Source organism: Caretta caretta, chromosome 13 (genome assembly GCF_965140235.1).
Source record: "Caretta caretta isolate rCarCar2 chromosome 13, rCarCar1.hap1, whole genome shotgun sequence".
NCBI lineage: Eukaryota > Metazoa > Chordata > Testudines > Cheloniidae > Caretta > Caretta caretta.
The window spans coordinates 34,556,800-34,627,607 of NC_134218.1; the positions used below are offsets into that span (position 1 = coordinate 34,556,800).

Sequence of the window (70,808 nt, forward strand, 5' to 3'; positions counted from 1 at the left end):
CCCACCTGGACCTGTGCACTCATCCATCCCTGATCTCTGGGGATCCCCTTCCCCCTGATCCCACTTTGGACCCAAGGCTCCTCTGGGACTGATGGTTAAATCTGCCCCCTCTTCTCCCCATGGGTCCCGATGCCGCACCTCTGTCCTCACCAGCCTGAGCCCCAGGGGGCAGGAGAAAGACCGCAGGGAGTAGGACCAGGATCAAGAACTGCATCCTCAGAGCCAACGAGGGACAGGCACGAAGCATCTGCCTCAGCCGTGGAGGTTATATGGACGAGGCCTGCGGAGGGGAGGGGAGGGCAGGGCCTGGCAACCACAAAGGCATGTACCCGGTTGCCTGGAAACCCCTGCCTGGATGGGCCATGGGGTGGAAATGCCCGTGGGAGAAGTCACAGCCATGCCCACATCGGGGGGAGGGGTTTCCTCCCTGCTTCTGGTGCCCAGCCAGCCTGGCTGGGGATGTGGTTAATGCTGCCCCCCCACACACACACACCCCGCTATGAGTGTGAGAAATGGACTTGGGGTTTTCTGCACCTAGATTCCCTGGCCTCTCCATTTCAAAGCCAGCATTTGCACCTTAGCACCAACTGGACCTTCACTGACTTCCGATGCTGGCCGCTTAGTCTCGTCCCACTTTGGCCAGGGAGGTCGAAAAGCACAGAAACCCCCACCCCACCGAGGTTCCTACAGATGAGGGCCGAGTCCCCTCTTTGCCTCCGATCACCTCAGGAGATCAATCCCCTTTGAGCTCTCCCTGCCAGGCCAGGTCTCCAGATCTTGACTTGCTCTGGTTGCTCCTTCCAACTTGTCAACGTCCTGTTTGAGGGGTGGACACCAGAGCTGGATATAGTCTCCTGGCAGTCTTACCAAGGCCATGTCCAGAGGTGACCCCCTCCCCCTGCTCCTACTAGATATCCCCTGGTTTATATTCCCATGGACGGTGACTGCCGCTTTGTGTTGGGAGCTCATGCTGGGTCAGTTTCCACCATGTTTAATTGAACCCAGCTCACCAGGCCACCCAGATAGATCTGTAGCCATGAGACATCCTCCCTGTTCTTTACCACCAACCTCTGTGTCCTCTGCAGATATTACGAAACTCTTACCGGCCCTCAAGGATGACAGCAGGGTCACTGAACATAGCCTGTTCTCCACAAACCCATGTCATTAAGGATATTCCCCTCCTTTATCAAACACCTATTGACAAAGTCCAACCTCACCCATCCCAATGGTTCGCTTTGGATCCCTGTCATGGAGCTGGGATGTCTGATGGATGAGGGGGCAGGATGGATCCATCCAGACACATGTAGACTGGAGCGTCACCACCTGCATGCATTGCAGATCCGTTCTAGATGCATAAATGCCCAACTAAATCCATGTAAATTCAGGCTAGATTCATTTTGATTGAGGCAGTTCCATTCTAGATCTATCCATATCCACACAAACAGCCATTCTAGATCAATGCACAGCCACTCTAAAGCCAACTAGATCCTTGTAGGTCAATTCTAGACCCGTCTCCCCAGCCCACCCACTGGCTGGACCCTGCTGGTAGCTACAGCAGGTGTTGCTGACCTGAGTTCCCCCACCCCACCCCCACCCCAGGAGAAAGGCCTGATAAACCCAATGGAGACAGCAGGAGCAGGGGAGGTTTCCGGCTCTGACCATGTGTTTGTGGTAGGAGAGGGTCAGAGACACCCTGGGCATCACGTACACACTGTCCGGGGAGTGAGGGGGGGGAGACTGGTATCTAGATATCAGAGCCACACACACCCTCTATCACACACACGTTGGTTCAAGACATTTTGTTTCACCAGGCACTGATACTGATCAGTGTTACCCACAGCTCACGTCAACAGGAGAGCCAGGGGAGGGCAGAAATTATCCCTTGGAATAGTGACAGTTACCCTAGAGGGGAAAGGCCCCATGTCCCATTCTCAGCATCCCGAGCCAGCCAGCCCTCTGCCCTGGGGCTGGATCAGAGCCAGCGCCCCTTAGAGGGGAAAAGCCCCATGTCTCATTTCCCACCCCCCACCAACGAGTCAGCCAATCCCTGCTGTAGGGCAGGATGGGAGTCGGCGCCCGCTAGAGGGGACAGGCCCCATGTCCCATTCCCCTTCCCCCACCCCTGAGCCAGAGAGCCCCCTGCCCTGGGGCCAGATGGGAGCTGGTGCCCACAAAAGGAGAAAGGCCCCGTGCCCCATTCCCCGCTCCCCTGCCCAGGGGCTGGATGGGAGCCTGCACCCCCTTGAGGGGAAAAGCCCCTTGTCCCACTCCCTGCCCCTCTCAGCCAGCCAGCCCCTGCCCTGGGGCCGGATCAAAGCCAGCATCCCCTAGAGGGGAAACACTTCCAGTAACTCAGGCACCAAAGATTGGAAATACCAAGCCCAATTGTGCTGAGCTTCAGATGTTGCACAGCTGTTGCCATGTGGCTTTCCAAAGCATGATCTTTCCCCATCATTTTATCTCCCAGCACCCCAAATGCTGTCCTCAGGTGTTCACAACAGCGACCTTTGCGGGGGGGGGGGGCGGGCAAGAGTTCAGTTATTTTCAGTTTAAGTGAAAAGACAATGTCCCATCGTTTTCAGGTCCAGACTATCAGAGGCACCAGGGAAATGTGGCTTCCTAGTACCCCATTCATTTGAAACTAGCTCCTTGATGGGGACGGGGGTAAGAACATAATGGTCACATGGGGTCCCACCAAAGGTGTATCTAGCCCAGTATTCTGTCTTCCGACAGGTTTCAGAGTAGCAGCCGTGTTAGTCTGTATCCGCAAAAAGAAAAGGAGGACTTGTGGCACCTTAGAGACTAACCAATTTATTTGAGCATAAGCTTTCATGAGCTACAGCTCACTTCATTGGATGCATTCAGTGGAAAATACAGTGGGGAGATTTATGTACACACAGAACATGAAAAAATGGGTGTTACCATACACACTGTAACAAGAGTGATCACTTAAGGTGAGCTATTACCAGCAGGAGAGCGGGTCGGGTGGCGGGGAGGGACCTTTTGTAGTGATAATCAAAGTGGGCCATTTCCAGCAGTTGACAAGAACGACTGAGGAACAGTGGGGGGTGGGGGTGGGGGATAAACTTGGGGAAATAGTTTTACTTTGTGTAATGACCCATCCACTCCCAGTCTCTATTCAAGCCTAAGTTAATTGTATCCAGTTTGCAAATTAATTCCAATTCAGCACTCTCTCCTTGGAGTCTGTTTTTGAAGTTTTTTTGTTGAAGAATTGCCACTTTTAGGTCTGTAATCGACCTAAGAGAGATTGAAGTGTTCTCCGACTGGTTTTTGAATGTTATAATTCTTGACGTCTGATTCGTGTCCATTGATTCTTTTATGTAGAGACTGTCCAGTTTGACCAATGTACATGGCAGAGGGGCATTGCTGGCACATGATGGCATATATCACATTGGTAGATGTGCAGGTGAACGAGCCTCTGATAGTGTGGCTGATGTGATTAGGCCCTCTGATGGTGTCCCCTGAATAGATATGTGGACACAGTTGGTAACTGGCTTTGTTGCAAGGATATGTTCCTGGGTTAGTGGTTCTGTTGTGTGGTGTGTGGTTGCTGGTATTTGCTTCAGGTTGGGGGGCTGTCTGTAAGTAAGGACTGGCCTGCCTCCCAAGATCTGTGAGAGTGATGGGTCGTCTCTACATAAAGGATTACAGACCTAAAAGTCAGGTTTCAGAGTAACAGACCTAAAAGTGGCAATACTTCAACAAAAAAACTTCAGAAACAGACTCCAACAAGAGACTGCTGAATTGGAATTAATTTGCAAACTGGGAGTGGAAATGGCCCACCTTGATTATCACTACAAAAGGTCTCCCCCACCCCCTGCCCTCCTGCTGGTAATAGCTCACTTTAAGTGATCACTCTTAAGTGATCACAGTGTGTATGGTAACACCCATTGTTTCATGTTCTCTATGTATATAAATCTCCCCACTGTATTTTCACTGAATGCATCCGATGAAGTGAGCTGTAGCTCATGAAAGCTTATGCTCAAATAAATTTGTTAGTCTCTAAGGTACCACAAGTACTCCTTTTCTTTTTGTCTTCCGACAGTGGCCAATGCCAGGTCCCCCAGAGGGAATGAACAGAACAGGTCAATTATTGAGTGATCCCCTGCCATCCAGTCCCAGCTTCTGGCTGTCAGAGGCTAGGGGCACCCAGAGCATGGGTCTGCATCCCTGACCATCTTGGCTAATGGCCATTGATGGACCTATCCTCCATAAACTTAATTCTTTTTGAACCCTGTTATACACTCAGCCTTTCCAACATCCTCTGGCAAAGAGTTCCACAGGTTGACTGTGCCTTGTGTGAAGAAATACTCTCTTTTGTTTGTTTTAAACCTACTGCATATTAATTTCATTGGGTGACCCCTAGTTCTTGTTGGTGTCAGTTGTTGGCTGCGTGTCTGTTCTCTCTGCATGCTGCACAGTCTCTGGACAGGTAGCCCATAGAGCAGCCTCCAGTTGAACTGCCCAAGGAGACCACAGACTCAGTGCAGTGGCAAAGGCATCCAGACAGGTTTATTGCCGAAAAAGCACGGTATCTGTGTCCTGTAGTACACTAATACATGCATGCATGTTACAATGGACCAGCTCAGTGAGCAGTGGGACTTTCCATTCCCTCCTCCGCTGGACTGACACCCGCTCTGTGACCCCTCTTTATGCACTGATACAAACAAGCTATGTATTGACCCTCTGATGTGGTTAGTTACCCCCCTTTTCCTTGTACCTGTTGTTACAAGTTACAATTAACTTGATCAAAACATCTCTATCCATCACCCTGTCAGCCTGACCTTATCTTTAAGAAGGGTCAGTGTGTCCCTATATCATCTTTGGGGCATGTGTTTCCACCAAAACTAGCTATCGGGGTGTTCTGGTACCACCCTCCTGGAATGTGTTTACATGAATACTTAGTGCCTAGCAATGCGTGTGTTTTTACAACACCAGCCATGTTCCTGTTCCAGACAGTGACCCCGCAAGAAGGCCTCTGCTTTGTAACAGGGCCTGACTTTAGTTCAGGCCTTAGGCCTTGTACCAGGCCCCGTGGTTCAGGCTCTCTCTTCATATTACACTTGTGTTATGGGAAGGGGTAAATAGCACTTCCTTATTCACTTTCTCCACGCCATTCCCAATTTTATAGACTTCTATCATATCTCCACCCTTAGTCATCCTAAACTGAACAGTTACAACCTTGTAAAATCTCTCCTCAAACAGAAGCTGTTCCATACCCCTGATCATTTTTGTTGCCCTTCTCTGCATTTTTAATTTCCCATCCATTTGTGGAGATGGGGTGACTAGAACTGCATGCAGCAGTCAAAGTGTGGGCATATCATGGATTTATATTGAGATTATACTTCATACTTAGTTCTGCCTTGAGTGCAGGGACTAGAATAAAAGACCTCCCAAGGTCCCTTCCAGTCCTATACTTCTATGATTATGATACTTTGTGTCTTACCTATCCCTTTCTTAATGATTCCCAACATTCTGTTAGCTTTCTTGACTCCCGCTGCACATTGAGTGGATGTTTACAGAGAACTATACGAGTGGTAACAGCTAATTTAGAACCCATCATTTTATATGTATAGTTGGGATTATGTTTTCCAACGTGCATTACTTTGCATCTGCCATTTTCCTCCCAGTCACCCAGTTTTGTGAGATCCCTTTACAATTCTTCACAGTCTGCTTTGGACTTTACTACCCTTGTAATTTTGTATCATCTTAACACTTTGCCACCTCACTCTTTACCCTTTCCCAGATCATTTATGATTATGTTAACTAGGATTGGTCCCAATACAGACCCCTGGGGGACACCACTATTTACCTGTCTCCATTCTGAGAACGGGCCATTTATTCCTACCCTTTGTTTCCTATCTTTTAACCAGTTACCAATCCATGAGAGGACCTTCCCTCTTACCCCATGACTGCTTACTTTGTTTAAGAGCTTTTGGTGAGGGACCTTGTCAAAGGCTTTCTGAAAGTCCAAGTACACTATATCCATTGGATCTCCCTTGTCCACATGCTTGTTGATCCCCTCCAAAGAATTCTAGTAGATTGGTGAGACATGATTTCCCTTTACTAAAACCCTTGTTGATTCTTCCCCAACAAATTATATTCATCTGTCTGTGTAATAATTCTGTGGTTTACTATAGTTTCAAACAATTTGTCTGGTACTGAAGTCAGCCTTACCGGCCTGTAATTACCAGGATTGCCTCTGGAGACTTAAAAAAAAAAAAAAAAAAAATCGGTGTTGCATTAGCTATCCTCCAGTCATCAGGTATGGCTGATTTAAGTGATTCGTTACATACCACAGTTAGTAGCTCTAAGATTTCATATCTGAATTCCTTCAGAACTCTTGGGTGAATCCCATCTGGTCCTGGTGACTTATTTCTGTTTATCAATTTGTTCCAAAACATCCACTAATGATATCTCAATCTGGGACAGTTCCTCAGATTTGTCACCTAAAAAGAATGGCTCAGGTGTGGGAATCTCCCTCACATCCTCTACAGTAAAGAATGATGCAAAAAATTCATTTAGCTTCTCTGCAATAGCCTTGTCTTCCTTGAGTACTCCTCTAGCACCTCGATCGTCCCATCGTTAAACCTTGTAGCGATGGGTGGGGCATTACCTTTCATGCAGGATCAATGTAAAGAAGCCATTGCAGTTGAGTGGCTGACACAACAGCAGTAGAATCCAAAACACAGGCACATAGAAAAGCTAGAGCAGAAGCAGCTCAATAGATTTCCCAGGCAGGGGCTAGGGCTTTGCTTGGTGATACAGGTTTTGTCTGTGCACGAGGGAGAAGGGGCAGAGAGAAGGCCAAGCAGACAGTAACAGAGGCGCCAGCTGGAAGGGCTGGTTTGGAGCAGCAAACGGAAGCACTAACTGCAGCTGTGTTCAGGGAAAGAGGACTTGATGGATTATCTTTGGAAATAAACTAGAGTGCATCCCAGAAAATACCCCTAATGGAAACAACTGGCTAGGCCTTGAGCTTTGGCTCTCTTCTCAAGTCAAAGAGAGACACTCACTATGTTTAATTACAGCCTCTGGGGTGGGGGATAAACTCAGGACTACATATGCACAGTCCCCTTGATGCACAGTGGAGCACTCATTTGCCAGGGGGAATGATTGCACAGAGATCTAGAGGAGAATGCAGCCTGTCTGCAGGAACTAAGCCTTTCATTATTTACCCCATGGCTTACTGTTACATTAGGGCAGTGAGGAAAAAAGTTGAACCATGGTTTCCTGTTGGAAAATGGGGATTTGTGGAATATACATTTTCCACAAAACAATGATGCCAGGAGAAATTTCCATCAGCAAAAGCGAACTGAAACACACAAGGGACAGTGAGAGACGCCGGGGACAGTTCAAAGAGGTGTCGGCCGAGGTGTTCCAAAGGAACAGATCAACACTTGTATATTACACGGGCAGCATTCTGGCACGCCTTCTCCATTGTTTTCTGAGGCATGAAAACAAGGCCAGAACCACAGCCAGAGTCGGTGGCAGCATAACTATTTGGGTCAGAGATGCAATTTCACCTCTACAGTTATAGCGGTACAACCACTTGCATGGAGGCTGTTATGCCCACACAGGAATAACCAAAAGAGCCCCACACTGGGGTACCCAGACCCACACCCCCGGCCAGGAAGCTATTGTCTGGTCCCCAGAGCCCAGCCAGCCCTCATCTCCACTTGACTCAGCCCTCTCACCTGGTACATGAGCCCCATGGTTGTTCCGAGGCACCTTCCTCATTCCTCCCCTAAGAGCCATGAGACCCCCCCTAGCGGCAAAGGCCCTGCATTGCCCTCCCAGACTCCTGGCTCCCCTTCCCTCTCCCCGCCCTACGACCTATCAGCCCCCCCTAAGGATGAGCACCCTGCACTATCCTCCTGGACAGCTGGGTCCCATTCACTGCCTGGTCTCTCCCACTGTATTGGGAGCTGCACGCAACTGGGGTCAGCACTGACTGTATGAGGACAGTGCAGCCTATGAATCCCCCCCTCAGCCCTAAGCACCACCATCGACCTAGTGACCTCCCTCCCCCCGCCCCCACTCCCTGCAAACAACAGCAATTGACTCACCAGCAGTTTATTGCAAACTGGACAAGGTTGTATACAGGGTGGGAGGGAGGGAGGGCTGCAGTGCAGCCAAAAACTGCAATTCCCAGCAGCCATTGCTACAGAACCTCAGCTCCATAAAGGACCAGGAGCTTGAAAACCACCTGAACACACAGTCAGTGCAGCACAGATGGGGGTAGGGCAGGAAAGTCACAGTGGGGTGCCCCCCCCCCCGAGAAGGGCTGGGGAGGGGTGATTTCTGGAGGGGCTCAGAAGGGAGCATTCCCACTCAGAGAAGGGGGCTGGGGAGGCTAAGAATGGGGTGACCCCCAGCAAGAGGCTGGGGAGTATTGGAGGGATACTGGGGATGGCTCATGATGAACCCCACAAAGTTCAGGCTAAGACAGCTGGGAAGCTCAGAGCTGGGCTGTGGGAGCCAGAGATTAGGGGTCTCGGGGGGGGGGGGGGTGAGGCTCCCACTGGGGTGATTCCCCAGAAGAGGAGGGTCCTCAGGGCACTGGGATCAACCCCCCCTCAGCCGCTCAGGACACAATGTCCCGCAGGGCAGAGGGCAGGTCGGGGTACACGAAGCAGTAGCCACTCTCCAGAGTGCGTTTTGGCGCCACCCGCTGGCCCTCCAGCAGCATGACGGCCCGCTCAGCGCCAAAGACGCCCCGCACCGCCCAGCTGGGCAGGGGCAGCAGGGCCGGGCGCCCCAGGGCTGAGCCCAGCTCCCGGGCGAAATCGGCATTGGAGGTGCTAGGTGAAGCTGGGGAGACCCCGTTGAGAACCCCGTGGACACCCTCCGTTTCCAGAGCGTGGCACACAACACCAGCCACGTCCCGGACGTGGATCCATGGGAAGGGCTGGAGGCCGGAGCCCACGGGGCCCCCCAGGCCCAGCCGGAAAGGCCAAAGCATCTGGGAGACGGCGCCTCCGCCCTTCCCCAGCACCACACCTGCAGGAAGAGGAAAGTCAGAGAGAGACCCTGGAGACAGCCAGCCACGCCTCCCTCCCCAAGCCAGCCACAGTCTCCCAGCCCAAGCCAGCCTTGGGGCCAGTGCCCCCAAGGGGAAAAACCCCATGCTCCATTCTCCACCCCCCTGAGCCAGCCAGTACCCACCCTGGGGCCGGATGGGAGCCAACATCCCCTAGAGGAGAAAGGGCCCGTGTCTCATTCCCCACCTCCATGAGCCAGCTAGTGCCTGCCCTGAGGTCAGATGGAAGCCAGTGATCCCTAGAGGGGACAGGCCCCATGCCCGCCCACCCCGAGCCAGCCAGTCTCTGCCATGAGGTCAGATAGCATCTGGTGCTCCTTGAGGGGAAAGGCCCCATGCCCCGACGCACCAGATCTCACCACCGCCTGGCGCGTGCCGTCCCCGGGGATTTTAGCCGCTGCCTCCCAGGCGCTCACCAGGCGCGAGAAGAAGTCGAAGTCACCGCCGGGACTCTCCTCAGTGTACTCAGCCGTGGGGCTGGGGCGGTAATACCCTGCCGGGCAATGGGCAGGGAACTGTAGTGCTGACAGTGCACATAGCCCTACCCCTCATTGATATCCCTCCCTCTCCTGCAGCAATTGCACCTGGCGACAGGGAGGAACATGACTATTTTCCCTCCTGCTCCAATGGCAGAAGCGCATTGATGTCATGGGGGCTGGGCTCCATTCTCTTACAAAGCAAATTTTCTTCTCTCGGTGGTGGAAGGACACAGTTCCACAGGAGGTTTTATTTGGCCAGGGGACTATTTTTCCATCTCTTCCCAATGGTGGAAGAACATCAGTGTCACCAGAGTTGTGCTTTGTACCTCAAGGACAAGAGGAGGGACTATTTTTCCCCCTCTCTGCAGCGGAAGGATCACAATGTGTCATGATAGACTGTGCTGCACCCCAGGCCAATTTTCCCTCCTCCCTAGTGGTGGAAGAACACCAGTGCCACACAGGGCCGCACTTTGTCTTGCACTAGAGGGGGGACGGTATATCCGCTCAGGTGCGGAAGGATGTGCAATGTGTGCTCTACCCAGGGCCTATTTTTCCTCGGGGCCTATTTTTCCTCTGTGCAATGGTGGAAGCACAATTGTTCCACAAGGTGCTGTGATGTGTCCTCTCATGAATGGGGACTATTTTCTCTCAGTGGCGAAAGCTGTGCAACGAGGATGCACCACAGGGACTATTTCCTCTCTGTGGCAGGCGGACACAATGCTGTTATGGGAGGTGGTGCTGCACCTAGGGACTATTTCTCCTGTCCCCTCAGCAGCCCAGTAACCTCCAGAGGCCACACTCTTCCTGGTCACTTCCCAGGGACTATTTCCACCTGGTGGGGGGATACCATGGGACAGGATGGTGAGAGTTGCACTCTGGCCATGCACAATAAATACCTACGCCAGTGACGAGGACCCAGGCACGGGGCGGCCTCTCGGCCTCGGCGATGGCCTTGGCCAAGGTCTTGGTGGTCGCCACCCGGCTGGTGACCACAACCCTGCGGAAGGGATCATCCCACCTGCAGGTGGAGAGAGCACAAAGGGGTGATGCCCAATCACCCCCCCCCCATTCTCCTCTGCCAATCCCAGCCCAACAAGCAGCTATTTATACCGTACCGTGCACCCCACTAAACTTTCCCCCAGAAATAATGACCCGGGAGGAGAAAGTTTCCTAGCAGAAGTTTCACATTCTGACCAAGCCCCCTCTGCAGTACCTAAAGGAGAGCCACCCATTCCCCTGCCCTCCCCCAGGCAGTACAGGGGAGCGACACAAATCACCATGCCCCAGAGCAATGGGAGGCAGGACCCTCTCCCACACACACTACCCAGAAGTAGGTGAAAAAGGCTCCCTGTCTCAGGGAGAGTGGGGGGAACTGGGAGTTTTGGGGGATGGCAGTTGGGTGAGTGGAATCAGCACCTTCCAATATGTGGGAGACAGTTGGGTGGGTGCCTAGGGTAGGTGTGATGGGGCTGCTGGCATCAGTGTCACAAGACAGGCCAGACATTGGGCAACACTCTTTATACCCCACTAGTGCACTCTCCTAATGCTTCCCCCTGGAAACAAGACCTCTGAGAAGAAAGGTTCCTAGTGACAATTATGTTTCAACCCCAATTCATCCCCAACTTGCAAAATACAACCCTTCCGTCCTGCCCCACCTCCACTGCATTATGGGTAGTACAGGAGAACAGGGAGAGACCGAGTCATCCCCATTTCTGTCCTTCACGGAAGGGACGCTATATGGGTTGTTACAGGGATTATTCTCCCCCAGCACGCCCAAAGCTCCGGACACACCTGCGAAGGGGGTTGAGAACATTCTCACCAGCCAAGTTCACCGCAGCATCACAAGGGGGCAGGCCGGAGCGGGCCAATTCATCCTGGGGAGACAGGAGAGAAATGGTATTCAACACAGCTCAGTCTCCCCACTCGCCCCTACTGAGCCCCTAAACCAAGCCAGTCCAGTCTCCCCTCATACCCTGGACCAGCCCCTCACTCACATATGCCCCTGGTTAATCTCACCCTGCTCTGCTGCACTAAGCCAGCTCCTTCCTGATCCCTGAAGGCTGTGCCCTGGACCGTGAGGGTAGATGGCTCTGATATAACCCAGCACAATAGGAGTGTGACGTTACACCCCATAATGCTTTATGGGAATACGCTTCTGAATGTATATAAGACCTAACTGGAATATGTTTTATGCTACATATGCCATGTAACATATCTCTGTAAAGGTTATGATCTACTGAATATATTTATCCTATTTGTATGCATGTATGATTTTTGTATTCAACGTTATGAATATTGGCTATCTACTTGTTTAATTTTAAGCAGCCTCAGTGAAGCAGTTGGTCAGCTTCCTGAGAAAAGACTATTCTCAGGAAGTACCCAATCAAGAAACACTTAAGCAAACAATGAACTTGGAGGCACCAATCCACATCTGAGCTTTCCCAGGAATCTGGCTTGGACGGTAAGGAACTCAGTCACACATGAACATGTGACTTGCCCATGTGACTTCAAAACTCCTTTTTGTAGCTGGATCGTACACAGGGGCAGGGAGGGGTGTCCACCCAGAAGAGAAAGTCTATTTAAACCTCTTGGAGAACCCTCCATTTGGTGTTCAGCCGGCTCAAGAGATAGCCTCTCCACCCCCAAGGATACCTGAAAGAAACTGGGACAAAGGACAGTGACTACAAGGGGTGTGAGTGATTGCTGGACCCAGCCTAGAAGGAGACTAGTCTGTAAGAGAGGCTTGTTGGAACATAAGGGTGAGATTTTATCTTTATTCAGCTTCTTACTGTATTGGGCATAGGCTTGTGTGTTTTATTTTATTTTGCTTGGTAATTCACTTTGTTCTGTCTGTTAATACTTAGAATCACTTAAATCCTACTTTTTGTATTTAATAAAATCACTTTTTATTTATTAATTAACCCAGAGCATGTTCCCCCTCCCCCCTGGGGGGGGAGGGGGAACAGCTGTGCATCTCTCTCTATCAATATTATAGAGGGCAAACAATTTATGAGTTTACCCTGTATAAAGCTTACACAGGGTAAACTCATAATCTATTTGGGGGTTGAACCCTATTGGGAGTTGGGCATCTGTTAGAGATTGTTAGAGACAAGAACATTTCTTAAGCTGCTTTCAGTTAAGCCTGCAGTTTGTGGGACATGGTTGAGACCTGTGTCTGTGTTTGTAACCGACATACGCGTCTGGCAAAACCAGGCAGGGTTCTGGAGTCCTAAATTGGCAGCGAAAACAGGGGCAGAAGTAGTCTAGGCACATCAGTTGGCAGCCCCCAGGGAGGAACAGCTGGAGCGATGCCACTAGGACCAGCCTGGAGTCTTAGGGCTGAGTACTAATTCCCAGGACGGGGAGCGAACCTAAACCTGGGCCACTGGGCTCCTAACCCCCTGCACCTCTGTGGCTGCTCCTATGAGCCCAATTATCCTGGAGTCACCCCCCTTCCCCAATCACCTACCCAGCTGATCCGGTCTGGCCCCAGACGGCGAGAGACATGGGTCACCTCGTGCCCTCGGCTCCTCAACAGCTGGGTCAAGGCTCCGCCCACAAAGCCGGTCCCACCTCCTGATTTAAATAGACACTTTCAAGGATTGGTGCCCCTCACTCCCGACCTACAGCCCCCTGCCAGCCCAACCCTGGGCTCCCCACCAGCTCTGCCAGTGCCCCCACTCCCGACCCGCAGCCACCTGCTAGCCCAGCCCTGCCTCCCGAACTCTGCCGGTGCCCCTCACTCCTGACTGCAGCCCCATTTTACCCCAGCGCCCTGGTGCATGAGGAAGCCTTACGGGGGGGAGGGGAGATTTAGTGCCAGCCCCATCTCCCCGCGGCTAGGTGGAGCTCAGCTCCCAAACCGGATGCACATCCAAGCCCAGGCGCTGGGGAACACGCACAACCGCATTAGCCCTGCAATTAACGCCTCGCTTAATTGCTGTCCCCTGCCACCCAACCACCCCCATACCCGGCCCCTGCAGCGCGCTCCACTCACCCACTAGCACGCGCATGGCCACAGATGGGCGCGCATGCGCGTGGAGGGACTCTCTGGCCCACGGCTCTCCAGGCCCGGACACGCATGCGCAGCTTCCTGGGCCGGGAAGGAAGCGGGGAAAGGAGAGGGGCTGGGATTTAAAGGGCCCGCGCCCCATTCCCAGGACATTGACAAAGCCCCTGGTTAACCCCTTCGCGGCCAGTGGCCAGGCTCAGAGCCCCAGGGCCCGTGCAGAGGGCGGGGCCCGGGGGCAGGGGTGGGAGGGAGAGGAAGCTGGGGTGGGGGGTAGGGAGGAGGTCTGGGGAGATGGGGGTGGGGCAGGTACAAGGAGAGTGAAGGGAGCAGGAGAGAGAGGGGTTCATGGGGGCGGGGTCAGGGAGGAATCTGGGAGGAATAGGTAATGGGAGGATCTAGGGATCAGGGAATGGGGTGGGGGCTTTGGACGGGGATCAGGATGGTGGGATGGAGGCAGGGTTGCACTTTCCTTATAGCTTCATCACCTGGATGTCCCTAGGTCAGCCTGGAGAGGCAGAGGTGAAGCCATGGCTCATCCCGGCCCTGCCAGTGCCACGGCCCAGCCAAAGGGGGCTGAACTTCATTTCTGGCTCTTTGTCCTTAGTCCCCATGGGGGGCTGCTGACTCCCTCCAGAGAACAGGCCCTTTCCCATCCCCTGATACCTTTTCCCTTCTTCTCGGGCTGAGTTCACATGCTCCAGGGCTTCCTGTGGGCAGGTGTCAATGGCTCAGTCTTTGCGGGGGGGGGTCTCCTTTTCTTTCCTGATCCTCTGGTGATTTGGGGCAGTTTCAATCAGTTCTTTAATGACCCAGCCATCCCCTCCAGACAGCCAAGGGACACCCACACCTCTGGCTCCTGCAGTCCTCCAGGAGCCAGGTGGGTGCCCCACTGGGCAGCAATGCAAAGTGCACAGGGAAACGGAGGCATGTCTGGGAGTCATTAAAATATGACAGAAATGTCCTACTTTGTCACCCTGTGACAACAGTGACTGTCGTGCCACAGACCTCAGTCCCAGATCCCTCCGTCTGGGGGCTGGGAGGTGCAGGGTCCCCTAGTGATGCTGTCCCGGATCCTTGGGTCTCATTCCCCATCCCAGTCTTTCACTAGGAGGGCTCCGGTTTCCAGTTGGCACCTTCAGGAGCCGCAGGCTCACAGACATACGTTGCCTGTCCCACGGCAGCCAGGTGCCCTCCACAGCTGGGGCAGCAGAACATCTGGGCACTGGCCCAGCTCAGCCCTGCCTGGAACTGTGCACGTCTGGGACAGAGCTGAGCCATGGATGGAGCTTGCACCGACCCCCCCTTCTCCATCCGCACATCTAGTGGGCAGTGTGGCTAATGTCAGCCAGTGACATGGCCTTGTTAGTATCTGCCTTCAGACACCAGGCTCAGTGCAGAGATGGAGGGACAGGTAGGACACTATGGGTCTGTAGAGCACAGACAGACACGAGGATGTCCGGAGAGGATGGGGAATCATAGAATCATAGAATGACCTCAGGAGGTCATCTAGTCCAACCCCCTGCTCAAAGCAGGACCAATCCCCAATTTTTGCCCCAATCCCTAAATAGCTCCCTCAAGGATTGAACTCACAACCCTGGGTGTAGAAGGCCAATGCTGAAACCACTGAGCTATCCCTCCCCCAAAGCCTGCATAGGTCCAGGCTGCACAGGACAGAGGGAGCCCTGGAGACATTGACTCTATTGGCTGTGTTCAGAGGGGACCAAATGGCGTTGACCAGGTTGAGAGTCTTACCCTGGATCCTGTGCCAGGGACTCAGTTGGCTCATCTAAACAGGAACATAGGGATTGTCAGACCAGCTTAGACCCTGAGGTCCATCTAACCCCAGATCCCGTCTCCAGCCCCAGCTGCTGCAGCAGGGTGACTTTTGCAGTCACCAGTTCCTGGAAACTCACAGCACATGGGGCAAGAAGAAGCCCAGCTGGGTCACCTGCTCCACAGCTGGTGCTGAACCTAACTGGGATCTTGTGCCCTTTGCAGCTGTGCACATCTGGAGCGGAGCTAAGGGTGCTGGCTCAGCTGTGATGGGTTTGTCTAGCCCAGCTGGAGGTCCATGGACAGAAAGCACCTCCAAAGGGTGAGGAGCCCCTCACAGATCCAGAATCAGGTGGGATGGACACGGACTGGTATTGAAGGGACTTTGGGAAGCCCAGATACCACAGGGATGGGCATGGGTATGAGAGAGGGAATAGAACAGAAGAGACCCACTTGTACTAGTTAGAAGACAGAGTAGAACAGTGCTCCCCCATTCAGTTTGGAAATGGCACCAGTTCTGGGATACAGCTGAGGGAATTATGGGAGTTTGCCCCCCCCACCTTCTTCCAACAAAACTCTGGCAGCTCACAACCATGGGCAAAAAGCGAGAGGCAGCACGGCCCTGTGGCAAGGGGCACCAGACGGGGGTCAAGACATTTGGTTTCTCTTCTCAGCTCTGCCACTGACTTTCTGTGTAACCTTCAGCAAGACAATTTCTCCTCTCAGCGCCTGGCAGCGCCTGATCTCGGTTGTGGTCTGTGCAGTGCCTGGTACGAAGGGGCCCTGATCTCCGTCGGGGTCTGTGCAGCACCTGGCAGAACAGGACCCTGATCTCGGTCGGGGTCTGGGCAGTGCCTAGCACAATGGTGTACCCCAATATTGGTGCTGTTGTAATAATATCCATTTTCCCATGTTGCAGAGGGGCCTGAGATAGCTGCTCCACCCTAGGGGGGTCTTTGAAAGTCTCCACCCTGAGCTCTCTCTAACCATCTAAGTTAGTTCTCTCTTGCCTCTCCCCAGCTGAACCCTTCTCCCCAAACGGCCACTGTAAATGCTGTCTCCCTCTCTGCAAACACCACAGTCCTGGTGTCACACCCCATCACTCTCTACTGTGGGGTCCTACCACCATCCTCTGATGCTGGCTACTGTCAGAAACAGGACTCTGGGTAGATAGCCACTGCCTTGGATCCAGTCTAGGGAGTCCCGTGAATTCCAGCTGCAAGGCATCATGGACCAAGTGAAGGAGAGGGGAGAAGAGGGTTGTGTCCCGGCTGTAAGGGGCCTCCTGAGACACTGGGGATGCATAGGGGGGCCGCCCAAGGACAGCTGTTCCACTCAGAGAAAGACTCAGGAGTCCAGACACCAGCACCAGCTGCTGCTTAAAGCCATTTATTGCATTGCAAACCGTGGCTTGGACTCGCAGAGGAGAGAACGTTGCTGGTTTTCATCAAGCACATTACAGAGAAAGGTTTTCATGCCAAAGAACAAAAGAGAAGAGAATGGGACAAGGGTCCTTTCCCCTCTAGGGGTCGCTGACTCCCATCCGGCCCCAGGGTAGGGACTGGCTGACTCAGGGGGGTGAGGAATGGGGACATGGAGTGTTTCCCCTCTAGGGAGCGCCAGCTCTGATCCAGCCCCAGGGGGGACTGGCTGTCTCAGGAGGCAGAGGTGAGGAATGGGGCATGGGCCTTGTCCCCTCTAGGGGGTGCCGGCTCCCATCCAACCCCAGGGTGAGGCGAGGACTGGCTGGCTTGGGGGTGCCCCCAGATCAGATGAGTGCAGCAGCATCCCCTCCCCAGAAGTAGCGAAGGCAGCGGAATGGCAGAGCAGCTGGCAGCCCGTTGCTCTCTTTGTGCAGCTACTCCCTGCCCATCTTCTTCCTGAGCCAAGGGATGAATGCAGAGATCCGCATGTATACGGCAGGTGGGAGGCCACTGGGTTTCCCATGTGAGACGATGCCCTGGGCGACCCCCTTGCACTCCAGTGGGCCCCCGGAGTCACCCTACAGAGAGAAGAGGAGGGAACATTACAATGAAAGCAGGCAGGGGGGAATTCAAGATGCAGCAAGCCAGCCCCACCCATACCCGGCACTTTTGTCAGAGCTGGGCACTCACTGATTCATCCTGCTCCCATCTCTGGATGTAACAAGTCCAATTAGTAGGGGAAGCTAAAGTGGATGGGAACCTGGGAGGCAGTGACCATGAGATAGTCGAGTTCAGGATCCTGACACAGGGAAGAAAGGAGAACAGCAGAATACGGACCCTGGACTTCAGAAAAGCAGACTTTGACTCCTTCCGGGAACTGATGGGCAGGATCCCCTGGGAGAATAACATGAGGGGGACCGAGATGGGTTTCCCCAGGGTGCAGAGGGCCCAGGGGACGAACACCCCCCCCCCCCATTGCCAGGCCCTTCTCCACTGCCTCCTGGGCGGCGGCCTCCGATGCCAGGAATAAGATGACCTTCCCATACATTTTGGAGGCCGCCACAATGGCTGTGGGCCCCACCGCCTTCGCCAACACCCGCACGTACGTCTCCAAGTGGGGCAAGGCGGACACCAGGAGGCAACGGATGCCGTGCTTCCTGGTCATGGTGGGAAAGGGGCCCCAGCCGCAATAGTTGGTAGCAGAGGCGGTGGGCGGGAGAGATGACGTAGTGGCAGGCGGAGGGGCTGCCGCCACCTGGGCGTACGCCCTGGGGGCCTGGGGAGGGACACCCGCAGAGCTGGTGGAGTGAGCAGCAGAGAGGGACTGGTTGGTGGCGGGGCTGCGGCAGTGGGGGCGGTCCCTGCCATGGAGGGCCTGGTCTTTTTGGCGGGGCCCTTCCCCTTCTTCTTACCCTGGCCCTTCCCACTGGCTGGGGGGGCTCCCCCAGAATCTGAGGGGGCGAGGGATGTGGCAGCAGCGGAGGTCACCCCGGTGCCTGCCGCTGCCGGCGCCCCGGCGGGGGCGGTGGCAGGTGGTTTGGCGGCGGCAGTTGAGGTAGAGGCTTGGGGGGGTGACGGAGGGGCAGGAGGGGGAGGGGTATCTGGGGCTGCTGGAGGGGCCCCACCCGTCGTGTCCCCCGCCATAATGAGCAGGGAGGGAGGGGAAAACACCAGAGAGAGGAGGGGAAAGGGGAGGCAGGCCAACCACTCCACCCCCTAGGCTGCAGGCAGGGGAAGAGAGTGCCGAAAGGTGGGAGGCTGGATGGGGGGGGCTATCAAGGACTTGCGGGGGGTCAGTCACGGACTCAGGATGGGATTCTGGCTCCTCTAGCCACACTAGGGGAGGGAAGGTTAGTAAATAATCTAGCTAGAAAATGCGTTAGGTTTTCTTTGTTTTGGCTTGTGAAATTTGCTGTGCTGGAGGAAATGTGTATTTCTGCTTTTGTGTCTTTTTGTAACTTAAGGTTTTGCCTAGAGGGATTCTCTATGTTTTGAATCTGATTACCCTGTAAGGTATTTACCATCCTGATTTTACAGAGTTATTCTCTTATTTTTTTTTTGTTCTTCTAATAAAGTTCTGTTTTTTAAGAATCTGATTGGGGTTTTTCTGGGGTCTTAAAAATTCAAGGCTGATCTGTGCTCATCTTGTTTATTCTCAAGCCTCCCCAGGAAAGGGGGTGTAAGGGCTTGGGGGGATATTTTGGGGAAATAGGAACTCCAAGTGGAACTTTCCCTGTTCTTTGTCTAAATCACTTTGTGGTGGCAGTATACTGTTCAAAGACAAGGCAAAGTTTGTGCCTTGGGAAAGTTTTTAACCTAAGCTGGTAAAAATAAGCTTAGGGAGTCTTTCATGCGGGTCCCCACATCTGTACCCTAGAGTTCAAAGTGGGGAAGGAACCCTGACAGGAGTGCCACAGGGGTCGGTCCTGGGGCCAGTTTTGTTCAACATCTTTATTAATGATCTGAATGACGGGATGAATTGCACCTCCAGCAAGTTCGCAGATGACACTAAGTGGCGGGGAGAGGTAGATACCCTGGAGGGTAGGGATAGGGTCCAGAGTGACCCAGACAAATTAGAGGATTGGGCCAAAAGAAATTTGAGGTTCAACAAGGACAAGTGCAGAGTCCTGCACTTAGGACGGAAGAATCCCATGCACTGCTACAGACTAGGGACCGTATGGCTAAGCAGCAGTTCTGCAGAAAAGGACCTAGGGGTTACAGTGGATGAGAAGCTGGATATGAGTCAGCAGTGTGCCATTGTTGCCAAGAAGGCTAACAGCATATTGGGCTGTATTAGTAGGAGCGTTGCCAGCAGATCGAGGGAAGTGATTATTCCCCTCTACTCAGCACTGGTGAGGCCACACCTGGAGTATTGCATCCAGTTTTGGTCCCCCCACTACAGAAGGGATGTAGACAAATTGGAGAGAGCCCATCGGAGGGCAGTGAAAATGATTAGGGGCTGGGGCACATGACTTACAAGAGAGGCTGAGGGAACTGGGATTATTTAGTCTGCAGAAGAGAAGAGTGAGGGGGGATTTGATAGCTGCTTTCAACTACCTGAAGGGGGGCAGGGGGGTTCCAAAGAGGATGGAGCTCGGCTGTTCTCAGTGGTGGCAGATGACAGAACAAGAAGCAATGATCTCAAGTTGCAGTGGGGGAGGTCCAGGTTGGATATTAGGAAACACTATTTCACTAGGAGGGTGGTGAAACACTGGAATGGGTTACCTAGGGAGGTGGTGGAATCTCCATCCTTAGAGGTTTATAAGGCCTGACTTGACAAAGCCCTGGCTGGGATGATTTAGTTGGGTTGGTCCTGCTTTGAGCAGGGGGTTGGACTAGATGACCCCCTGTGGTCTCTACCAACCCTAATCTTCTATGATTCTTGTGGTTGCAGAGCAGAGGTGGAAACATTAACGATTACAAACCCCTGAAGTCAGGTCAAAAGACCCCGATGTTCAGTATTTTAAATCTCTTGATTTTTAAGCCAGTCGCTGATGCTGGGGGCCCCGGCTCAGGATTTTTGACCATTTGAGGCTGACAGACTCGTCCACCTTGTCCACCATTGTTGACCAATGAATGATTTCAGACCACGTGCCTCTTGGCTCCAGCTTGGGTCAGTTCCTGGCCAGTCCATCCCCACTTGTTCTTGGCCAACGCTATCCTCAGCTTCAATAGTTTTCTGGAGTCCTCTCCCTCCCGATGTGTCTAGAGCCCCCCAGGTCCCCTCCCAGGCTATGTATTAGGCCAAACAAGCCCAGCTCCCTTTGTTCCCTCCTCCAGGGTGGGCTCGCCGGCCCCCAGGCATCCTACCAGCCCTTCCCCACCCTGCTCCAGTCTGAATCCCTCTGTCTGGGACACACAGTGAGGCCCCTGCTGGGAAGCAGGGGAAGGCAGCTCCCAATATCGGGACAGGAGGAGCTCGCTGAGGTCTCAGCGCTGGTCTCACAGGCTGGGCAGGCGGAGGGCGGCGTCCCATGTCCCCAGGAGGCCTGGCCCCAGGAGTGTGTGGGAGCCCCAAAGCTAGGGACAGTGGCTGGGCTTGGCCCCCACCCAGCTCACTCAGAAGCACGTGAGGCCCAGCCTTTGGGTGTGCATGGGACAGCCTGGCGCCTGCCAGTGGGGCTTGGTCTGGTGGAACTGGGCCGGTGCCGCCGCCTGCAGAGACCCAGCCAGGGGGTAGCAAATGGAGAGACTGAGCCCTACAGAAAACCCAGGGTGCACATAGAGACCTGGGGGTGGGGTGGGGGGGTGGGAATGTGGTGTCCAGCCAAGACCCTCAGACACTTCTGAGACAGGTGAATAGGGGCTGCTTGTGTCTCACCTTCAGCATGTGGCCATGCCATGCACAGCTGGGTGATGCACACCGGTAGCCAGGCCGGTAGCTCTGCAGCCCATGGGAATCTCTCTTCCCCCCGCTCCCCCCCCCCCTCCCCCGCATGCTGGCTTGCTACTGAGTGTGGCCAACACCTCCAGCCCAGATGAGACATCAGCCCCTTGGCTCCCTGACGTGAGGAGAAGAGGGGGGAGGTTGGAGATGCAGATGCGAGTGGAGGGGGTTACAGAGGGTGGCTGAGCACAGGTTCTGGGCGCGCGGATTCCAGGCCTCAGCTGAGACACTGCAGCAGAAACTGAGCTTTTGTTCCCATGGCGTGATTGCGCTGAGCCAGCCAGCCCGCCTTGGAGCTGATGCTTCCTAGAGGAGAAAAGACCCATGTCCCATTACCACTCCCCTGAGCCAGCCAGCCCCCAACCCTGGGGTCAGAATCACAGACTGGCTTAAAAATCCAGAGATTATTAACAATAATAAACATGGGGTCTTTTTGACCTGACTTCAGGGGGGTTGTAATTGTTAATCTTTCAACCCCTTCTCTGCAACCGCAAGGCCTACACCTTCCTCTTTTGTGAAAGAAAGAAAGCTGAGATTCTCATATTATTTATAGATTCCAAGGCATGTGATCATCTCATCTGATCTCCTGCATAATACAGGTCATGAGAGTGCCTTGAATTCACCCCTGGTTGAACCAGATCAGAGCTTTTAGGAAAATATCCAGTCTTGATTTAAAACTTGTCAGGGATGGAGAATCCTCTACGACCCATGTCAAACTGTTTGTGACACATTCTCGGGGACGTCTCACTAGGCTGGGTTTCAAAGCAACATTTTGACTTAAAATCAAAAAACTTTGTCAAAATCAACACTGACTCATAGAAAATAACAACTGTGACTAAGCCACAGTTTCTAAAAGGAAGTTGTTTGATGTGAAGGTTTCTGATCAGATCCGGTTATTGAGGGGTTCCCCGGGCAGTGGAGAATCAGGCTCAGTCAGGGCTTGTGACAGTCTGTACCCCTGGATTCACCTCATTTACAGGACAATGGTACATTTCATACAAAGTATGCCTGGCGAGGTATCATTTGAAAACTCATAATTTTCTGATCATTATGGTCCTGGTAAAATATGTGTGGCCAGATTGTATATAAAATTATAGGATTCCTCTGTATGGGGTTACTAAGACACATCCCAAGTCGGGGAACAGCCACAAACGAGTTCCCCCCAGACAAAATGCTAGCTGACGCCTCAAAGGTGCCAATAAAATCAAGTGGCCAATCAACTGGTTAAGTGGCAGCTCCCCCTAGAGGGGAAAGGCCCCAGGTCCCATTCCCCACCCATCCCCCAAAGCCAGTGGGCCACATCGCCAGCAGAAGTCAATTGGCCGGAGCTCTGCGGGAGTCAATAGGGCCAGGGCTCCAGCTGGGGTCCATCAGACCTAGGAGTGCAATAACACGCAGTGTAACTGACAGCACTTAGGGCTCCTGCCTCCCAAACAGTGAGCAAACCTCGGGGCATTGGTTACACGATTAGGAGGCAGACTCTGTTTAACAGCACTGCCCTGAAGAAAGAGAAGGAAACGCTGTGAAGGTGGAAAGGTGTTTATCTTGCTGCTGCAGAGAGGTTCGCAGAGATGACGGCCAGATGGGACTGATCATTTCTTCTGCCCTCCTGGACAGTACACTTTAGGAAAGCTGTGGATAAATTGGAGAGAGTCCAGATGAGAACAGCAAAAATGATCAAAGGGTTGGAAAACCTGACCTGTGAGGGAAGGTTTAAAAAAACTGGGAAGTTTAATCTTGAGAAAAGAAGACTGAGGGGGAAGCTGATACCAGTCTGTAAATCCGTGAAGGGCTGTTCTAAAGAGAACAGCGATCAATTGTTCTCCCTGTCCACTGAAGGCAGGCCAAGAAGCAAGGGGTTTAATCTGCAGCAAGGGAGATTTAGGAGAGATATTAGGGAAAACTTTGTAACTCCCAGGGTAGTTAAGCTCTGGCACAGGCTCCAAGGGAGGTGGTGGAATCCCATTTGTTGAAGGTTTTTAAGAACAGGTTGGACAAACACCTGTCAGGGTTGGTCTAGGGTTACTTGGTCCTGCATTACCGCCAGGACTGGACTTGATGACCTCTCAAGGTCCCTTCCAGCCCTACGGTTCTATGATTCTATACCCCACTCAATATGCTGTGGAAAAGGCCGCCCATGGGGCGAGGCATGGTCCACAGATAGGGTGATGCCATGCACAGCTGGGGCGATGCCATGCCCCAGCCACTCAGGAGTTAAATGCTGCAGTCCGAGCTGCCCCTAGCCCAGGCAGGGGGAAAAATCAATGACTGATCAAGCTGCTCAGTATGCTCCTGCCTTTGCTGGCAGCGGGGTTGGTGAATGGGGGGGTTTGGGGCCTTTTCCCTTGGTGGACACAGGCCCCGATCTTGCCTCAGGGTTGGGGGCTGGCTGGCTCAGAGAGATCAGACCATGGGAACAAAAGCTCAGTTTATGCTGCAGCGTCTCAGCTGAGGCCTGGAATCTGCGCCCAGCCCTGAGTTCCTCTCCGTAAAGCCCCTGGAAGAGGGGACAGAGGGAGCTGGGCTTGTTTGGCCTAACACGCAGGCCGGGAGGGAACCTGGGGGCTCTAGATACTGGGGGAGGGAGGCAGGAACTCCAGAAAGCTATTGAAACTGAGAACAGCATTGGCTCAAGAACAAGTGGGGATGAACTGGCCTGGAACGGATCCAGGCTGGAGCTGAAAGGCAGGTGATCTGAAATCATTCGCTGGTCGACACCTGGGGTGGACGAGTCCATCAGCCTCAACCAGTCAAAAATCCTGAGCAAGGTCCTCCAGAGTCACAGACTGGCTGAAAAATCCAGGGATTGTTAAAAATACTGAACATGGGGGGGTCTTTTGACCTGACCTGTTAAAGTCCTAGGGACTTGGGCACTGTCCTAGGGATGGGGTTTCCAAGACCACGGCTCCCAAGAGAAGGAGGTGGGTTGTGGTGGTCGGGGATTCTCTCCTCAGGGGGATTGAGTCATCTATCTGCCGCCCCGACTGGGAAAACCAAGAAGTCTGCTGCTTGCCAGGAGCTAGGATTCACGATGTGACGGAGAGACTGCCTAGACTCATCAAGCCCTCGGATCGCTACCCCTTCCTGCTTCTCCATGTGGGCACCAATGATACTGCCAAGAATGACCTTGAGCGGATCACTGCAGACTACGAGGCTCTGGGAGCAAGGATAAAGGAGTTTGAGGCGCAAGTGGTGTTATCTTCCATCCTCCCCGTGGAAGGAAAAGGCCTGGGTAGAGACCGTCAAATCGTGGAAGTCAATGAATTGCTACACAGGTGGTGTCGGAGAGAAGGCTTTGAATTCTTTGACCATGGGATGGTGTTCCAAGGAGGAGTGCTAGGCAGAGACGGGCTCCACCTAAGGAAGAGAGGTAAGAGCATCTTCACAAGCAGGCTGGCTAACCTAGTGAGGAGGGCTTTAAACTAGGTTCACCGGGGGAAGGAGACCAAAGCCCTGAGGTAAGTGGGGAAGTGGGATACCGGGAGGAAGCACGAGCAGGAGAGCGAGAGAGGGGAGGGCTCCTGCCTCATACTAAGAAAGCAGGACAAACAGCAAGTTATCTCAAGTGCCTGTACACAAATGCAAGAAGCCTGGGAAACAAGCAGGGAGAACTGGAAGTCCTGGCACAGTCAAGGAATTATGATGTGATTGGAATAACAGAGGCTTGGTGGGATAACTCACATGACTGGAGTACTGTCATGGATGGATATAAACTGTTCAGAAAGGACAGGCAGGGCAGAAAAGGTGGGGGAGTTGCACTGTATGTAAGGGAGCAGTATGACTGCTCAGAACTCCGGTATGAAACTGCAGAAAAACCTGAGTGTCTCTGGATTAAGTTTAGAAGTGTGAGCAACAAGGGTGATGTCATGGTGGGAGTCTGCTATAGACCACCGGACCACGGGGATGAGGTGGATGAGGCTTTCTTCTGGCAACTCACGGAAGTTACTAGATCGCAGGCCCTGGTTCTCATGGGAGACTTCAATCACCCTGATATCTGCTGGGAGAGCAATACAGCGGTGCACAGACAATCCTGGAAGTTTTTGGAAAGTGTAGGGGACAATTTCCTGGTGCAAGTGCTGGAGGAACCAACTAGGGGCAGAGCTCTTCTTGACCTGCTGCTCACAAACCAGGAAGAATTAGTAGGGGAAGCAAAAGTGGATGGAGGCAGTGACCATGGGAGGCAGTGACCACTGGGAGGCAGTGACCATGAGATGATCGAGTTCAGGATCCTGACACAAGGAAGAAAGGAAAGCAGCAGAATACGGACCCTGGACTTCAGAAAAGCAGACTTTGACTCCCTCAGGGAACTGATGCCCAGGATCTCCTTGGAGAATAACATGAGGGGGAAAGGAGTCCAGGAGAGCTGGCTGTATTTTAAAGAATTCTTATTCAGGTTACAGGGACAAACCATCCCGATGTGTAGAAAGAATAGTAAATATGGCAGGTGACCAGCTTGGCTTAACAGTGAAATCCTTGCTGATTTTAAACACAAAAAAGAAGCTTACAAGAAGTGGAAGATTGGACAAATGACCAAGGAGGAATATAAAAATATTGCTCGGGCATGCAGGAGTGAAATCAGGAAGGCCAAATCACACCTGGAGTTGCAGCTAGCAAGAGATGTTAAGAGGAACAAGAAGGGTTTCTTCAGGTATGTTAGCAACAAGAAGAAAGTCAAGGAAAGTGTGGGCCCCTTACTGAGTGAGGGAGGCAACCTAGTGACAGAGGATGTGGAAAAAGCTAATGTATTCAATGCTTTTTTTGCCTCTGTCTTCACGAACAAGGTCAGCTCCCAGACTACTGCACTGGGCAGCACAGCATGGGGAGGAGGTGACCAGCCCTCTGTGGAGAAAGAAGTGGTTCAGGACTATTTAGAAAAGCTGGACAAGCACAAGTCCATGGGGCCGGATGCATTGCATCCGAGAGTGCTGAAGGAGTTGGTGGATGTGATTGCAGAGCCATTGGCCATTATCTTTGAAAACTCATGGTGATTGGGGAGGTCCCGAACGACTGGAAAAAGGCTAATGTAGTGCCCATCTTTAAAAAAGGGAAGAATGAGGATCCTGGGAACTACAGGCCAGTGAGCCTCACCTCAGTCCCTGGAAAAATCATGGAGCAGGTCCTCAAGGAATCAATTCTGAAGCACTTAGAGGAGAGGAAAGTGATCAGGAACAGTCAGCATAGATTCAACAAGAGCAAGTCATGCCTGACTAATCTAATTGCCTTCTATGCCAGGATAACTGGCTCTGTGGATGAGGGGAAAGCAGTGGACGTGTTGTTCCTTGACTTTAGCAAAGCTTTTGACACTGTCTCCCACAGTATTCTTGCCAGCAAGTTAAAGAAGTATGGGCTGGATGAATGGAGTATAAGGTGGATAGAAAGCTGGCTAGATTGTCAGGCTTAACGGGTAGTGATCAATGGCTCCATGCCTAGTTGGCAGCCGGTATCAAGTGGAGTGCCCCAGGGGTCGGTCCTCGGGCCAGTTTTGTTCAATATCTTCCTTAATGATCTGGAGGATGGCGTGGATTGCACCCTCAGCAAGTTTGCAGATGACACTAAACTGGGAGGAGAGGTAGATACGCTGGAGGTAGGGATAGGATACAGAGGGCCCTAGACAAATTGGAGGATTGGGCCAAAATAAATCTGATGAGGTTCAACAAGGACAAGTGCAGAGTCCTGCACTTGGGATGGAAGAATCCCATATACCGCTACAGACTCGGGACCGAATGGCTAGGCAGCAGTTCTGCAGAAAAGGACCTAGGGGTTACAGTGGACGAGAAGCTGGATATGAGTCAACAGTGTGCCCTTGTTGCCAAGAAGGCCAATGGCATTTTGGGATGTATAAGTAGGGACATAGCCAGCAGATCGAGGGATGTGATCGTTCCCCTGTATTCGACATTGGTGAGGCCTCATCTGGAGTACTGTGTCCAGTTTTGGGCCCCACACTACAAGAAGGATGTGGAAAAATTGGAAAGAGTCCAGCGGAGGGCAACAAAAATTATTAGGGGACTGGAACACATGACTTATGAGGAGAGGTGAGGGAACTGGGATTGTTTAGTCTGCGGAAGAGAAGAATGAGGGGGGATTTGATAGCTGCTTTCAACTACCTGAAAGGGGGTTCCAAAAAGGATGGATCTAGACTGTTCTCAGTGGTAGCAGATGACAGAACGAGGAGTAATGGTCTCAAGTTGCAGTGGGGGAGGTTTAGGTTGGATATTAAGAAAAACTTTTTCATTAGGAGGGTGGTGAAGCACTGGAATGGGTTACCAAGGGAGGTGGTGGATTCTCCTTCCTTTGAAGTTTTTAAGGTCAGGCTTGAAAAAGCTCTGGCTGGGATGATTTAGTTGGGTCTTGGTCCTGCTTTGAGCAGAGGGTTGGACTAGATGACCTCCTGAGGTCCCTTCCAACCCTGATACTCTATGATTCTATGACTTCAGGGATTTGAAATTGTTAATGTTTTCACCTCTGCTCTGCAACCACAAGAACTAAACCTTCCTCTTTAAAAAACAAAGAAAGGTGAGATTCACATATTATTTATAGATACGAAGGTGTGAAGGGGTCCTTGTGATCATCTCCTCTGATCTCCTGTATAACACAGGTTATGAGCATGCCCTGAATTCACTCCTCATTGAACTAGAGGAAATTTAGGAAAATTTAGGAAAATATTCGGCCTTGATTTAAAAGTTGGCAGGGATGGTGAATCCACCAGGACCCTTGGTAAGTTGTCCCAGTGGTTAATTACCCTTGGTGCTAAAAATTTACACCTGATCGTGTGACTTGAGGAGCTGGCGTTTTCCGAGAAAAAGTACCCGAACTCGCCCTCCTTTGCTGAACTATTCAAGAGATGATCAGACACAGGGGTAAGGTACCTGCCTGGGCCTCTCTGAACCAGGAATGTCAAACTGTCTGTGACAAGCTTTCAGGGACATCTCACAGGGCTCGGTTTCAAAGCAACATTTTGACTTAAAATAGAAACATTTTATCAAAATCGACTTTAGCTCATTGAAAATAGCAGCTTTGACTAAACCACAGTTCCCAAAAGGAAGCTGTTTGATGTGCAGGTTTCTGATCAGACCTGCTTACTGTGGGGTTTCCTGGGCAGTGGAGAATCAGGTTTAGTCAAGGCCATGACAGTCTATACCCCTGGGTTCACCCCTTTTACATGACTATGATAAATTTCATACAAAGTATGCCTGGCGAGGTATCATTTGAAAACTCATAATTTGCTGATCATTATGTTCCTAGTTATATATGTGTGGCTACATTGTATGCAAAGTTATAAGATTCCTCTGTATGTTGTTACTAAGGGCATGGCTACACTTACGGATGTACAGAGATGTGAGTTAAACCCACCTTCGTAAAGCGCAGTAGGGAAAGTGCTGCAGTGTGTTCACACTGACAGCTGACAGCGCACTGGCATGGCCACATTTGCAGCACTTGCAGCAGTATTGGGAGCTGTGCATTATGGGCAGCTATCCCACAGAGCACCTCTTCCCATGCTGGTGCTGTGGCTTGTGGGAAGGGGGCGGGGAGTGCGGGGTATTCTGTGTCCTGTCCCAACACCCCATGATGCATCGGTTCGCATCCCAGCATTCACTTTGCTTCCGTCCACATTTGGGACCATATTTCAATGTTTTTTGTACTGCGCGCTCTGTCTTCCCTTTCGGTCTGCAGGAATGGAGCCCAAACTGCTGAGGAGTCTGCTGATGAGTCTCGCCAGCACATCACGTTTGGCAATTGAGTTATTTCTTATGATCCAAAGTGACAGTGAGGGCTCCAATGATGATATCGACTCGAGTAATGCATACGACACGCGATTGCTTGTGGCATTCACAGACATGCTCACCACCGTGGAACGCCACTTTTGGGCTTGGGAAACAAGCACTGAGTGGTGGGATCACATCATCATGCAAGTCTGGGATGACGAGCAGTGGCTGCAGAACTTTCGGATGAGAAAAGTCACTTTCATTGGACTGTGTGAGGAGCTCACCCCCACCCTGCAGTGCAAGGACACAAGATTGAGAGCTGCCCTGCCGGTGGAGAAATAGGTGGCTATTGCAATCTGGAAGCTCGCAACTCCAGACAACTACCGATCAGTCGTTAACCAGTTTGGAGTGGGGAAAATCGACCGTTGGAATTGTGTTGATGCAAGTTTGCAGGGCCATTAATCGCATCCTGCTTAGAAGAACTGTGACTCTGGGTAACGTGCATGACATTTTGGCTGGCTTTGCACAAATGGGTTTCCCTAACTGCAGAGGGGCGATAGATGGCACACATATTCCAATTCTGGCACCAGCCCACCTAGCCTCCGAGTATGTTAATCGGAAGGGGTATTTCTTGATGGTTCTCCAGGCGCTTGTGTATCACCGTGGGTGTTTCATTGATATTAACGCAGGCTGGCCCGGAAAGGTGCATAATGCACACATCTTTCCGAACACTGCCCTGTTCAGGAAGCTGCAAGCCGGGACTTTTTTCCCAGACCAGAAGATCACTGTAGGGGAAGTCGAAATGCCCATTGTGATCCTTGGAGACCCCACTTACCCTTTAATGCCATTGCTCATGAAACCCTACATAGGGAGCCTTGACAGCAGCAAGCAGCGGTTCAACAACAGGCTGAGCTGGTGCAGAATGACAGTGGAATGTGCTTTTGGCCATTTAAAGGGCCGCTGGCGCTCTCTGTACGGGAAGCTGGACCTGGCCGATAACAGCATCCCCACAGTTATATCCGTGTGCTGTACCCTCCATAACATTTGTGAAGGGAAGGGTGAAAGATTCACTCAGGCATGGAACTCGGAGGTTCAACACCTGGAGGCTGAATTTGAACAGTCAGAGAGCAGGGCTATTAGAGGGGCCCAGCGCGGGGCTGTAAGGATTAGGGATGCCTTGAGGGAGCAATCTGAGGCTGAAAGCCACCAGTAATGTCTGGTGCCCTGCACGGGAGTGAAGTACAGTGGTTCCAATGTTAGTAGGAATCTGTGTTTGCTACATATGATACACTGACTTGCAGTCCCTGTTTCTTTCCTGGGCTAAGGTATCTTTTACTTTATGCAATAATAAAGAATGTTTTCAAAGCAAAAAAATCCATTTAATGAAAAGAAAATGCATTTAGTGAAAAGAATCACAACTGCTTGGGAAACAGAAAGGGCAAGGAGGTGGAGTGGGGAATGGTACAACCACAGATTTGCGTATGTCCTGTCTGGAGAGCTGTGCAATGAGTGCTGCACTTCAGGATGGCCGTACTGCATGGTGATGGGGGTTGAGTGCAGTGAGTAAGGGTCGTAGTTTTCAGGGCTGGGTGGTGAAGCTACAGGTGTTGGAGGCAGCTGGTGTCGATAAGAACCCAGATGTTGGGGAAAGTGGGTTGGAGGTGACATGGGAGCACAAGGGAAAGAGTTTTGGGACAAGGCCTGCAGGGTGGGGCGGGCGCGGCAGCGCTCCGCTTGCATTGCTACGAGCACCTGTATCGAGTCCACTTGGTGCTCCATGATGCTTAGCAGCCGCTCCATGTTTTGGTGCTGGTGATCCGCATTCTGCTGGCGAAACCTCCTTTCACTCTCCCGCCACTCCTGCACTTCTTGATTTTCATTACTTGAATGCTGCATTACTTCATGAAAGATGTCTTCCTTGCTTCTACCTGGCCTCTTCCTGATTCTTTGGAGTCTTTCGGCTGGTGATAACACGGACGGCTGAGATCTCAATGTTGCACCTCTAAAGGCAAAATGCAACCCTTAACAGAGGCAGCACTGTTCACACCAGATAGAGCAATGATTCCCCCGTACTTAAGGGCAAGCACAGTCTACACAATAGCTCCAAGAGCCTGCACCAAATAACTTCCTTCCCAAAATAAAAGCCGCTTACCGGGAACCTCCTCTGGTGTTTGTCCTTCCCCAAGCACTGCCTGCCGCGACTGGCTACCTTCCTCCTGGCTGCATACATCTAGGGATTCCAGGGTGTCTTCCTCCTCCTCAGCACCCTCGCTCCCGCTTTGCTGCTGCTGCTCCTCCTCCTCCTGCCGTGTTGCGCTGGGCTCTGAAGTGTCCATGGGTGGTCCCTGGAGTGGAGGTGGGGTCGCCCCCAAGTATCGCGTCCAGCTCTTTGTAGAAACGGCAGGTCCCGGGAGCAGCACTGGAGTGGTGGTTTGCCTCGCAGGCTTTGCGGTAGGCATTCCACAGCTCCTTCACTTCAGCCCTGCACTGCAGTGCGTCCCGGTCATGGCCCCTTTCCATCATGTCCCTTGATATCTGTCCGAAGGTATCGTAATTCCTATGGCTGGAGCGCAGCTTCCTCCCCACAAACACTGATGAGGTCCAGCACCTCTCCATTGCTCCATTCTGGGACTCACCTGGCATGTGGAGGCATGGTCACCTGGAAAGATTCGCGGAGAGCACTCCACGCCTGGCTGAGCAAACAGGAAAGGGATTTTCAAAATTCCTAGAGAATTTAAAGGGCGGGTCTGATGGTTGGTCACCTGAGGGCAGGGCAGTAGAGTTCAAACTGATGCCCAGAGTGGCTAGCACAGGCATTGTGGGACACTTCTTGAGGCCGACCAGAGCGCATTAACAGACCAGGGTGTCCACACTGGCGCTGCAGCGCTCCAGCGGGGGCGCAGCAAACATTATTCCACTCGCTGAGGTGGAGTAACAGCAGCGTTGTAGCCGTGGAGTCTGAGCGCTCTATGTGCCTTGCCAGTGTGGATGGGTAGTGAGTTAGTGCACCCGGGGCTCCTTTATTGCGCTGTAACTCGCAAGTGTAGCCAAGGCCTAAGACATGTTCCAAGTCTGGGGAACAACAGCCACAAACCAGTTCCTCAGAGACAAAAGGAAAGCCCACACCTCAGTCAGGTGCCAACAAAATCAAGTGGACCCTGACCTGGTTAAGTGGCCATTCTTAGGCCACCACCCACTAGAGGATGACACCCAGCTGGCGCAGTGCACACTTGCAGCCAGGCCTGTCTAGACATGAGCTCAGGTAAGCAAGGTAATTCAATGCAAAAAACTTTCTGAGTGACAACAGTGAATTTTGAACCACTTGCTAGAATTTAACATTTTCCACAATCCCATGGGATAAAATAAACACTTTACAGCCCAGAGATCATTCTCTAAACAATTCTATAGGCTTCATGAGTAATTTCTATGTTGTCCCATTGATGTCAGCCCTATTACATTGTAGAGAACTTTCTCATAAGGGACAGCATTGCTCATTCTTGTGGTTTTGGTGTAGTTCTTAAAGCCCCAGCTTCTCAAGTCATGTGATTCTAAGAAAATATCATCTTTGATCTCCAAAAAAGAAGTTTATAGGCCTCGTGTTTGCAGAGAAAATCTGGAAAACATGATCCGTAAAAGGTTATATAGATAGTTGTCCTTTTAAAAAAAAATCAGTATTTTAAACCAATTACATGGTTTTTGGGGGGTATGGCTCCTGCTTGGGGTTAATGATGTTTAGAGTTCAGTGAGATTTTCAGGCAGTTTTGCTTGGGATAATAGTCCCAAATCAGGTTATTGTCAGCCCCTTTGGCCTGACCCGTTAGGCAGGCCAGTCCTTGCTTACAGACAGCCCCCCAACCTGAAGCAAATACTCACCAGCAACCACACACCACACAACAGAACCACTAACCCAGGAACCTATCCTTGCAACAAAGCCCGTTGCCAACTGTGCCCACATATCTATTCAGGGGACACCATCATAGGGCCTAATCACATCAGCCACACTATCAGAGGCTCGTTCACCTGCACATCCACCAATGTGATATATGCCATCATGTGCCAGCAATGCCCCTCTGCCATGTACATTGGCCAAACTGGACAGTCTCTACGTAAAAGAATAAATGGACACAAATCAGACATCAAGAATTATAACATTCAAAAACCAGTCAGAGAACACTTCAATCTCTTTGGTCACTTGATTACAGACCTAAAAGTGGCAATTCTTCAACAAAAAAACTTCAAAAACAGACTCCAAGGAGAGACTGCTGAATTGGAATTAAATTGCAAACTGGATACAATTAACTTAGGCTTGAATAGAGACTGGGAGTGGATGGGTCATTACACAAATTAAAACTATTTCCCCATGTTTATTTCCCCCCACCCCACCACTGTTCCTCCTGGAATGGCCCACCTTGATTATCACTACAAAAGGTGTCCACCCCTCTCGCCCTCCTGCTGATAATAGCTCACCTCACCTGATCACTCTCGTTACAGTGTGTATGGTAACACCCATTGTTTCATGTTCTCTGTGTATATAAATCTCCCCACTGTATTTTCCACTACATGCATCCGATGAAGTGAGCTGTAGCTCACGAAAGCTTATGCTCAAATAAATTGGTTAGTCTCTAAGGTGCCAGAAGTACTCCTTTTCTTTTTGCGGATACAGACTAACACGGCTGCTACTCTGAAACTGGACAATATTTGAGGCCTTGCCTAGCTGCCATGAGGAGAGGGCGGGATGATATAAGTCAGCTCCCTTCTTTTGTTCAGTCCTGTTCAATTACTAAGAATGTCCACACGTCCTGTTTCCCTGAACACAGGAGGAACAAACAGCAGCTGACAGTTGCTTTGCTCCTGCCTTTTCTGTGCTCCTATGCCTGAAGGAGTTCTGTCTCTGTTGGCTTTCTCTCAGGCTCATGCTCACCATGACTCCTCTGGCTGTCTTCTGCTTTCTGTCTCTCATGCATACAGCTGCAGCCAATCAAACCCCACAGCTGTTGTGTTTGCAATCAGTCACTGGGAAACCCCCTCTTATTCTCCCTGATTTAGTGCTTCTCAGGCCTTGCTGTGCAGCCCAAGGCCTGCGGCAGTGGCTTCTATTGTTTCCAGCAATCACTACATAAAGCAGCATTTAATTGCTCCTTCCACTGAGGCTGAAAGAAGACTGCTTTGCACATCCATTGACTTCAACCAGGCCTGTGATTGTCCACAGGTAGGCTTGGCAAAATTTAATTTGTATTTGTTTCGTGTTTCAGCAGATAATAACGATGTTTATTTTAAGCATTTTTTCTCCATTTTTATTGATTTACATTTTCACAGTTGCAGGAAATTGTGGGGATGACAGACAATGGGGGGCTGCCCGACAATAGTTATTTCATGAGAGCAGATGTTTAGATTCACAAAGTCAACACTTTATAATGGTTAAAGCACAAATGGTCAACATCACATGTCAAAATATACAAAGTACATATCCTGAAATCAAACAGAGCCGTTCTCAAGCAGTATTTTCCTTACTTTCCCTAGCTGTAAATGTTGATGATTTTCAATGGATGTATTTTTCCATCGGTTTGTGTGTGAGCAGCTAAATTGATGTTTACCGACATTTGCCAATAAAAATTGAATCCTTCCAAGCCTAACAATAAGTCAGAGACCTGCTTGAAGGCAGCCACTGCCACTTTCCAGTTTAACGTTAATAATATAGCGCCTAGATATTCTGGTAATGGGCAGCAGTCTAAAACCCTAAGAAAGACTATGTGGAGAACTCTGTTTCAAACAGAGGCGTGAGGTCCATGGGCACTGTGCTTCTCTCTTGGTGTGTGTCTTCATTACTGCTGGAACAAGCGCATCTGTCACCTAATCCACGGGATGAATTTAGCAAGCCGTCTGTATCTCGCAGGTGGAGAACCGTTCACTCGTCCATAGGAGACAATGCCCTGGGGTACCCTGTTACACTCCAGGGGCCCCCCGGAATCCCCCTTCAAACACAGGAGAGAAAGGAGGAGTGTTAGAGGATAAATCAGTCACCAAAATACTTGCAGTCATGTGATAGGAAAGAAAACGCTGAGACTGACCAGAAGGAGGAATGGGACACGGGGCCTGTTCCCTCTAGGGGGTGCTATCTCTGATCCAACCCCAGGGCAGGGCACTGGCTGGCTCAGGGGTGGGGAATGAGACACGAGGCCTTTCCCCTCTAGGAGGCCTTGGCTCCCATCTGGCACCAGGGCGGGGACTGGCGGGCTCATGAGGGTGGGATGGATATTTACCATGTAAGCCGATCCCCTCTGGAAAGGGGTCCCTGCACACAGCATGCTGGCGTGCTTGTAGCCAGGATAATACATGATGCACGTGTCCTTATCCAGCACCTGCTCTTGCACCTCATGTAGGGTACTAGGGGGCACAATGGCATTCGGGCTAGTGAGCCCCTATCCGGCTACCAGGCACTTCTCCTCCACCTTTGGGGTGGAATGAGCCGAGGGCAAGTTGAGCGGCTTCACCTCCTCCGTCACCTCCACCTTCTCCAGCTACGACGGGGGGAGAGAAAGGGTTTGGGATCAGCCTGGCTGCTTGGCTGGGGGTCAGTGTGAAAACCTCCCTTAAGGACCCACTCCGGGACACCCAGGAAGGAGCTAGTCAGGGGAGCAGCTGCCCCTCCAGCTCAGGCAGGGAAGGCTGTGGGGGGCCCGAGAGGGTGCAGGAAGAGCTAGGACTGGAGAGGGAACAGCAGCGTGGAGGAGATGCAACAGGAGATGGTAGAAGCAGGCCAGGGGATAGCAGGGACTGGAGGTGACTCCGCGGGGGACTGAACCGGAAAGGTCGGCTGGTAGGAAGCACCAGACCTGGACTAGTGGCAGGCAGAGGGCGCTGGACTGGACCAACATCCAGCCCGTACGATCCGGTTGAGCTAAGGTGAGGCTAATGGGAAGAGACGTCCCACCTCAGCGTAAGGACTTCAAGGGATGGAGAATCCATCACATCTCTAGCTCAGTTGTTCCAATGGTTATTTCCCTCCCGATACAAACCCGAGCCGGATTTCTAGCCCAAATTTGTCTGGCATCAGCTCCTGTTCAGCCGGTCTAGTCCTGCCTAGGACAGCGAGGCTGAAGAGCCCCCTACCCTCAGAAGGCCTTCCCCATGGAGAATCCTACAGCCTGTGGTCGAGTCCTTTTCTCCCCTACAGTAACCTCAGGAGATCGATCTCCTTGGAGCTCTCCCTCTTAGGCCGCATCTCCAGATCTCAGTCTGTTCCTGGAGCTTGTTCCAATTTGCCAACGTGCTGTGTGAGGTGTGGACACCAGAGCTGGCCACAGGCTCCAGTCATGGTCTCCCCATGGCCATATCCTGAGGGGACCACACCTCCCTGGTCCTACTCGCTATTTCTCGGTTTACACACCCAAGGACAGCATCTGCCTGCTTAGAGCCAGCCTTGTGCTGGGCTGATTTCCACTATGACCCCGAAGTCCCTTCCAGAGTCGCTGCTGTCCAGGATACAGCCCCTGTCCTGTCAGTGTGGGCAACATTCAGCATCCCTAGAGGGCACACTTGCATTGCAGCTGTCTGCGTCAAAGCCCAGGGTGGGACTCCCGGTACCTGCAGAAGCAGGAGGTCGTTGGTGAAGGGGTCCCTGGTGAATTCTGGGTGGGGGATGATGCGTCGCACACGCAGGAGTTGCTGGGTTTCCTCCGGCTCGTGGACATTGTGGGCTCCGAGGATGACTGTGATGTTGCTATTAAATGGGGAATAAAGTGCCACTAAGGAGGAAGGCGACTGACCCGGCTGGGAGCTGCGAGGACACTTGGGTCCATTTCCCTGTCCCGGTCTTTCCCAGCTTTGGCAGCTCAGAGCTGTGGGCCCCCCTAGGGTGAGGGGCCTACACTGCCATCCTGGATGCCTGGGTCAGTCCCTGTCCCAGCCTCTCCCCACAGGAGCTGGGAGTTGTGGGGCACCCTAGGGGTGAGGGCCCTTTATTGCTGTCCTGGATGCCTGGCTCCCATTCCGTGTCCCAGTCTTTCCCCACTGGTGCTGGGAGCCGTGGGGCCCCCAAGGGGTGAGGTCCCTGCCCTGCCACCCTGTGTCCCAGTCCCTATCCTGATCTCTCCTCCCTGAAATCTGGGAACTGAGAGCTCTAGGGCCTCCTGGGGCACCACCCCACAGGGCTGGGTCTCATTCCCTGTCCCCGCTTACCCTGCAATACAGCTACAGTGAGCAGCCGTTAGGACAAAGTCTTTTTTCACCAAAGCCCTCTGCACATCTGTGTGTTCACCTGGCCCATTCTCACCTCCAGGTAGGCCATGTAGGGTCTGGAGTGAAGCCAGGATATGTTCCCTCTGATAATCCGCCCTGGAAGAGCAACCCCCACACCAGCAAGAGTTAGTGGAGAGGGGGGTTTGCATTGCCATGACCAGGCTGGTGTCATACACCCTTTATTGCATGCCAGCGAGGGAGATGAAGCCAGGGATTGGGGGAGTGTGACATACCCTGTGTGCAATCCAGACCAATGAGTAGCTGTGTCACCCCTGCCCTCTAAGTGGGGTGCCTTTTGCAATACCTTGCTGCTCACAGCCTCCAGTCTGGGCTGCTCACAAACAGCCTCCAGGTTTAAGTCACTCCCAGCTGTGTCTGTGTAGATGCTGCCAGCGAGCCAGCCAGACCTTGTCTCTTCCCAGCCATGGGTATGCTGCAGGGTGACCCCAACGCAGCCCCAGTCTGAGATTTCCCCCCAGAAATGTCCTCTACAGCCCAGCCCTCTCCTGGACAGTACCAATTATATAAAGTCAGTCATTTATTAGTAGAAACGATATGCAGATATCCCGTTGCCCCAAGTAGAGTTTCCCAGGCTCTTCAGTTCCAACACACTGGATCAGATAAAACAATAAACCAAGTTCATTAACTACCCAGAGAGAGATTTCAAGGGAGTCCGAGTCACGAGGCATAAAGGTCAGGAATGGTTACAAGAACAAAGATCAAACACAGTTGGTGCCTAACTTAACAAACTAGGTTAAATTCAAAGCAAAGATTTTCTCACCATGTGCTCTCAGTAGTATTACTGGCCAAACTTCTTAGGTTTAATAGCTTCTGTTTAATAGCTGCTTCCTTTGTCCTGTCTCATGCAGTCAATGGAGGGACAGAGAGAGAGAGAGAGGAGCTGGGAACAGGGTAACAGGCCTTCTCTGTGGACAGGAACTCCATTCTATTCCTTTGCTAAAATGTAGATTTTTTTGCCCCTGCCCACTTTCCTGCCAAAGAATGGCCACTTAGCACCTGATGGCCCATCAGGCTTGTTTACACCTGGCTTTCTCTCTAGTTTGGCCACATGTTTTAGTAATACCAGAGAGTGGAACCTTATAACTTTACTTTAATGTTGCCACACATATTTAACTAGGACAATAATGAGCAGCAACTTATGCATTTTCAGATGATACCTCACAAGGTGTGCGGTGTACAAAGATTACTACAATAGTGGAGACAGGGTTATATTCTGTGATAGATAGATAGACAGACAGACAGACAGACAGACGGGTGTCTTTGGGGATGGATAGATACACACCTGTCTGTGTGTCTATATGACAGACAGATGGGGTGTGTATGGGGATAGATCTCCAAGGTATCTCACATGCTAGGGGCCGATATGTTTGTCATGGTGGCTGATTGACCCTGCCCTATAGGAGCAGAGGTGCCCTCGGCCACAGCGGGTACCCTCACCTGCAGCTTCTTTGGGCAAGTCTGCGGTGATGTCAACCAGTCCCCAGCTAACCAAATGTTGGGAACCATTAAGAAAGGGATAGATAATAAGGGAGAAATATCATATTTCCTCTATATAAATCCATGGTACGCTCACATCTTAAATACTGTGTGCAGATGTGGTCGCCACATCTCAAAAAAGATATATTGGAATTGGAAAAGGGTCTGAAAAGGGCAACAAAAATGATTAGGGGTATGGAACAGCTTCCGTATGAGGAGAGATTAATAAGACTGGGACTTTTCAGCTTGGAAAAGAGACAACTAAGGGGGGATATGATACAGATCTATAAAATCATGACTGGTGTGGAGAAAGTAATTAAGGAAGTATTATTTACTCCTCATAACACAAGAACTAGGGGCCACCAAATGAAATTAATAGGCAGCAGGTTTGAAACAAACAAAAGGAAGTATTTCTTCACACCACGCACAGTCAATCTGTGGAACTCCTTACCAGAGGCTGTTGTGAAGGCCAAGACTAGAACAGGATTCAAAAAAGAACTAGATAAGTTCCTGGAGGATAGGTCCATCAATGGGTATTAGCCAGGATAGGCAGGGATGATGTTCCTAGCCTCTGTGTGCCAGAAGCTGGGAATGGGTAACAGGGGATGGATCCCTTGATGATTACCTGTTGTGTTTATTCCCTCTGGGGCACTTGGCATTGACCACTGTCAGAAGACAGAATACTGGGCTAGTTGGACCTTTGATTTGACCCATTATGGCTGTTCTTATGTCCCCCTGCTGGTCCCAGATAAAGGGGCCTCCCCCCTTCCCCAGCTGCCCCCACTCCTCCTGCACCCTGCATGGATGGCCTGTCTTCACTACACCCCAGGGCCATGTGGTGCCCTTGATGTCCTGTGGGGCTTCTGTGCCTTGAGTGCCAGGGAAGAGTCCTGACCTCAGGGGACCTCACCCTTCTGGGGAACAGCTGTGCCTGGACTGGGGATGCTCTGATGAGCTCCCCATGGGGTTGGGGTCACCATTCCGCCCAGCAGTCACCAGTTTGAGCCCTGAGTGGCAAGAGGGAGGCTGTGGGCAGCAGGAGCAGCAGCAGCAGCATTGTCAGTAGTGGATCAGGGAAAGTGCGTCTGACTCAGCCCTGGGGGTCTTATAGCCATGGCTTGGGCTGTGGACAGGAAACCTCAGGGTCAGACTCAGCTGCTGGGTAGCTCTCTGGAGGCACTGCTGAGCAGGTGGGGGAAAGGGCCAGGCCTGGCTCAGTCACATCCTCACCACAGCTGGGCAACATCTGGGGATGCTCAGCACCTGGAGCTCTGCAGCTTCTGGCAACAGGCACCTCTGGGCACATGTGGACACATCTGGAACTGGGCTGGGGGAGGAGAGAAACCTGCTAATACTAGAGTCTCAGCTGTCCCCCGCCCCTCCCCAGGTTCTGTGGTAGTGGAGGCTGTGGTTAACCCTGTCTCATCTCAGCTGCAGGTGGGAACTCGGCCCTTTGGTCTTTCTCAAGTATCTCTCACCACTCGCGTGAGCAGGGCCTGGGGATGACTCAGATCAGACACCCCTGTATTTGTGATAGCAACGTTTCTGAGAAAGCCCTTGCCTGGGAGACTGATGTATGTGAGAAAGCTGGGAGACTGATATATGTGATTCTCAACCACAGCCTGTGGCTGGATCAGAGCCAGCGCCCCCTAGAGGGGAAAGGCCTTGGGCCCCATTTCCCTCCCCCTCCCAAGCCCATGGGCCAGGTCCCCAGCTGGAGTCAAATGGCCGGAGCTCTGCTGGAGTCAATGGGCCAGGGCTCCAGCTGGGGTCCATCAGACCTAGGAGTGCAATAACACGCAGTGTAACTGACAGAACTTAGGGCTCCTGCCTCCCAAACAGTGAGCAAGCCTCGGGGCATTGGTTACACGATTAGGAGGCAGACTCTGTTTAACAGCACTGCCCTGAAGAAAGAGAAGGAAACGCTGTGAAGGTGGAAAGGTGTTTATCTTGCTGCTGCAGAGAGGTTCGTAGAACCAGAGAAATAACAGCCAGACGGGACCAATGGATCATTTCTTCTGCCCTCCTCTACAGAAAGCTGTGGATAAACTGGAGAGAGGCCAGAGGAGAACAACACAAATGATCAAAGGGTTAGAAAACCTGCCCTATGAGAGAAGGTTAAAAAAACTGGGCATGTTTAGTCTTGAGAAAAGACGCCAGAGCGGGACCTGATATCAGCCTGCAAATCTGTGCAGGGCTGTTCTAAAGAGGATGGGGATCAATTGTCCCCCATGTCCCCTAAAGGCAGGACAAGAAATAATGGGCTTAATCTGCAGCAAGGGAGATTCAGGATAGATATTAGGAAAGTCTTTCTAACTCTCGGGGTAGTTAAGCTCTGGAACCGGCTCCTAAGGGAGGTTGTGGAATCCTCGTCGTTGGAGGTTTTTAAGAAGAAGTTGGACAAACACCTGTTAGGGATGATGTAGGTTTGCTTCATCCTGCCTCAGTGCAAGGGGCTGGGCTTCATGACTTCTTGAGGTCCCTTCAAGCCCCACGTTTCTATACCCCTCTCAACGTGCTGAGAAGAAGGCCACGCATGGGACAAGGCATGGCCCACAGCTGGAGCTGTGGCATGCACAGCTGGGGCCATGCACGCCTGCCGCTAGGCCTGTCTAGAGCCGAGCTCCGGGAGCTCTGCAGCCCATGGGAGTCTCCCTCCCCCGCGCTGGCTTGCTGCTAAATGTGGCCAACACCTCCAGCCCAGGTGAGTCATCAGCCCCTTGGCTCCCTGACATGAGGGGAACGGTGCGGGGTACTGGAGATGCAGAGAGGGGTTTACAGTGGGTGACTGAGCACAGGGCTGGGCGCCCGGATTTCAGGCCTCTACTGAGACACTGCAGCATAAACCGAGCTTTTGTTCCCATGGTCTGATCTCTCTGAGTCGGCCAGACCCCCGCCCTGGGGCAGATTGGAACTGATGCTTCCTAGAGGGGAAAAGCCCTGTGTCCCATCCCCAGTCCCCGGAGCCAGCCAGCCGCCCAGTCTGGGGCCGGATCTGGGCCTGCACCCACCAGAGGGGAAAGGCTCTGTGCCCCATTTCCCCAGCCCCGCTGCTGGCAAAGGCAGGTGAATACGGAGCAGCTGGGTCCCAGGGACTTATTTTGCCCCCTGCCTGAGCTAGGGGCAGCTGGCACAGAAGCGTTTAACCCCTGCGCGGCTGGGGCTCCCCTGTCTGGGTGACAAGGCCCAGGAGGGAATTAAAGATGCCTGCGGATGTTATTTCATGGAGCCAGTCTGGATCCCAGAGGACACCAGCCGGCAGGTGACAGCAACAGGGGCAGAGGGTGATGGGTGGGGAGAGGCTCGTCCACCCAGACCTGAGATCCTCTTCAAGCCCCCGGACCACAGAGCTCAGCTGTTACACTGAGGAGCTCATGCCAGCGACATCAGCTGGATGGCGTAAGGGTGTCCCTGCTGCTCCCAGTCCAGCTGGGGGATCCTGCCCCATGCTCTGCCCAGCTGCTGGGTGCCCTCCTGCTTGCTGGGGTTGGGGAGAAATTCTGTATTTTCAGATGATACCTTACCAGGCATCCTGCGTTCAAGGATTATTACAGTAGCATGAGGGGTGTGGACACTGGGGTCCATTCTATCACAGCGAGTCTGGGGATGGACAACGCTGGGTCATATCAACCATGCTTTGAAGTCCCCCCAGATGTGGCTGTTGTCTCCTCGGACTAACTCGACCAACACTAAAGTCATTGAGCCAACTTCTACTAGGAACCAGAGGATGAGAGGCATGGAGACAATGGGGTCAAATTCAGCTGGGGTGTAAACACCATCGAGGTTAGTGCAGGGTTTTGGCCCCTGTGCTACCTCCATTCCCTGGATCTGAGATGAGTCAGCCTTAGCCACATTCACCACTAGACGGGTGAGACACCAGGACAGAGGACATACCCCACTGTGCTCACGGACTGGCAAGATGCAGAGCACAGGCTTCCTCCAAGTCAGCTCCAGGCATGCACGGCTCCAGATGTGCACAGCTCCAGATGTGCATGGCTCCCATGTGCACTGCAAACAGCGGGCCCTGCCCCAGAGATGGGAGGGCCCAGGAGCGCCCAGCACTGTGTGTGAGGAGGACTCAGAGTCCAGAGCTGCTCCCCGGGGGGTCCCACCAGCTGGCCCGAGCTACCCAAGTTCGGCTCTAGATAGGCATGACTGCAGGTGTGCATAGCCCCAGCTGTGTATTGTGCCATCTGGGCGTCGTCCTCTAGTGGGCGGTGGCCAAAGAATGGCCACTTAACCAGGTCAGGGTCCACTTGATTTTGCTGGCACCTGACTGAGGTGTGGGCTTTCCTTTTGTCTCTGAGGAACTGGTTTGTGGCTGTTGTTCCCCAGACTTGGAACATGTCTTAGTAACACCATACATAGGAATCTTACAACTTTGCATACAGTGTAGCCACACATATTTTACAAGGACCATAATGATCAGCAAATTATGAGTTTACAAATGATACCTCGCCAGGCATACTTTGTATGAAATTTAGCACAGTCCTGTAAAAGGCGTGAACCTAAGGGTACAGATTGTCACAAGCCCTGACTGAGTCTGATTCTCCACTACCTGGGGAACCCCACAGTAACTGGGTATGATCAGAAACCTGCACATCAAACAGCTTCCTTTTGGGAACTGTGGTTTAGTCGAAGTTGCTATTTTCAATGAGCTAATGTCGATTTTCATAAAGTTTTCAATTTTAAGTCAAAATGTTGCTTTGAAACCCTGAGATGTCCCCGACAGCTTGTCACAGACAGTTTGACATTTCTGACTCAGAGAGGCCCAGGCAGGTATGTTACCCCTTTTGTCTGATCATCTCTTCAATATTTCATCAAGGGAGTTGGTGTCCGGGTGCTTTTTTTCTGAAAATGCCAGCTCCTGAAGTCACACGATCAGGTGTAAATTTTTAGCACCGAGGGTAATTAACCACTGGGACAACTTACAAGGGTCTTGGTGGATTCAAATCAGTGTTGATTTTGACAAAGTTTTTCGATTTTAAGTCAAAATGTTGCTTTGAAACCCATCCCTGTGAGATGTCCCCAAGAACGTGTCACAAACAGTTTGACATGGGTCGTGGTGAATTCTCCATCCCTGCCAAGTTTTAAATCAAGACCGGATATTTTCCTCAAAGCTGTGCTCAAGTTCAACCGGGGTGAATTCAAGGCACTCTCATGACCTGTATCGTGCAGGAGATCAGACGAGATGATCACATACCTTGGAATCTATAAATAATATGAGAATCTCACCTACCTACCCACCTTTTTCTTTCTTTCAAGAAAGAAAGAAAGAAAGAGAAAGAAAGAGGAAGGTTTAGCCTTGCAGTTGCAGAGAAGAGGTTGAAACAGATTGACAGAGCCAGAAGGGTACCCCGAAGTCACATACTACAGCTCAGACCCAACAAAGAAAGTAACAGAACGCCACTACCTACAGCCCCCAACTAAAACCTCTCCAGCTTATCATTAAGGATCTACAACCTATCCTGAAGAACAATCCCTCACTCTCACAGACCTTGGGAGACAGGCCAGTCCTTATTTACAGACAGCCCACCCCAACCTAAAGCAAATACTCACCAGTAACCACACACCACACAACAAAAACACTAACCCAGGAACCAATCTCTGCAACAAACCCCGTTGCCAACTCTGTCTGCATATCTATTCAAGGGATACCATCATGGGACCTAACCACATCAGCCACACCATCAGGGGCTCATTCACCTGCACATCTTCCAATGTGATATATGCCATCATGTGCCAGCAATGCCCCTCTGCCATGTACATTGGCCAAACCGGACAGTCTCTACGTAAAAGAATAAATGGACACAAATCAGACATCAAGAATTGTAACATTCAAAAACCAGTAGGAGAGCACTTCAATCTCCCTGGACACTCAATAACAGACTTAAAAATGGCCACCATTCTTCAACAAAAACAGACTTCAACGAGAAACTGCAGAACTTAATTTGCAAACTGGACACCATAAAATTTGGCCTGAATAAAGACTGGGAGTGGCGGGTCACAACAAAAAGTAATTTTCCCTCTGTTGATACTCACCCCGTCTTGTCAACTGTTGAGAATGGGCCACATCCACCCTGATTGAATTGACCTCGTTACACTGATCCCCCCGCACTTGTTAAGGCAACTCCCATCTTTTCATGTGCTGTAATATACATACTGCCTACTGTATTTTTCGCTCCATGCATCTGATGAAGTGGATTTTAGCCCACGAAAGCTTATGCACAAATAAATTTGTTAGTCTCTAAGGTGCCACAAGGAATCCTCATTGTTTTTCCTCTAGGAAGCGTCAGCTCCAATCCACCCCAGGGCAGGGGGCTGGTGGGTTCAACGCGATCACACCATGGGAACAAAAGCTCCATTTATGCTGCAGCATCTCAGCTGAGGCCCGGAATCCGCGCACTGAGAACCTGAGCTCAGTCACTCTGCATAACCTCCCGCACCCCCCGTCTGCATCTCCAGCCACCCCCCTCTTCTCCTCACGTCAGGGAGCCAAGGGGCTGATGTCTCACCTGGGTTGGAGGTGTTGGTCACACTCAGCAGCAAGCCAGCACAGGGGTGGGAGAGTCCCATGAGCTGCAGAGCTCCTGAGCTCGGCTCTAGACAAGCCTGGCTGTCGGTGTGCATCACCCAGCTGTGCATGCCATAGCCCCAGCTGTGCCTTGCCCCAGCTGTGCCTTGCCCCGGGCTGTGCATGGCATGGCCCCAGCTGTGCATTGCCACAGCTGTGTGTCGCTTCAGCTGTGCAGCATCCCAGCCGTGCATGCTGTCGCCCCAGCTGTGGGCCAGGCCTCACCCCATGGGCAGCCTTCTCCCCAAATGCTGAAGGTGAGACACAAGCAGCTCACACTCATGTGTCTCAGAAATGTCTGAGGGTCCCAGCCAGCTGCCACATCCCCCCTCACCCCAGGCCTCTATGTGCACCCCTGGGCTTTCTGCAGGGCTCAGTCTCTCCATTTGCTACCCCCTGGCTGGGTCTCTGCAGGCAGAGGCCCTGGCCCAATTCCACCTGACCCAGCCTCACTGGCAGGCGCCAGGCTGTCCCATGCACACCAAAGGCTGGGCCTCACGTGCTTCTGAGCCAGCCGGGTGGGGGCCAAGCCCAGCCACTGTCCCTAGCTTTGGGGCTCCCACACACTCCTGTCACCAGGCCTCCTGGGGAAATGGGACGCTGGCCTCTGCCTGCCCAGCCTGTGAAACCAGGGCTGAGACCTCAGCAAGCTCCTCCTGTCCCTCTTTGGGAGCTGCCTTCCCCAGCTTCCCAGAAGGGGCCTCACTGTGTGTGCCAGACAGAGGGATTGAGACTGGGGCAGGGCAGGGAAGGGCTGGTAGGACACCTGGGGGGAGGGGGCGCGGAGAGCCCACCCTGGAGGAGGTATGGAAGGAGCTGGGCTTGTTGGGCCTAACGCAGCCTGGGAGGTAATCTGGGGGGCTCTAGTCATATTGGGGGGGACGGATTCCAGAAAGCTATGGAAGCTGAGGACGGTGTTGGCACAAGAAGAAGTGGGGATGCACTGGCCAGGAACCGACCCAGGCTGGAGCTCAGAGGCAGGTGATCTGAAATCATTCGCTGGTCGACACCTGGGGTGGACACGTCTGTTGGCCTCAAACGGTCAAAAATCCTGAGTCCAGCCCCACAGAATCACAGACTGGCTTAAAAATCCAGAGATTGCTAAAAATACTGAACATCGGGGTCTTTTGACCTGACTTCAGGGGTTTGTAATCATTAATGTTTCCACCTCTGCTCTGCAACCACAAGAACTAAACCTTCCTCTTTAAAAAACAAAGAAGGGTGAGAGTCACACTTTATTTATAGATACCAAGTTGTGAAGGGGCCCCTGTGATCATCTCCTCTGATCTCCTGTATAACACAGGTCATGAGAGTGCCCTGAATTCACTCCTGGCTGAACCAGAGCAGAGCTTTTAGGAAAATATCCGGTCTTGATTTAAAACTCGGCAGGGATGGTGAATCCACCAGCCACAAGTTGTCCCAGTGGTTAATTACCCTCAGTGCTAAAAATTTACACCTGATCGTGTGACTTCAGGAGCTGGTGTTTTCAGGAAAATAAAGAAAAGCACCTGCACCACCCATCCTTTGCTGAACTATTGAAGAGAGGGTCGGACACAGGGGTAATGTACCTGCCTGGGCATCTCCGCATCACAGAAATGTCCGACTGTCTGTGACAAGTTGTCGGGGACGTCTCAGAGGGCTGGGTTTCAAAGCAACATTTTGACTTAAAATCGAAATCAGAATCAACATTGGCGCATTGAAAATTGTAGTGTAGTCAAAGTCGCTGTTTCCAAAAGGAAGCCGTTCGATGTGAACATTTCTGGTTAAACCCGATTACGGTGGGGTTCCCCGGGCAGTGCTTGTCCGGGCTTCAATCCCTGTGTTCACCCCCTTTACAGGTCTATGATAAATTTCGTACAAAGTGTGCCTTGTGAGGTATCATTTGAAAAAAAATCATAATTTGCTGATCACTATGATCCTGGTAAAATACAGGTGGCAGCATTGTGGGAGGGATAACTCAGTGGTTTGAACATTGGCCTGCTAAACCCAGGGTTGTGAGTTCAATCCTTGAGGGGGCCATTTAGGGATCTGGGGCAAAAATTGGGGATTGGTCCTGCTTTGAGCAGGGGGTTGGACTAGATGACCTCCTGGGGTCCCTTCCAACCCTGATATTCTATGTAAAGTTATGAGGTTCACTTGTATGGTGTTGTTAAGGCCTTGTGTAAACAATTTTGGCAGCAAAAGGCAGCTTTTCCCAATGAAACAGTGGAGGTGTACACAGTACAGTGCTACTTTTTCAGAAAAAACTTACCTGTTTTGGTGACAAAATAAAACCAACTCGACAAGAGGCATAGAGATTTTTGAGCCCAAGTTTTATCGACAAAGTGTCAGTGTAGACACCACGCTTGGTTTGGCCATGTAAATAGCCTCCAGGAGGCGTCCCACAATGCCCATCCTGACCGCTCTGGTCAGCAGTTCGGACTCTGCTGCTTTGCTACTAGGTAAGCAAGCATCCACCCCCTTCCCCCTTTAAAGCCCCATGAATTTTTGAAATTCCACTTCCTGTTTGCTTGGCATGGAGAGCTCATATGAGATTTTCCCAGCTGACCATGACGGCTCTACGTGGCAAATGCTCTCCCGCTTGGAGCTCTGCAGAGCTGTTGGATCTTCTGAGTATATGGGGAGAGGAGGCTGTGCAGTCCCAGCTGTGCTCCAGCCGTAGGAACTTCGATACCTATGGGCAGATTTCTCGTGGCTTGTGTGATAAGGGCTACGAACAGGACATGGTGCAGTGCTGAGCGAATATAAAGGAGCTGAGGCAGGCATACCAGAAGGCAAAGGAGGCAAATTGCCACTCCAGTGCTGCACCGAAGACCTGTGACCATTCTTGGTGGCTATCCCACCTCCACCGCTAAGAGAATTGTGGATACTTCGGCGGGGCTGGAGGCAGTGGACGTAACCCCAAGTACAAAGTCGTGGACAAGGAGGTGGAGTTGGATGATGATGCGGAGCCCATGGCAGGGTCGTCCGGTGCGGCGGTGAGTCAGGAACTGTTTGCCACTCTGGAGGTGTCTAGTCAGTCCCAGCAGCCCCACTCTGGCAAGCAAGAAACAGGAGAGGAGACCCCTGGTCAGTGATCTTTTGGAGTTGATGCTGCCCAGTTATATGACGTTCAGCTTTCCTTTACTCTGTATAGCGTAGAAGGGATAGAAATGTACAAGACCAGCTGTGTTTACGGGTGCTGCGAATTACCCTGTGCAGCTAAGGAGTACGGCAGCACAGTGTGTTAATGCACAGCAAGATTTCACGGGAACCCTCCAGAGAGCTCTCTAGGAAACGTTCCTTGGCCAGGTTGTGTTGCTCCTTCCCCCATTGTGGGAAACTTTCCCTCGCCCCTCAGCAATCACTTGTGCAGGGACCAAAGGGGCACACAGGCGAGCAGCATAGGGCCTGGGTCTGAAGCCGCACGTGTGCAGTAGATGCATCCTTGCATCCTTGCTTACCCTCAGGAGTGAGATATCGGCTTCCATAACCCCTGCCTATGGAAAATGGTGGCAGAATTTACAATATTGTCCCTAGTTGCCTGCACTGATCCCCTTGAAACATCACCTATACTCTTTGCCCCAGCTTGAACGCCATGTTTAGGGAGTTCTCCGAGATGTGTGCTTGCCAAGGGTCAGTGAGAAAGTGATTGGTATGTTACAAGAGGTGTATTTTATTTTAATGATTCAATACTGTTGATGTATGCTTCTATGTATTGTTTCTTGTGCTTTGGCCAATGTGGCTTTAACGGGAAAGCCCTACACACTGGAGGAGCACCTCCGCTAGATAAGGAAGCATTGGAAGGAGGACATGTTCCAAGAGGTGCTCGAATACTCTTAGACGGAAAAAAAGAGAATGCAGGGAGTGGAGAGAAATGGAAAGGTGGGACAAAAAGGAGAGTCAGGAGTGAGTTCAAACGATCCATGAGCAGATGATAAAAGTCAGGGAGGAGAAAAGAGATGCTGAAGTCTCTAATCACACAACAGTCAGAACTGATGCATGCCCGCCCCCACTTCCCTTGCAGCCGATACAGAATTGCTTTCCCTGCCGTCCCCAAACTCCTTCCACACATTCCTTTTAACTTTCTAGAACATGAGGGTATCCCGTTCACTCTACCCCTTCTGACAGCTTCCAAAATGATAGCTAGACTTATGCGCACCTGTGACAGCCTCCAATGCCCAACACTGCTCCCTCCGTTCCTATCAAGACTTTTGTGTGTGTTAATTGAGTTTAGTAACGACAAGCACTCTGAAAGGTAACCAGCTCGTATTTGTGTCCCGCATGTAGTGATTGCAGCTGGTAGTTAAACATATGCATGTAGTTTAATCATTTGCATACTGCTAATCCCACTCAGGAATCGCCACGAGTGTTAGGCAAACAAACAAAATTCAGATTAATGAAGCATGACAGATTGCTGTTTAGAAATACATATTGCAGGTTCTCATTCTCAAAATGTTGCCTCAAAGCCTCCCAGATTCGAATTGTCCCCCATAATAGCCCTGATACCTGGCTGCTTAAAATCAGCAGCCAGGCAATCTGCCTCAGCACTCCACCCTGAGCTAACTTTTCACCCTTAGTCTCACAAAGATTATGGAGAGTGCAGCAGTCAGCTATGACCATTGGAATGTTTTCCTCACTTAGATCTAACCTGTCATAAAGGCAGCGCCAGTGCCCTTTTAAACTGCCAAACACACATTCAACAAAAAGAAAAGGAGGACTTGTGGCACCTTGGAGACTAACAAATTTATTTGAGCATAAGCTTTCGTGAGCTACAGCTCACTTCATCAGATGCATTCCACATTCAACAGTAATTCTGCACCTATTCAGCCTATTGCTGAAGCACTCCTTTCTGCTGTCCAGGGTGTCCCATGTAAGGCTTCATGAGCCATGGGAGTAAGGAGTGCACTGGGCCCCCAAGGATCACTGTGGGCATATCAGCATCCCCCACTGGAATCTTCTGGTCTGGAAAGAAAGTCCCTGCCTGCAACTTTCTATACAGCCCAATGTTCCTGAAGACACATGCGTCATGCACCACCCTGCATTGATGTCAGTGAAACGACCTTGGTGATCCAAAAGCCACCTGCAACACCACAGAGCAGTACCCCTTTCTACTGATGTACTCCGTCACAAGATGGTCCGGGGCCAAAACTGGGATATGTGCCATCTATCGCCCCGCCGCAGTTAGGGAATCCCATTTCTGCAAAGCCATCCACTATTTCATGCACACTGCTAAGAGTCACAGTCCTTCGTAGCAGGATGCAATTAATGGCCCTACTCACTTGCATTAATGCTGCCCCAGTGGTCAACTACCCAACTCCAAACTAATTAACCACTGACTGGTAGCAGTCTGGAGTTGCCAGCTTCCACACTGTGATTGCAATGCACTTCTCCACGAAGAGGGCAGCTCTCATTTTGGTGTCCTTGCGCCACAATGCTGGGGCGAGGTCCGCACACAGTTCCAGGAAGGTGACTTTCTGCAGCCACTGCTTATCATCCCAGACCTGCATAATGATGTGATCCCACCACTCAGGGCTTCTTTCCAGAGCCCCAAAGTGACAGTTCACCGTGTGCAGCTGCTCTGTGAATGCCAAAAATAATCTATGGTTTTCTTTCCATGGCACACAGCAGGTCAGGCAACTCCGATTCCTGTTCCGATTGGGCGCTCATGATGTATTACATGACCATCTGCCCTGTGTTAATGACAGTGACCACAAGAGTAGAGAGCAGTACAGGGTCCATCCTTTCACACAGATGTCAGGTGCACAGTAAACTGGGGCCGTTAAAAATGCCACGAAAAGCAGTCAGAAAACCATTGAGTGCTGGAGCAGAAAATAATGCATCATGGGACATCAAGCCTGCATCCACGATGCACTGTGATACACTCTGCCTTTCCACATGTCCTAGCTGCCGAAGGTGGCGAGTAGCACAGTGGGATAGCTACCCAGAGTGCACTGCTCTCTGTCGATGCGAGAGCACCAAGTTTGGACATGCTCTGCCGACAGAGGGCGCGTAGTGTGAAGATGCAATAGCGATGTAATTATAGTGCTTTTTAATCATCAATATGAGTTTTGTCGAGAAAAATCTGTTGTGGCCCAAGATGTGTTCCGAGTCTGGAGAACAGCCACAAACCAGTTTCTTTGAGACAAAAGGAAAGCTGAAGCCCCAGCCAAGTGCCAACAAAGTCAAGTGGACCATCACCTTGTTAAGTGGCCATTCTTTGGCGGGAAAGAGGGTGTGGGGGGAAAAATCTACATCTTGACAAAGAAACAGCTCTGGGTTCCTGTCCACAGAGACTTTCTGTCTCCTGAACCTCAGCTGCAGATGGCTCTCAAAGACAAGAATAAACCATAAGAAGGGAGAGCAGACACCCAGATTATTTCTCCCTTGTTCTTTACCCACAGCATCGACAACACCTGAAGAACAAAGGAAGTAGCATCGGACTGGGGAGAGATCCTGACTGAAACAAATTGAAACAGTAAGACAGTGGTAATGTGTGGTGAGGGAGACCTTTGCTTTGAATTCACTTAGCTTGTGAAGTTAGGCATTAGTTGTGTTTCACTTTTATTTTCTTGTAACCAAGTCTGACTTTTATGCATCATTACTTGTAATCACCTCGAGAGGTCAGCTAGTCCAATCCCCTGCCCCCATGGCAGGACTAAGTATTATCTAGACCAGTGGTTTTCAAACTTTTTTCCGTGTGACCCAGTTGAAGAAAACTGTTGATGTCCGTGATCCAACATAACTATATCTTTTGAGTAGAGTTTTCATAAATTCATAATATTTCAATGCATTCCAGGTTAACCCACTTTACATAATTAACACTAGACACTAGCCTTAGTAAGCCTATGATAAGGAGTGTAGGAGGTGACTCAGAGTAGGGCAGAGGGTGGGTTGTGAGGATGAGGGCTCTGTCTGGGGGTGAGGGCTCTAGGGTGGAGCTGGTGATGAGGGGTTCAGGGTGCAGGAGGGGGCTCAGGGCTCGGGCAGAGGGTTGGGATGTGGGGGGTGAGGGCTCTGGCTGGGGGTATGGGCTCTGGGGTGGGGCCAGGGATGAGGAGTTTGGGCTGCAGGCAAACTGCCCCAGGGCTGGGGCCAGAGGACTCCCCGCAGCCCTCTCCCCGCCAGCAGCAGTTAGCTTCAGGCCACTCTCTCCCTCTGCATGGAGCTCCAGGGAAGGGTCCCTCTCTCCCTGCTGGCAGCAGCGAGATCCGAGTGCGGGGGAGAGGCCCGCAGCAGCCCTACAAGCCCCAACTTGCTCCCATCCCCAGTTCCTGCCCACCCCCTACCTCTCTCCTCTCCAGGTCCCTGCAGCAGCCCTTTAGAGCTGCTGCGTGGCAATGTTTGTTATAATTTGAATCAGCAAGGTGACCCAGTGCCTGACATTCCCGTACTTTGAAAAACACTGACCTAGACCATCCCTGACAGGTTTTTGTCCAACCTGCTCTTAAAAACCTCCAATGACGGAGATTCCACAGCCTCCCTAGGCAATTTATTCCAGTGCTTAACCACCCCGACAGTTAGGAAGTTTTTCCTAATGTCCAACCTAAACCTCCCTTGCTGCAATTTAAGCCCATTGCTTCTTGTCCTGTCCTCAGAGGTTAAGAAGAACAATTCTTCTTCCTCCTCCTTGTAACAACCTTTTATGTACTTGAAAATTATTATCATATCCCCACTCAGTCCTCTCTTCTCCAGACTAAACAAACTCAATTATTTCAATCTTCCCTCATAGCTCACATTTTCTAGACCTTTAATAATTTTTGTTGCTCTTCTCTGGACTTTCTCCAATTTGTCCGCATCTTTCCTGAAATGTGCCATCTAGAACAGGACACAATACTCCAGTTGAGGCTTAATCAGCGCAGAGTAGAGGAAAAGAATTACATCTCATGTCTTGCTTACAGCACTCCTGCTAATACATCCCAGAATGATGTTTGCTTTTTTACAATAGCATTACACTGTTGACTCATATTTTGCTTGTGGTCCCCCAGATCCCTTTCCACAGTACTCCTTCCTAGTCAGGCATTTCCCATTTTCTATGTGTGCAACTGATTGTTCCTTCCTAAGTGAAGTACTTTGCATTTGTCCTTATTGAATTTCATCCTATTTACTTCAGACAATTTCTCCAGTTTGTCCAGATCATTTTTAATTTAGTCCTGTCCTCCAAAGCACTTACAACCCCTCCCAGCTTGTGTCTTTTTAAGTGTACTCTCTATAACATTATCTAAATGATTGATGAAGATATTGAACATCATCGGACTCAGAACTGATCCCTGTGGGACCCCACTCGTTAGGCCCTTCCAGCTTGACTGTGAACCATTGATAACTACTCTCTGGGAATTGTTTTCCAACCAGTTATGCACCCACTTTATAGTAGCTCTATCTAGGTTGCATTTTCCTAGTTTGTTTATGAGACGGTCATGCAAGGCAGTACCAAAAGCCTTACTAAAATCAAGATATACCACATCTACCGCTTCCCCGCTATCCACAAGGCTTGTTACCCTGTGAATGAAAGCTATTAGGTTGGTTTGACATGATTTGTTCTTGACAAATCCATGCTGACTGTTACTTATCACCTTATTATTCTCTTGATGTTTGCAAACTGATTGCTTAATTATTTGCTCCATTATCTTTCCAGGTACTGAAGTTAAGCTGACTGGTCTGTAATTCCCTGGGTTGTCCTTATTTCCTTTTTTATAGATTGGCACTATATTTGCCCTTTTCCAGTCCCCTGGAATCTCTCTTGTCTTCCATGACTTTTCAAAGATCATCGCTCTTTGAAGATAATGGCTCAGATATCTCCTCAGTCAGCTCCTTCAGTATTCAAGGATGCATTTCATCAGGCCCTGGTGACTTGAAGAAATCTAACGTGTCTAAGTAATTTTTAACTTGTTCTTTCCATAAAAATCTTTTCCCATTTACAGTCTATATTTTTATTGATAATAAATTTGTGGGGTTTTTTGTTTTAACTAAACAGTGTGTTTGGATTGAAGTGTTTGGGGAGCTCCATTTGGAGTAACAGGATTTGTTTATATCATTTTCTATTAATAAAATGACAGACTTTCTATGAATTTGTATTGCCCAGGGGGAACTGGGCAGTACAAGACACATATTTCTGGGAGAAAGTCTGGGACTGGGAGTTTGCAGGTGTTACCCTGTTGTGTAACTCATGTGTGGCTGCCTATAGTATTCATACAGTATAGATGGGAGTGATTTAGATGGGAGGCTGTGTATAGTATATACAATATATAGTATATATCATATAGAGGGGAGGCTGTGTGTGAACAGACCAGGAGTGGTTGCTCTCACAGTGAAGCAGTGTAAAAGGCACCCCACATTGGAGAATTGAGGGGACACCTCTGTCCATCAGTCCAGATTGTACCCTGGACAACATCACAGGGCTATGCTGAGTCGGGAGTTAGTTTGTGTCCTGAGGAATTACCCAGATGCCCCCTGCTCAGATCCTTGTTTCTTGCTACACCCCCAATCCCCGGCCCCTGCTGGTTAATTTCACTCCCTGATTTGTAGCCCTGCCCTGAATAAAACCCAAGGTACAAAAATCTAAAACATCCCCTTGCTGGGAATCCACCGATGGCTGCCCTCTGGCTGAGGCCACAGCAGGGTACTGCTCCCTTCTCTGCTCTAACATGCAGGTGAGAGGAGGAAGAGAGCAGCCTGGCCAGAGAGCTGGGTCTGTGATGACTCAGTGTTAGCTACACTCGCACCCACCCATGCTGATGAAGCGGGGGTGGGGGGGAGTCCCTGCAAGCTCCACCCAGAGCACAGCTCTGCTGCAGGTGTGCTGGCTCAAAGGGAGCCACTCCCAGCTGTGCACAGCTGCAGAGGGGAGACCTTTCCCCACAGGGAGCTCCTCTTATGTATGTTAGTTGGAGGAGTTGGGGGAGGGGGTTGGTTTGAAGACACCAGATCCACTCACCACAGGTCCAGGACACCCAAGGGCCCCTGCTTGACACCAGCTCCCCACAGAGAGGGCCTATGTGACCCTGAGGTTTCCTGCCCCCCAGTGAGGTCTATAAACACCCTGGAGCTGCGTCAGGAGCAACCTCCCTGTCCCTAGGCAGACGCTGCTGCTGCTCCTGCTCCCCATGGCAGTTCTCCGGCCTCTCGGGGCTCCTGCTGGTGAGTCGGGGGGCAGGGGGCATCAGTCCACCGGGGAGCAGTTTGAACGCACTGAGCCAGGCCGAGCAGCCCAGTCACACGTGAGGGGCCCTTCCTAAGGACAGGAGGCTCAGATAAGGCACCAGCAGCTCCCCAGACCCAGCTGGGTGCCCTGAAGTGGGGAGGTCTGAGGGCAGCTGGTCCCAGCAGAAATCCCCTGAGACAGAGGCGCAGTAACAGCAAGGGATGGTTCCCCCTTAGCCACAGGCCAGCGGGTCCCACCACAGCCGTCGCTGAGGATACTGAGGCCGCAGCCGGTATCACCAAAAGGGTAGCTAACCTTGCTGTCTGCTAGACCCCTAACCTCCCGCAAGCCTAACTCTCTCAGGCGGGGGTTGTCTGCCAGGGGAGACCATCGGGGGACGGGAAGCTCAGTCCCACACCAAGCCCTACATGACCCTTTCAGGGGCACAGAATGGAATGGATTGGGGGGGGGGCTGATCCCAGAGGACTTTGTGCCACCAGCCACCCACTCTGACTCTGGGTAAGTCCCTGCCCGTGGAGCGCTGCGGAGGGGGAGGTGTGGGACCTGGGCAGGGTAAGGGAGCTTCCAGCCCACAAACTTCTTGGCCATAATTGCCAAACTAGTCAAACTGACACTTAGTGGCAGGCTGGGGTTGAGGCCAAGGCTCTCCATCAGGGATTAGGGGACCTGGGTTTTGTTCTGTCTCTTAGGATTGGATTTTCAACCCCCCTAGAAGAGTCTCGAGGTCAAACCCCGGTGTATTCCCATGGGACTCGAGCATCTCCATGGGAGTTGAATAGCTCAGTGTGAATCTCTGTGCCTCAGTTTCCCCATCTGTAACAAGGGGATAAGAAACCTTTCTCCTTCTGCTTTGCCCATGTCGAGTGTAAGCGTTCCCCTCTGGATATGTGCAGCGCCCGGCACAACCTGGGCTGTGATCACAGTGGGGGTGATTAGTGGAGCAGGGCTTTAGGGGTAGAATGGGCTGGGAGGGGGAGGGGTTCAGGCCCAGGAGGTTCCATGGAGGAGACAGATCCCCACCCCGCGCTGTCTCCATCCATCAGCCCCTATCCCCACGGCAGGTGGATCCAGGGACAGACACGGCCTTTGTCACGCCGGCCAGTTCCTTCGCTGAGTTCATGGAGAAGCACGTTGACAACCCCAAGACCACCAATACCTACAGCCAGACCTATTGCAACTACATGATGAAGGAGCGCAATATGATCTGCAAACAAAAAATCACCTTCATCCCGCCCACCCACCTGACGTCAAAGACACCTGCGGCCACAGAGGGACACGCTACCGAGACAACTACTACGACAGCAAGCAGAGCGTTAGCCTCACTGAATGCCATCGGCAGCCTCCAAACGGCCACCGGCGCTGTGGCTACAAGGAAACAGACCGGATCTCCGAGATCCGCCTGGCCTGCGTCCAGCTGCCCGTGCATTACAACAAAACCCTGAACGCAGCACCTACGCCTCGGCGCAGGATCCAAACCCAGCTGGCCCGCACCGCGGCTGGGCTGCCCCCCACCCACCGGGACGGAAGGGGGGAGCGGCTCTGAAGCCTCAGCTGGGGCCAAAGAGCTCAGCACAAGGGGTGACACACGGCGTAATAAACCCACACAGCCCCCACCAGTGCAAGTGACCTACCCCAACGGGGAACCCCTGCTGCCCGTAGTGCCCATTATACAATATAGTCACCCCTCCCCCCGCCCTCCGCTTCCCCTAGTGCCCCTTATACAGTACAGCCGCCCCTTCCCCGCCCCCACCCTCTGCTGCCCCAGTGCCCGTTATACAGTATAGCCGCCCCTTCCCCACCCCCACCCTCTGCTGCCCCTAGTGCCCATGATACAGTATAGCCGCCCCTTCCCCACCCCCACCCTCTGCTGCCCCCAGTGCCCGTCATACAGTATAGCCGCCCCTTCCCCACCCCCACCCTCTGCTGCCCCTACTGCCCGTTATACAGTATAGCCGCCCCTTCCCCACCCTCTGCTGCCCCTAGTGCCCATGATACAGTATAGCCACCCCTTCCCCACCCCCACCCTCTGCTGCCCCTAGTGCCCATGATACAGTATAGCCGCCCCTTCCCCACCCCCACCCTCTGCTGCCCCTAGTGCCCATGATACAGTATAGCCGCCCCTTCCCCACCCCCACCCTCTGCTGCCCCTAGTGCCCATGATACAGTATAGCCGCCCCTTCCCCACCCCCACCCTCTGCTGCCCCCAGTGCCCGTTATACAGTATAGCCGCCCCTTCCCCACCCCCACCCTCTGCTGCCCCTAGTGCCTGTTATACAGTATAGCCACCCCTTCCCCGCCCCCACCCTCTGCTGCCCCCTAGTGCCCATTATACAGTATAGCCGCCCCTTCCCACCCCCACCCTCTGCTGCCCCTAGTGCCCATGATACAGTATAGCCGCCCCGTCCCCACCCCCGCCCTCTGCTGCCCCTAGTGCCCGTTATACAGTATAGCCGCCCCTTCCCCACCCCCACCCTCTGCTGCCCCTAGTGCCCGTTATACAGTATAGCCGCCCCTTCCCCACCCCCACCCTCTGCTGCCCCTAGTGCCCGTTATACAGTATAGCCGCCCCGTCCCTACCCCCGCCCTCTGCTGCCCCTAGTGCCCGTTATACAGTATAGCCGCCCCGTCCCTACCCCCGCCCTCTGCTGCCCCTAGTGCCCGTTATACAGTATAGCCGCCCCTTCCCCACCCCCACCCTCTGCTGCCCCTAGTGCCCGTTATACAGTATAGCCGCCCCTTCCCCACCCCCACCCTCTGCTGCCCCTAATGCCCATTATACAGTATAGCTGCCCCCTTCCCCTCCCCCAGCCTCTGCTGCCCCTAGCGCCCATTATACAGTATGCATCCGATGAAGTGAGCTATAGCTCACGAAAGCTCATGCTCAAATAAATTGGTTAGTCTGTAAGGTGCCACAAGTACTCCTTTTCTTTTTGTGAATACAGACTAACACGGCTGCTACTCTGAAACCTGTCATTATACAGTATAGCCGCCCCTTCCCCACCCCTGCCCTCTGCTTCCCCTAGTGCCCATTATGTAACAATGCAATCCTCATGTAGTACTCATTCCCTGAGATGCTATGGGGATATAAATAATAATAAATCCAGCGCTTTCTGGGTGTTAAGGGTGTGAGATAAAGATTGTACTAGGCTGAGCCCTGAATGCAGTTACTGGGCTGGATTCTCTTTCTGCTTCCTTCAACAAAAGACATTATTGCAAATTCAGTATGGCTGGTGTGCTTTTGTGGTGAACTTGATGCAGAGAAATCAGACTTCTCTCTCTCTCTCTCTCTCTCTGTGTCTCTCTCTCTCTCTCTTTCTCTTTCCCCTCCCTTCAAGCCCTTCCCCACCACCACCTCCCAAGGAGCATGGCTAGGAGGTGTTGGAAAATGATTTGCAAGTCCAGTCCCCAGGCCTCCTGGCTTTGATGTGGCCCCAGTGTAGGGGACCAGGCTGGCTCAGGCAGGCAGCACCTAAGGTACTGTCCCCTAAGCATCTGCCCCCGTAGGAAGTGCTGCGTCTGATCTGGCCCCACATCTGTGGGACTAGGGAGCAAATATTTGATAACAGGCTCTTCATTCCAGTGGAGGAAGATGTAACACAACCCATGGCTGGAAGTTGAAGCTAGACAAATTCAGACTGGAAATAAGATGTAAACTTTTAACAGAGAGAGTAATTATCCATTTGAGCAAGTTATCAAGTGTCGGGGTGGATTGTCCGTCACAGGCAATTTTAAAATTGAGATTGGATGGTTTTCTGAAAGATCTGCTCTGGGTAGGGTGACTAGATTTCCTTAAGTAAAAACAGGACAGCTCAGGGCTCACCAGAGGCCCTCCCCACCCCCACTCAGGGCCCACCAGAGTCACTGCCCAGGGCTGAGTGCCCAAGCCCCATGCCTTGGAATCTATCAGTCCGTAGATGCTGCAGGTAGGAGGACAGATGTTGGCCGTTGTCCTTTGGGGAAGGTATGCCAGCATTTCTGGAGCAGGCCCCACTGCATTATGGGCAATTCTCATGCCGTAGTGCGATGCCAGGGAGGAGAAGGGGTTTCAAAGACCCTTAAGGTCCCTGGGATGTTCCCAAGATCTGGCGCCTTGTTCTAACTAAACTCAACTCTCCTTTGACAGGAGGAATCAGCGACAGGAAATCCAAGTATTTTCTTAGTGGAACTTGCTAATTTACATGGGACACCCCAGACCTGAAGCAGAGGGGACATGACAGCAGGCAGGACCCCCCACACCTCTGGCTGGAAAGCCCAGCTCCGCCGTAAGAACTGACTCTGGTTAAAGAGATACAGGCAGACAGCAAACTCCCAGGTAGGGTGGGTCAAAACTTCTCCATCCCATCTTTCTTCAGGGCATTGAAAAAAAGTTTCAACTCATCAAAATTGAGGGGACGTGTCTGTATTTCCTCCAATAAATTCACTTTTCATCAGAAAATAGAAAGTTTCCGGCCGGACCCACTGAGCTATTTGGGGGGGGGGGATGGAAGGGGTATTTGGGGGGGGATGGAAGGGGTTCAGTCTCTCCTGTTGACGCTGCTCCATTATGTAAAAATAATTACACAGTCACTGGGCCTAAACGAGCGAGAATTACTCTGCTGCCCAGTAGTTAGTGCACCCACCTGGGAGGGGGAAACTCAGGGTCCAGCCCCCTGCTCCACTAACCAGTTTCCTGTTTGAAGCCATTCCACTGTGGATAAGGTGAGATTCAGCGAGACCCCCACAGGCTGTCCCCTAGCTCCATGATGGGGGTGGGAGAGCCCTACTCTGAATAACCAGGGACTGGCAGTCTCCCAAACACACCCCAGGGGAGAAACGTGCAGTCAGGTCCCTTAACACCTGGCCAGAAGGCGTCAGACACCACGGGGATGGGCACAGCGTAAGAAGAGAATAGGGTATAGTGTGATGCCAAAAGACAGAGAGAGGATGGGCATGGAGCGGATGGACAAGTGGGTGAAAGGCGGGGGCGATACACCAATTCGCAGAGGCAATTGGCCATGCCCAGAGCATCCTGTAACTCAGTGGCTTTCAACCTTTCCCGAATACTGTACCCCTTTCAGGAGTCTGATTTGTCTTGCGTACTCCCAGGTTTCACCTCACTTCAAAACTGCTTGCTTACAAAATCAGACATAAAAATACAAAAGTGTCACAGCACTCTATTATGGAAAAATTGCTGCCTTTCTCCTTTTACCATTCTATGTAAAGAACGACTATCTATCTGATGAAGTGGGTTTTAGCCCACGAAAGTTTATGCCCAAATAAATGTGCCACAAGGACTCCTCGTCATTTTACCATATAATTATAAAACAAATCAATTGGAATATGAATATGGTACTTGCATTTCAGTGTCTACTCTATACAGAAGTATAAACAAGTCATTGTCCATTTGAAATTTTAGTTTGTACTGACTCTGCTAGTGCTTTTTATGTAGCCTGTGGTAAAACTGGGCAAATATCTAAATGAGTTGATATACCCCCTGGAAGACCTATGCGCAGGGGTCAAAGTAACATAAAAACCTTACTGGTACAGGGGCCTGGCGCTGGGCCCCAGAAGGGGCAGAGCCTCAGGTGGAAGGGGCGGGGCCTCGGGATCAAGGGGCGGAGCTGGGGGTCAGCTTCCCCTAGCCAGCCCTTCCATGCTGCCTGGCCCACGTGGCCTGGGGTTTGGCGGCGATTTAAAGGTCCCGGGGTTCTGCCTGCTGCCGCAGTGGTGCCAGCCGGGAGCCCTGGGCCCTTTTAAATTGCCAGGCCCCGGGGAAGCTGCCCCTTTTGCCCCCACTCTCAGCAGCTGAGGGCAGGGGAAGGGGCAGCGACGTTAAACCGCTGCCGCGGCAGCACTTTAACATCGGCTGTGTGCAGGCCCGTACTGGCAGCCATTTCTTACTGGTATGCCGTACCAGCCCTTACCAGCCCACTTTCACCTCTGCCTCTGCGTACCCCCAGGGGTATGTGTACCCTTGTGAGAACCACTGTTGTAGCTGAGCGTATGCCTGCCTGGATCAGCGCAGAGCCCCGGGGCGAGAATGGGACTGTGACAGGTTTCACTCACTGCAAGAGCGCCTCCTCCTGGCCAGGCTCAGAACTGCAGCTTTCTCTCATATGGTGCCCCCTCCCATCACTGCGGTGGTCTCTCTTCCCAGGTCAGCCCACCGGCTACGTCCCCCCTTCCACATGGTACCTCCAACCGTTCAGTGCTACATCCTGCCCACCCTCCATCCACACTGGGATCCAGCCCAGGGACCCTATAACCAGCAGCCAAGGTCTGCCCAGGCCTGCTCCTTGCTGCTGTTACCCTGGGCTTCTTCCTATCCTGCTTTCTCAGGCTTTCTTCCCATGCAACACCTCTGCGCTTGACCCTTCTCCCACAGCTCGAGCTCCTGCTCCCAGAGGGTCTGAGAACTTCCTCTCTTTATAATCCTGTCCCAGCTCCTCCCCCAGCAGGGCTTCACCAGCAATTAATGTTTATCAATCCCTGGGTCCCGCATCAGCAGCAGCTCTGCAGGTTAATTGTCCTCTTCTGGGCCCATCTTCACCCCTAAGTTCAGGGCTAGTGCGGGGCAAACACGCCCTCATGGGGAAGGGGGCAGATGGGGGATGGGTAGCAGGGTGGGGAGAGGGCCTGGAATGGGGGGCTGTGCTCCCCTCCCGCATGGCACCCCTACGAGTCTCTGCCCGGCATTCTCGGTTCCCGCAAGGCCGACCGGCGGGAACGGAGCTGCCCACAGATCCAAGGGCGTTGGGGGAGTCGCCATCCAGCCTGCACCCCTGAGCCACACGCCAATGACCTCCTGCTGCTGAAGGTAAGGGGTGTAGGGGGGACTCTGCATTGACAGCAGATGGGAATCGGAACCGGCCCCGACTCCATTGCAGTCAGGTGTGACTCTGGATTGGCTTTGAGGGAGCTGAGACCAGAATCCAGCCTGGATACCACTTTGCTCAGGTGTGACTCTGGATTGATCCTGTCCCTTAGCCTCCACCATTTCCTCCAGACCCATCCATGCTCCCCACCTGCCCCCTGTCCCCCCCACCTCACTCCTCCCTGCCCCCATTAACCCCACCTCTCCCCTGCCCCCTTCACTCTCCCTGTTCCAGCCCCAAACCCTGCCCACCAAACCCCCGGGCCCCACCCCCTGTCCCCCATCTCCCCACCCCAGCTCCCTCCCATCCCTGCCCCCCGAGCCCGCCCTCTGCACGGGCCCTGGGGCTCTGAGACTGGCCACTGGCCGCGAAGGGGTTAACCAGGGGCTTTGTCAATGTCCCGGGAATGGGGCGCGGGCCCTTTAAATCCCAGCCCCTCTCCTTTCCCCGCTTCCTTCCCGGCCTTGAAAACTGCGCATGCGTGTCTGGGCCTGGAGGGGTGCGGGCCGGAGAGTCCCACGTGTGTGCGCGCCCAGCCCTGGCCACGCGCGCGCTAGTGGGTGAGCGGAGCGCGCTGCAGGGGCCGAGTGCGGGGTGGCTGGGTGGCAAGGGACAGCAATTAAGCAAGGCGTTAACTGCAGGGCTAATGGGGCTGTGCATTGGTGTAACGCACACTTCCCCAGTGGCCCCCACAAGCCTTCTGTGGCCACGGAGAGCCATTGATCTCTGGCCTCTTTATACAGCCCGTCAAAGCTTTGCAGTCTGCTCCCGAGTCCCCCATCAATCTTCCCTCCTCAAGAGGAAACCTGCCCAGTTTCTGTAACCTTTCCTTGCAGGTCAGGTTTTCTAAACCTTCCTCTCCTCTGGGCTCTCTCCTCTCCCGTCTTTCTGTCTGTCCCAATCTCCTTCCCCGCCCCCATCTCTGCCTTTCTCTCTCCAGAGCTCTCCACCACAGGACTGGCAAATGGATTCTGAAAAGGGCCGGGGGTATTGCACCGTCTCAGTTGGAAGGGCTGTCTCTGGGGTGAGACCAAATAGCCATTTTCCTTGTTCATCCCATACTACCTCACCTTGGCCTTCTCACCTCTGCTGCTCAACGCCCCTCCCTGAAGACTCAAACCACCCCATGGGGACTAGGCCCCCAGTTGCAAGTTGCAGTGGGGGAGATTTAGGTTGGATATTAGGAAAAACTTTTTCACTAGGAGGGTGGTGAAACACTGGAATGCGTTACCTAGGGAGGTGGTGGAATCTCCTTCCTTAGAAGTTTTTAAGGTCAGGCTTGACAAAGCCCTGGCTGGGATGATTTAATTGGGGATCGGTCCTGCTTTGAGCAGGAGGTTGGACTAGATGACCTCCTGAGGTCCCTTCCAACCCTGATATCTATGATTCTATGATTCACCCCAACATGAGAACTCCCGTCACCATGGAGAAGTATATGGCCATCACCGTCTGGAAGCTCGCCAGCCCTGCTTGCTAGCCAGTCAGTAGTGAACTAGCTTGGTGTTGGTAGATCAGTGATCAGGGATGTTGTCTTGGAGGTTTGCATAGATTTGAAGGCCTGAAGGGACCATTGTGATTATCCAGTCTGACCTTCTGTATAACACAGAACAGAGAACTTCCCCAAAATAATTCATAGAGAAGATCTGTTAGAAAAACATCCAATCTTGATTTAATATTTGTCAGGGATGGAGAATCCACCACGACCTAGGTAAGTTGTTCCAATGATTAATTACTCTCACTGTTTAAAATGTATGCCTTATTTCCAGTCTGAGTTTGTCTCAGTTCAACTTCCAGCCATTGGATCGGGTTAAACGTTCCCCTGCTAGATTGAAGAGCCCATTATTAAATATTTGCTCCCCATGTAAGATACTTACAGACTGTGATCAAGACACCCCCTTAACCTTCTCTTCATTAAACTAAAAAGATTGAGCTCCTTGGATCTCTCACTATCAGGCAATTTTCTAATTCTCTAATCATTCTTATGGCTCTTCTCTGACCCCTCTCCAATTTATCAGCAACCCTCTTGAATGGTGAGCACCAGAACTGGACACAGGATTCCAGCAGCCGTCGCACCAGTGCCAAATACAGAGGCCAAATAACCTCTCTACTCCTACTTGAGATTCCCCTGTTTATGTATCCCAAGGTTACATTAGCTCTTTGTGCAACGCTGTGGCCAAGGGATCTCATGTTCAGCTGATTCTCCACCACAACCCCCAAATGTTTTTCAGAGCCGCTGCTTCCCAGGAGAGAGTTCCCCATCCTGTAAGTACAGCCAACGATTTTTGGTCCCAGATGTATACATTTACATTTAGCCGTATTAAAGCACATATTGTTCACCTGCACCCAGTTTACCAGATGATTGAGGTCACTCTGTATCAGTGACCGTCCTCGTCTTATTTACCGGTCCTCTTATTTTTGGGTCATCTGCCAACTTCACCAGGTCAAGAAGGTGCTGTTCCCCCGTGTCCTAAAGCTTGCCAACATTCAGGAAGTTATTGATGTATTTGCCCACTTGGGGTTTGCAATTTATTTTGGGGCTACTGATGGGACACACATGCTCCCCACAGGCCTCAGACTTTATCAACAGGAAGGGGAATTTCCCCCTGGGGCTGGCAGACCTGAATGGTCTCCATGGAAGGTTCACCAGTATTAACGTGGGGTTGTCAGGAAAGAAACTTGGCCTGGTTTCTGAACCAGAAAGCACACCTGTATTCACACCCAACATTCTAGTGCAGGAGGGCTTTGGATTCGGTCCACGGCATTACCAGCTCTGTGGGGCTAAGGCAGGCTCCCTGCCTGCCCCGGCCCTGTGCCGTGACCGGCATCATGTCCCTGCGGCCCCTGGGGTTCCCCCTTCCCGGCCAATGGGAGCTGCAGGAGAGGTATCTGCAGGCGAGGGCAGCACACGGAGTCCTCTGCCCCCCTCCCCCAGGGGCCACAGGGACGTGGTGCCAGCCACTTCCCCGAGCGGCGCAGGGCCAGGGCAGGCAGGAAACCTGCCTTAGCCCCGCTGCACACTGCTGCCACCCCAGAGCCACTCAAGGTAAATGACGCCGGGCCAGAGCCCGCACTCAACACCTCTCCTGCACCCCAACCCCCTGCCCTGATACCCCTCCCACACTCCTCACCCCAACCCCCTACCTTAGCCCTACATTCATGCTTTGCATGCAATTTCCCCATCCAGATGTGGCCCTCGGGCCAAAAAGTTTGCCCACCCTTGTGCTAGTGTAACAATCTGTGTATAGAACGTGCCCTGGGAGGTATCATAGGAAAGCTAAGAACTCACTGGTCAATAATATCATGATGGACTGGATGTAGCAACATTATATGTAAAGTTATGAATTCTTCCTGTACAATGTTTAAAGAATCCTTATTGAGGTTACAGGGACAAACCATCCCAATGTGTAGAAAGAATAGTAAATATGGCAGGCGATCAGCTTGGCTTAACAGTGAAATCCTTGCTGCTCTTAAATACAAAAAAGAAGCTTACAAGAAGTGGAAGACTGGACAAATGATCAGGGATGAGTATAAAAATATTGCTCGGGCTTGCAGGAGTGAAATCAGGGAGGCCAAATCACACCTGGAGTTGCAGCTAGCAAGAAATGTTAAGAGTAACAAGAAGAGTTTCTTCAGGTATGTTAACAACAAGAAGAAAGTCAAGGAAAGTGTGGGCCCCTTACTGTATGAGGGAGGCAACCTAGTGACAGAGGATGTGGAAAAAGCTAATGTACTCAATGTTTTTTTTTGCCTCTGTCTTCACGAACAAGGTCAGGTCCCAGACTACTGCACTGGGCAGCACAGCATGGGGAGGAGGTGACCAGCCCTCTGTGGAGAAAGAAGTGGTTCGGGACTATTTAGAAAAGCTGGACGAGCACAAGTCCATGGGACCGGATGCGTTGCATCCGAGAGTGCTAAAGGAGTTGGTGGATGTGATTGCAGAGCCATTGGCTATTATCTTTGAAAACTCATGGCAATCGGGGGAGGTCCCAGATGACTGGAAAAGGCTAATGTAGTGCCCATCTTGAAAAAAGGGACAAAGGAGTATCCTGGGAACTACCGGCCAGTCAGCCTCACCTCAGTCCCTGGAAAAATCATGGAGCAGGTCCTCAAGGAATCAATTCTGAAGCACTTAGAGGAGAGGAAAGTGATCAGGAACAGTCAGCATGGATTCACCAAGGGCAAGTCATGCCTGACTAATCTAATTGCCTTCTATGATGAGATAACTGGTTCAGTGGATAAAGGGAAAGCAGTGGATGTGTTGTTCCTTGACTTTAGCAAAGCTTTTGACACGGTCTCCCACAGTATTCTTGCCAGCAAGTTAAAGAAGTATGGGCTGGATGAATGGACTATAAGGTGGATAGAAAGCTGGCTAGATTGCCAGGCTCAACGGGTAGTGATCAATGGCTCCATGTCTAGTTGGCAGCTGGTATCAAGTGGAGTGCCCCAAGGGTCGGTCCTGCTGCCGGTTTTGTTCAATATCTTCCTTAATGATCTGGAGGATGGTGTGGATTGCACCCTCAGCAAGTTTGCAGATGACACTAAACTGGGAGGAGTGGTAGATACGCTGGAGGATAAGGATAGGATACAGAGGGACCTAGACAAATTGGAGGATTGGGCCAAAAGAAATCTGATGAGGTTCAACAAGGACAAGTGCAGAGTCCTGCACTTAGGACGGAAGAATCCCGTGCTCCGCTACAGACTAAGGACCGAATGGCTCGGCAGCATTTCTGCAGAAAAGGACCTAGGGGTTACAGTGGACGAGAATTTGGATATGAGTCAACAGTGTGCCGTTGTTGCCAAGAAGGCCAATGGCATTTTGGGATGTATAAGTAGGGGCATTGCCAGCAGATCGAGGGACGTGATCGTTCCCCTCTATTCAACATTGGTGAGGCCTCATCTGGAGTACTGTGTCCTGTTTTGGGCCCCACACTACAAGAAGGATGTGGAAAAATTGGAAAGAGTCCAGCGAAGGGCAACAAAAATGATTAGGGGTCTGGAACACATGACTTATGAGGAGAGGCTGAGGGAACTGGGATTGTTTAGTCTGCGGAAGAGAAGAATGAGGGGGGATTTGATAGCTGCTTTCAACTGCCTGAAAGGGGGTTCCAAAGAGGATGGCTCTAGACTGTTCTCAATGGTAGCAGATGACAGAACAAGGAGTAATGGTCTCAAGTTGCAGTGGGGGAGATTTAGGTTGCATATTAGGAAAAACTTTTTTACTATGAGGGTGGTGAAACACTGCAATTTGTTACCTAGGGAGGTGGTGGAATCTCCGTCCCTAGAAGTTTTCAAGGTCAGGCTTGACAAAGCCCTGGCTGGAATGATTTAATTGGGGATCCGTCCTGCTTTGAGCAGGGGGTTGGACTAGATGACCTCCTGAGGTCCCTTCCAACCCTGATGTTCTATGATTCTATGAATGTTATTAGCCCACGGTCAAAACCAGACAGCCCAACCTAGGCAAGGTCTGTCCTAAACACAGGAATGTGGGTTTACCTTGATTTGCACATAAGTAGTTCATAAGGTCCTCAAAACAGCAGGGGAGGAGGTGGCAGGAAACAGAACAATTTGCATTTTAGCAAACACAAATGGAGGAAGAAAGAGCCTGGAGCCACCTTCACGACCAGACTCCACATTGTCTTCCTCACTGTTTGGATGAACTTTGCTTGAAGGGGTAACCTTCCAAAGAATCCACTTCAAGGGTTGACTGGACTATAAAAGGAAAGGACAGGGAACCCCAGCCTCTCTCTCTCTTTCCCCTCAGAAGTCCAACGCCGGCACCTCTGGTAGATCCTGGGGGAGATCCTGACCGAGAAACGCATCAGTCACCATCTTGCTGGAAAACTTCCTTCCTTAGAAGTTTTTTCCTTCCTTAGAAGTTTTTAAGGTCAGGCTTGACAAAGCCCTGGCTGGGATGATTTAATTGGGGATGGGTCCTGCTTTTCAGCAGGGGGTTGGACTAGATGACCTCCTGAGGTCCCTTCCAACCCTGATATTCTATGATTCTATGATTCTATGGTGGGTGAGAGAGGCCATTTTGAACAATGCCTACAACCAAAACTTGCTAGATCACATTTTAGACGTTTAGCCGCATGTTTTCTCTTTGATTTGCTCCCAACCATTTCTAACTTTATCTCTTGTACCTGAATTCACTTAACATCCCATCTTCTTTTGTTAATAACTTGCTTTATTTTTAATCTAAAACAACTGCGCTGTGTGTAAACAGCTCTTAGGTAACTCGAGTTAAAGTAACAAACTGTTGAATGTCAACTTCTTACAGGGGCATCGAACCTCAGCATCTGAACTGTCCAGGAGAGGGCTGGGCTGTGCACAACATGTGTTTTGGGGAACATTTGGGACTGGGAGTCTTTGGGGCCACCCTACAAGTAGTAACCAAGCCTGGGGGAAGCCAGAGTGGGGCTGCAGATAGGCTCCTGGGGTCAGCGTGGCTGAGCCAGGGCTGTCTAATGCATAGATGCTTAGGGTGTGATCTGCATGTTGGTGGCTGGTTGTGCGTGGCCCAGGTTGAGAGCTGCAACAGTAAAACATTGTGAGACACCCAAGGTTACAGGCCAGGCGGTGACACAACCCCTCACTGGTGTGGATTGCACCCCAGAGTGTGACGGGGAAATCAGCAGCAGAGCTGTAAACCTCACTCACTAAATATTTGGAGCAGGAGAAGGGGAAGGAGGAGGGAGATGACCCAGGGTTGGGAAACCCGACAGACCTTACTTCCCTACTGGAGATGGCTGCGCAGGTAAAGCTGCCTAGATTGCGGCTCCGCAGAAACAAGGAGGCACCCGAGCACCACCATGCAGATGGCAGAGCTCAGACTGCAAGAAAAGAAAACCTCTGGCCTGCGTGATCCCCAAAATGTCACAATCTGGTACCCAGTTAACCACATTTCTTTTCTTTCTGTTATCTGAGCCCCAACCTTAAAAATTAGTGATCTCTGGTATTTCAAGAAGCACTACACGTTTAACACAGAACACCTCTTCTTTCTCATGAAGGCCAAGACTATAACCGGATTCAAAAAAGAGCTAGATACATTCATGGAAGGTAGGTTCACCAATGGCTGTTAGCCAGGATGGGCAGGTATGGAGTCCCTAGCCTCTGTTTGCCAGAAGCTGGGAATGGTTGACAAGGAATGAATCACTTGATGATTACCTGTTCTGTTCATTCATTCTAGGGCACCTGGCATTGGCCACTGTCGGAAGACAGGATACTGGGTTAGATGGACCCCTGCTCTGACCCAGTAGGGCAGTTCTTGTGTTCTTATGATCTTTTTCAGTCACATGCTTTGGGCCTATCCTGCACGATAAGCTCCAAACTCAATTTCAAACCCAAAGCTCACCCAGGTCTACTATGGCCCTCCTCCATAACCACTGTGCCAATGCTGGTCTGGAAGTGGGGAGAAGTTAGTAAGTCCATGGGAACCTCTGCAGGCTGTCCCTATGTTGGAGGATGTCACCCTGAGGAGAGCCCTTCCCCCAAAAGCACAGGAGCATCTTGTTCGAAAAGACAACGGGCAAACAGGAAAGCTAGGCTGCTCTGCTATTTACCAGGAGGGTGGAGGAGTGATCAGCAATCACAGCCTGTGTGGGCAGCCCCAGGAAGCGGCACTGCCTTGCAACGTGTGTGCCCAAAGAAGAGCCCTTTCCGTGCCTTACAGTTTCTTGTACAAGCCCTGCAGAGCGGCACAAAGTGCGCTGGCAAATAAACAGGCTTTTGCAGTAAATGGGCTGTACCAAGGGCTAATCACCTGGGCCCGCTGTGGATCAAATATAGTTTGAAGAATTCATGTAAAAATGCAAAGGCAGCTGAAAGCTCAAGGGCTCGGATCAAACGAGGAGCCAAAGAACTTGTTCTATTGCTTTGTCCCTCTCTGGAGCTGCCCTTACAATAAACACACCTGCCAGGGTGAGGCATTTGATTTTTTTCAACCCCTGGGGTGCTGCCATCTTGAAGGACGGAGTGGGGGGCCCCCCTCAATTGACCAGGAGTCAGACGGAACAACGAACAGGGCGGGGGCTGGGACAGGGGAGATGCATGTTCAGTTGATGGATGGGGGAGTTTATATTTCAGAGAAATAAATACTTTAGAGCTCAAATTCTCCAGCCCAGGTGCTGTTATCAGCACAATGGAAAGTGGTGATTATAGCCGAGCAGCTGGAGAGAAAGCGCCGTAATCCACCGCACAGGGCAGCACCCTGCTGGTCCCTGGAATAAAGTTGTTTCAATCCCCCTGTAAAGTTATATGGCAATTTACTGACAAAAAACTTCATCAACGCTGAGTTAAGGTTGCCCAGGGGTATCTCCTGCCCTTCCATAATGGTGAGTTCAGCAAATCTGAAACCTCTGAAAAGCAGGAAATACTGAGTTAAGGCGAACTTCCGCACAACCTTAACTCTGCCCTCCCTGGAGTTGACAGTAGCCACTGGGAATTAGGTGCATGCACTCTCAGTGCATTCCCTGGGTTTGGCATAGTGGTATTGAAAGGTGGAGAGATTACCTAGAGCTGCTTGGCAGAGCTGTGACTGTGCCATGATTTGGAGGGGTGTGATCAAAGGAGCGAGGTGCATGTTTCCCTTTAGAAATCCACTTTTGTCCAATGCATCATTGCCTTCTGTGGAAGTGTCCGTGTTCACTTAGATTTGCATTTACTG

The 70,808-nt window shown here is 51.7% G+C and overlaps 2 protein-coding genes and 1 long non-coding RNA gene across 4 annotated transcripts in view; 1 reads left to right on the forward strand and 2 right to left on the reverse strand.

Moving 5' to 3' along the window:
- LOC125622634 (cathepsin G-like) overlaps positions 1-269 on the reverse strand; it is a 5,380-nt gene extending 5,111 nt beyond the window's left edge. The window contains exon 1 of the mRNA XM_048820761.2: positions 151-269. Within this exon, the coding sequence (XP_048676718.2) occupies positions 151-247 (97 nt within the window). The 5' untranslated portion in view covers positions 248-269. The remainder of the gene's footprint in view (positions 1-150) is intronic.
- Positions 270-8,081: 7,812 nt separating this feature from the next.
- Positions 8,082-13,637, reverse strand: SDR39U1 (short chain dehydrogenase/reductase family 39U member 1). Of its 2 annotated transcripts, none has more exons than XM_048820758.2 (6): positions 13,541-13,637; positions 13,013-13,119; positions 11,335-11,417; positions 10,440-10,561; positions 9,424-9,557; positions 8,082-9,024 (listed from the first exon to the last, which is right to left on the reverse strand). In XM_048820758.2, the coding sequence occupies exons 1-6, from the start codon at positions 13,554-13,556 to the stop codon at positions 8,590-8,592; spliced, it is 897 nt and encodes a 298-aa protein (XP_048676715.2). In that variant the 5' UTR covers positions 13,557-13,637; the 3' UTR covers positions 8,082-8,589. The 2 variants fall into 2 exon arrangements, with proteins under 2 accessions (XP_048676715.2, XP_048676717.1); XM_048820760.2 differs by having other exon boundaries at positions 9,414-9,557; positions 13,541-13,636.
- A 20,282-nt stretch (positions 13,638-33,919) lies between these two features.
- LOC142068835 (uncharacterized) lies at positions 33,920-54,018 on the forward strand. Its single transcript, XR_012664750.1, has 3 exons — positions 33,920-34,051; positions 51,535-51,608; positions 53,828-54,018. It is a non-coding gene; the product is annotated as an uncharacterized LOC142068835 (long non-coding RNA).
- Positions 54,019-70,808: the final 16,790 nt, after the last annotated feature.

Coding starts and splice junctions, on each gene's coding strand:
- SDR39U1 (XM_048820758.2), bottom strand. Junction 11,418..13,012: donor GGCCAGACCGGATCAGCTGG/GTAGGTGATTGG, acceptor CTGTCTCCCCAG/GATGAATTGGCCCGCTCCGG. Junction 9,558..10,439: donor GGTCCTCGTCACTGGCGTAG/GTATTTATTGTG, acceptor ATTGCCCGGCAG/GGTATTACCGCCCCAGCCCC.